A 72089-nucleotide genomic window follows, 5' to 3' on the forward strand; every position below is an offset into this window, starting at 1 on the left:
CAGGCAGCAGGGAAACCTTTCTGGACAGTAATAAAGAATCTTAGGAAGGGAGGGAAAAAGGAAATCAACAGTGTTTTGAGTAATTCAGGTGAACTCATAACAGATCCCAGGGAATTACTGGACAGGTGGAGGGAATATTTTGGAAATCTTCCCAGTGGTGCCGCGAACAACTAAGCTCAAGGGGAGGAAGAAAATTATGTTGGTGAAATTATGCTTCAGGAAGTGGAAAGGATGGTAAATAAACTCCATTGTCATAAAGCAGCAGGAATAGATTAAATTAGACCTGAAATGGTGAAGTATAGTGGGAAGGCAGGGATGAATTGGCTTCATATAGTAAAATTAGCATGGAGTGTTGGTAAGGTACTTTCAGATTGGACAAAAGCAGTAATTGCACCTGTCTATAAGTAAGGGAACAGGAAGGTTTGCAACAACTATCGAGGTATCTCATTGATTAGTACACGAGGCAAAGTATTTCACTGGCATCTCTGGAAGGGAGGGTGTGATCAGTGGTTGAGAGGAAGTTGGATGAAACCCAGTGTGGTTTCAGACCACAGAGGGGCTGTCAGGATCAGATTTTCAGTATGCGCCAGGTAATTGAAAAATGTTACAAGAGGAATAGACAGCTGTGTTTATGTTTCGTAGATCTAGTGAAGGCATATGATAGGATACCGAGGAAACAGAAGTTCACCATACTGGGGGACTATGGAATTAAAGGTAGATTATTAAAATCAATCAAAGGCATTTATGTTGACAATTGGGCTGCAGTGAGCATTGATGGTAGAATGAGTTCTTGGTTCAGGGTACTTACAGGGGTTAGACAAGGCTGTAATCTTTCACCTTTGCTGTTTGTAGTTTACATGGATCATCTGCTGAAAGGTATAAAATGGCAGGGAGGGATTCAGTTAGGTGGAAATGTAGTAAGCAGTCTGGCCCATGCTGACGACTTGGTCTTAATGGCAGAGTGTGCCGAAAGCATGCAGTCTAATATCTTGGAACATGAAAATAGGTGCAATGAGTATTGTATGAAAATTAGTCTCTCGAAAACTAAATTGTCAATAGGTAAGAAATTCAGCAGAATTGAATGTCAAATTGGTGATACAAAGCTGGAACAGGTAGATAATTTTAAGTATTTAGGTTGTGTGTTCTCCTAGGATGGTAATATAGTAAGTGAGATTGAATCAAGGTGTAGTAAAGCTAATGCAGTTAGCTTGCAGTTGTGATCAACAGTGTTCTGTAAGAAGGAAGTCAGCTCCCAGACGAAACTGTCTTTACATCGGTCTGTTTTCAGACCAACTTTGCTTTACGGGAGCGAAAGCTGGGTGGACTCTGGATATCTTATTCATAAGTTAGAAGTAGCAGACTTGAAAGTAGCGAGAATGATTGCTGGTACAAACAGGTGGGAACAATGGCATGAGGGTATTTGGAATGAGCAGATAAAGGGTAAGTTGGGTATTAACTCAATGGATGAAGCTGTATGCATAAACCGGCTTCAGTGGTAGGGTCATGTGAGGTTAATGGAGGAGGATAGGTTACCTAGGAAAATAATAGACTCTGTTATGGAGGGTAAGAGGAGTAGAGTGAGACCAAGACGACGATGGTTAGACTCATTTTCTTATGATTTAAGGATAAGAGGTATAGAACAAAATGAGGCCACAACACTAGTTACAGAGGATTGTGGCGATATTTAGTAAATTCACAGAGGCTTGCAGACTGAACGCTGAAAGGCATAACAGTCTATAATGATAATGTATGTATGTAATACCTAAGAATGGTAAAAAGCAAAAACACAAGGATGAACAAGAGGAAGAAAGAGATATATCTCCATTCATGCAAGTTTCTCTACTGGGTTGTGTATGAAGTGAAATGTATCTTTGTAGCAAGTTTTTATGACTGGATATTCTTCCTGACATCAACCTCAATCATAGGAGGTAATGATTTGAAATGAATGCATGATGATAATTTTGTGTGGCTATTTCTAGTCGAGTGCAGCTCTTGTAGGGCAGACCGTCTGATGAGGGTGGGCGGCATCTGCCATGTGTAAGTAACTGCGTGTTATTGGGGTGGAGGATAATGGTGGAGAGTTGCAGGGATGTTGGGGACAGCACAAACACGCAGTCCCCGAGCCATTGGAATTAACTAATGAAGGTTAAAATCCCTGATCCGGCCGGGAATCGAATCCGGGACCCCTGAACCGAATGCCAGTACGCCGACCATTCAGCCAACAAGTCGGACAATGAATGATGATAGGAAGGGAGAGGGATGAGACCCAGTTAGCACATAGCCTAAATCCTGTTAGTAGCACCACAGAGTTTGCTCAAGGCTTAACGTCCTCATCTGACAGATGAATCGCCCTCAACCTTCGTTGGAAGGCAGTATTTCCAAATAATACTTTTAAAAAATAACGTTCTGGAGGAAGCTGTTATAGAATAGAATACTCTTATCCTGTAGTTGTGGATCACCTGAAATTGGGGAGAGAGTATTTATTTATTGCAATCCAATGTTTGTATATTCTTTTGATTTTCTTTGATACATTTTTTACTTTTTTTAAATGTTACTACATGAATTCATACTTAAACCCAATAGTGTTTATTACCTCTATTACTTTTCTTACTTCTTTTTCCCCTTTTTTTGCTATATGTTCAACAAAGTTTATTCTATAGTTCATTTCATGTTGAGGAAACAGTATTGCTCTAATGACATGGTTGTAATATCGAACGGTTCTACTCTGCAGCATCACAGAAATACGGTAGCACGAAAATTTTTGAAACTCAGTATTTTCGTTCAAGATAAGAGGGGGAAGAAAATAAGCTGCAAATTAAGCACAGTTTACTTTAGTTTTTCCCTCACCCTCATGAATAAAGTAAATAAATCACTGTATTAATGTTAGAGAAAGAAATCTCACACGTAGGCTAGTAAATCGCAGAGCACACACTCAACACAATACCAGTATGCACTAATATAAGGACTAAGAAACATAGGCGGCTTCTCTACAACAGTAACAAGCTGCCAGGAATCACAGAATAAAGGATTAGCGTTACATGTACCAAAGCGACACAGGAGGAAAATGAAGGAAGGCAACAAAGCAATGGGTTTACCCGCCATTGTGCTTCCTCCCTGTGAATGAGTTTATGAAATAGAAAAGCTACACTACTTATTTTAATAACGCAGGGCAAAAAATGTTTCATAATTTTTTGTTTCTTTCATAATACAATATAAAGTACATTATAATATTCCTTAATCACGAGAAAATGTGGGTGTCTAAGAGGGGGTGTGTTCGCTCCATGTAGTTTCACAAGAGCAGTACTTTCTTAACATGTAATGATCTATAGGACAAGCATGTATCCTACCCATTATCGATTAAATTAGTGTTAGTTTTCAGTAATTTTATTTTGCCACATATATTTTAGAATGCAGAATTTAATAATTTGAAAATTGTATGGAATACTTTCTGTCTATTTTTACTTTATATTTTTTACCCAGATATTTAACCTCTCAATCAATCTCCCTACATGCTCTCAATAGATGAGCCTCTTGCATTGGTTCCCAAGGATTTTTATCATGTTTCTCTCTTCTACTCGTATTTTTATACTGTATATAACCGTTAACCACCACACCATACCTCTTACAACTATATTCGTAAGCCTATCTTACTTTATTGACAACTTTTCTGTAATTTTACAGAATTCTAATATTCTTTTGGTGTTACAGTACATTCTGTCATGATTGTCTGCTTCTTAATATCTTTCACTTTAATAGTTACTTTCACACTCTTCATCTTATTTTCGTTCTGAATCTCTTCATCCCAACAGTCTCCCATTCCTATTCTGTCTTAGCATTTTTTTCTTTTCTTATTTTTTTTTTTTTTTTTTACTTTGAGAAGCTGGTACCAAAAATCAACTCCAGAAGGAAGATGAGCTGATGGATCCCAGAGAAAAGTTGCAAAAGAATAACTTTGCCAGTCAAATAAGGTTTTTTATTTCTTAGATTGTTGAACGCATGTGGTCGTTTAATAATAATAATAATAATAATTAGGGTTTTAGCCCCTACCCAGCTACAGCTCGATAAAGGGAAATGATGATGAATAATTAGGGTTTGGAAGTTTACGACCTAAAAAAGTACAAAATATACAAGCAAACATGCCCTAAAAACTAGCTAAATATGACCTCAAAAAAGGTAAAATATGGGTTAAGCATTTTAGGAATGAACAAATATTAAGAGTATTACTAACATTAGACATGTCAAAAAATGATGAGCAATAAAACAGCAGACACATTTAATCATACAAACTGACAGAGCTCCAGTAAGTAAATTAACCTTTATACCTTCATTCAATATCATAGCCCTCAGTTGTAGTTTGCATTCTATTTTCTTAAAAAATAACCAAAATTGAGGGTTTTTTTTTTTTTTTTTACAAGGTGCTTTACGTTGCATCAACACAGGTAAGTCTTATGGTGACAATTGGCTAGGAAAGGGCGAGGAATGAGAAGGAAGCAGCCGTGGCCTTAATTAAGGTGTAATAATGAGAAACCACACAAATACCATCTTCTGGGCTGCAGACAGTGGGGCTCGAACTCGCTATCTCCCAAATGCCAAAAATGTATCTTTCTCTGAATCATGTCTTCTAAACCTTCTACCTGTTTTGGAAAAAAAAAAAAAAAGAGAGAAATACATCATCTACAGTATTTTGAAATCCAGTGTTTGAAAATCGACGTAGATAACATGTACTGTGTTAACAACGATGCCTCAATTTAAACAAAAATTCTCAAAATATGACCAAAGCAATAAAAATGGCCAAAATATGCAACATAAAATTGCTTTAAATGGGGTCAGGGACCCATCATTCACAGTTATTTTTCAGATTTCCAGAAAAATGACCTCAGGAATGAAATGTGACTTAACATCCAAACCTCAGAATAATAATAATAATAATAATGTTACTGTTCTTTCGTCTCAGTAATTACTTGTACAGTTTCCAGAGTCGTCAAGATTGGCAGGCTGAGAAAGGGAACCTCCTCCTGCCTGGGTTCACTATACTGAGAATAGCAATAACAATTCACAAAAGAGATGAAATTTTTTTAACAATATACTAACTTAAATCATCCCCTACCCCAAGTTTGCAGGCCACTGGCATAGATGACATGTTTAATAGTAGCGAATAACATGTACCAATGTTTATTTACATTTTATATTTATCACCATCAACAGCAGTGATAAGTATCGGTAAAAAATGAAATAGGAGAAATGTCAAGATGTACATGAGTGTACAAAAGCTAGGGTAGGCCCATCTTCTGTGAAGATATTTAGTTTTTAGATCTAAAATCTACAGGAAGCCAAAGATTCACTGCTGTCTACCACCACTGTATAGCTGAAGTACTCCAACCGTATGCGAATACAATCTTACATCGGCCATCCAGCACCATTGTAGAACCGAGGTCCCTGACTGTAGCCGAATGTTGTCTTCCCTATTCCATATACAGTAGTACAGTTGAACCTGACTTATACGTATATCAAGGGGAAGAGAAAAAACTACTTGTAAGTCAGAATTACTTAGAAATCAGACTTACGCAATACATCACATATTTACTGAAAAACCAATGGAATAGACCTACATGTGTAAATCCTTGCAAATAATAAATACATTAAGACAGAAAATATTATTTTGAACTTGGCCCGGCCTAAAAGAAATCAGATAGTTTGGCTTGTTTCACTTTTCTTGCATTAAGAGTATAAACCTCCTTTAGCAAACTTGGTAATGCATTCAAAGCATTTTCACTTCAACTTTTCGCACTGATGGAACGCCTACACACTTCGATTGCACTTTAACACTTCACTCAGTTCAGGTGTCAAGATTCAAGACGTTATCTCCATCTCCAATGTCACTATCGCTTGTAGCTGGTCCATCACCGCCGCGTTGTTGGCATATATCAGCAATCATCTCTTCATCCGGCAGTTCTCCACATACAGCCAGATTGTCATCGAAATGCACAAAAGTATCGAATTCTTTTTTTTATACACCCACCGTTAGCTCATTACCAGACAAAACTTCGTCCCCATAATCACATCATAGAGGCAGCTTCTTCTCGTAAGACACCAGTTTTGCAGGAACGGTTGCTGATTGTGGAGGATGACACCTGCTTCCAGGCAGCCGAAATAAAGTTCATGGCTTGTAGCAAATTAATGGAGAGAGGTTCATTTCCTGCATCACTCAGTGTTATTAAATGTTGTAGAAAATTGCACATGACATCTGAACCCATGGTGCGAGATGAACTTGGCAGTAAAGGTTTGAATTTGTAGATATTCAGTAATGCCACTTCAAAACAGTCCATGAAGGGTCGACCCTGTTAAATCCTAACTCGTATTTGAACTACACTCGCACCAGTGACATTCAATGAATGAGTGAACGCAGACCTTTATGTGCCAAATTCATCGCGAAACTACAGTTTCGAGTGTGTTGCATGTGTTTCAGGTTTTGCATTTATCGAGTCCAAACTCACGCTTGTGCAATTCTGCCTCACCCTTCACAGCTGGTTTTGAATTGACGCTTAGTGAATAAGTGATTTCAATCTCTAACTGCCAAATTTCATCTCAACCCAAAAATATTTTTAAAATGTTATGTGCATTTTTGAGACGATTGTGTTTGTTGAAATCTAACCTATGTTTTGTACTACACTCGTGGCAGGCAACATTCAATGGAAGAGTGTCTGAAATAATTTGAATCTCCATTGCCAATTTCATCTCGAACTTCCACGTGGTTTTGTTGCGGTTTATATGTTTTTTAAGTGATTATGTTTTTGAGCCCTAACTCATGTTTATACAATTTTGACTCACCCTTCATGACCATTTTGTAAACTGACATTGTAATTCACTATTTCATGTTTCTTATTTAATCACACTGATTTAACATCTTGTATAATGTAAATGTCTGCATGCTTACGCATATGCCTATTTCCCACGTTTTGGCTGAAGATGACGCCAAACAGCGTCGAAACTAGTTCCAAGTGTAAATATATGTTGTAAATAAACTTATAACATTTATTTGTATTGAAAAGGTGGACCCTTTTTAAGTTTCCTATCTTACAGGGCAGGACTGACAGTAATAAAGGTGTTGGGTAGTTTGTAGCTCCCCGCAGTCATGGAAGTCTGACTGATCTTTCAAATAACCCCATTTGTTTGAGGTTACCCTTGGATTTACCTACTCCACTCCTCAAACGATTCAGTGCCTTCCAGGTTGTCCATTCCAAATGATGACTGGGGAGTGGAGATTTGGAAGGCACCGCCCAGTCAGAAAGATGCTTCATTTTTGCATGCCATATATCACAATGTGCTGTTCTTATTGGTTTATCCAGAGCCTTGGAGACATTGAGGAAATTTTCCTGGACTTCAGTCTTCTGGGTGGAGGTCATTTACCAAATAACGGGTAGGTATTAGTGAGATCCACCTTTGACCTCTCTTGCCTTGCAAATACTTCTTTCCGAATGTCTGGAGGAGCAATACCAGCCAATCAGTCAAGTTTGTTAGTTGGAGTAGATTTCAGACACCCAGTAACTATTCTGCATTCTCCCTTCACCAGTGGGGCTTCAGGGACTCTCCAGCGTGTGATTGTGGTGCTTTAGTCCAGACCATGCATCATATAATGGACGAATGCCCTCTGCGTGCTTATGGTGGAGACCGAAAAGACTTTGCTGATGTCTCAGTATCCCTAGTGCAGTGGATAAACAATTTAGATATTCATGTGTAATTGTTCCCTACTTACCTTGTATTCTTTGCAGGTTTTTCTTTTGTATAATATTGTATATACTTGTCCATTCTGTAAATTCCATACGCTTAATAATAATAATTAAGGGCTGTATCCACCCGCTTCGTATGGGCTGAGCTGAACCAGACAGGACATGCATACTCAGCCGCAGAGAAACTCAGAGCAAGAGCTGAGGTTCTTAACAAAGTTGGATGGGCTCCACATTTGCTTGAGCCAAGTTTCCGGAGGATCTTATTTTGGGCTGAGACTTTCTGTCCAGAGTTAACACAGTGTTTCTTGTATGTTAAGGTACGATCTCAGGTGACACCCAGGTACCTTGGTGTAAAACAATGCTCCAGTTGCTTACCCTACCACATCATGCACAGCTGCCTGGTAGCTTCTCGATTTCAAAGATGAAATGCACACACCTGGATCTTAGCCAGGTTTTGTAGTAGCCGGTTCTTCTGATAGTACACTGAAAGTTTCTCATGTGCATTTTGAGAGCTGCACTTCAGTGGTTTGAAAGTCATTGCACTGGACCACTAACGCCAGGTCATCGGCATAAATGAAGCTTCTAATATAGGAAGGCCTTGGCTGGTCATTCGTGGACATGTTTATGTTTGCAGACTGGGGATTCGGCAAGCTGAACATGGATTACACTAGCGATTGCACAGAACAGACACTACATATTGTCACTCAGCTGTACTCGGTGACAATCTTAACAGTAAGTGATGGAGGATGGTATTTTGGGCTGAGACTTTCTGTCCAGAGTTAACACAGTGTAAAAATAAGCATTTTCCTCTGATACAGTTATTTATATATATTTTAATACATAACTAGTATCAAAACCAGAGTATTTAAGAAAATACTCATTTTGGTTTAATGTAAACCGGGTGAGTTGGCCGTGTGGTTAGGGGCATGCAGCTGTGAGCTTGCATACGGGAGATAGTGGGTTAGAACCCCACTGTCGACAGCCCTGAATGTGGTTTTCCGTGGTTTCCCAGCCAAATGCTGGGGCTGTACCTAAATTAAGGCCACAGCTGCTTCCTTCCCACTCCTAGCTCTTTCCTATCCGATTGTCGCCGTAAGACCTACTGTATCTGTGTCGGTGCGATGTAAAGCACAATTGTAAAGAAAAAATTAATGCGAGTTACATTGAACTGTAGGCTTATTGTTGGTAATGTACCTATAACCGTTGTCGCAGAGATATAAACACAAAGTAATAAATATTTTTATGACAGTGAATACATTCCTCATTCAAAGAGAGAATAATGACGATGCTCAGGTTACCAAGGAGACTGATAAAGACACAGTTCACACAACAGTTCTGTATAATAAGTCTGGGGTAATAAACTATCCCGTCATCAGTAAAATCATTGTTTATTATCTTTGTACAACATTTTATTGTGAACTAGTATTTAAACCACAGAACGTGTATGGTAAAGAATCTTCATTTTAGTTCAATATTAAAATTACAGTACAATGAATTGTAAACTTATTGCAGTTTAATGGTTGTAATGAAGATATAACAACAGTAATTATTTATTTTTAATTTTTTAGCCATCATAGGACTACTTAGTCAGGTTTATGGAGGTTTTTCTTCTTTTTGTCAGCCCAATAGTGTTTCATCCTTTCTGGACGTAATTTTCTTTCTGCTTCTGGAATCACTCTTCCTATTCTCTGCTTGTTGATTTTTGGCTGTAGTCTAGTGTGTTTATCTTTCAATATGTTGAGTGTATTTGTTTTGTATTTTAAATCTTCTATTGAATATGTGAATCTCTCATGTCTTCTTTAAATTATGTGATCCATCTAATATTCTTCATACTCTTCCATAATTTTTCCATTATTTTTCTAATCGCTGCTACTGGCCACTGCTCAACCTAATTAGTGGCACCAAATCAACTTCATTAGACATACACCACCTAGCACAGCACTAATACAAAAACTACATATGTTTATTTGCCAACTACTCCCTTGGTTAAGCTGGAGCCTCGGTTAAACGCGAGCCTACTGTAGGTAGGTACCGGTACTTTCAAATTCACTATGTTTTTGCATTAAATTTCAAAATAAATGAACCCTGTATTTTAAAATACATTGCAGTTAGTTTCAGTAATTATGACAAATGGTGGTCTCATATCACCAATGTTAGGCCATTCAATTTTTTAAAAAAAGAACCTGACATTTCGTAATGTATACTGAGTCTGAATACTTGAAGCGTTGCGCAGCCGCTGGCCTCCAACACATGCTCGAGTGAAGAGTGGAGTCGGCTGTGACATCACACGCGGTGCTAGGCATACCCATTCTCTTTGGGTACGGCCATAGTGCACCACTTTCTGCTTTATGGCGGCGGGCGAACGGGAAAGAAAAGTTAGTGAAAACGGATTGGGGCGGCCATAGTGCACCCGCCTACTTGCGTTAACCAGCTCAAACCGCTTCTACCCGCTTTAAGAGGAAATAATTATTATTTCTTTTCCCTGCTTGAACTGCTTACCGCCCAACACGCCCGCTCAGTCTGCTGTTTATCTTCCGACTGTGCACGTTGTTCTCACTCTTGCTTTTATAAAATGGAAGCGGATAAAGACATTTTAATCTCCAAAGTATTTCTGAAAAACGTAATTTGGGACAAAAGGTTGCAAGCCCATGCCAATGTTGTTGACAACGCATGGAAGGAAATAGCTGCTGAAATTGGCGTTGAAGACGGTAAGTGAGAAATAGACAGTTCTTTTATTATTATTATTATTATTATTATTATTATTATTATTATTATAATTAACAACACAAATTAAGTCACCATTATTATATCAAACTACATTAGTAGTTACTAAACATTACTGCATTTCACAACAACGTATGTTCAGATTTTTCCTAATTGTTGAATAGTTTTGAACGAGACTTCAGATGATCAGCGAATTATTAACAGTATAAAACTAAGTAAATAACCAATCGATAAACTAATAATTTTGTTTGTTTTCTCGGATGGGGTTCTGCGGAAAAATTGGAAGTATCTGAGAGACCAATTCGCCATAGAAAAGGGAAAGTTCCCTCCCTGTCGTTCAGATGATGTTGGCAGTCATCCAGAATCCAAGTGGGCATATTCTGAATCACTGATGATTTTAGTGGGCATCGTCAACTCAAGAACTACATCGAGTAACTTGAAAAACAGTAAAACTCCAGCTCATCAGGAAAATGAGCATTCTGAAATGGTTGCTCACACTGCTGCTGTGTGTGGAATTGGACTTACGGAAGGTGTTCAGGAAGTGGAAACACAATACACAGCAGGTTGAAACCATAGGCTTGCCAAGAAGAAGGAAGCGAGACGAACTAAGTTCAAAGTATAACCAGAAAATGTTACTGATTGAGGAAAAAAAAGCTTCTTTGTTGGAAAGCATCATACAAGAACACAGATGTGACGACAATGATGATGCATTGTTCTTTCGAAGCCTGTTGCCTTATGTAAGCAAAATACCGCAACATTACAAACTGCGATTCAGAAGTAGGGTTCAGCAATTAGTTCATGAGTTCGTTTACCCGAGTACCCAGGATATTCCACACATTCCCAGCCCTAATTCCAGTCATGGTGGTACTTCATACTCAAATGAACAGACCGTTCAGACTGCACTTCATGGTGATACATTTGAGACATTGTGCACTGCGTCAAACGAAACTGTTTGGTGAATTTATGTTACATTAAAAAATGTAATGCTAAACATTTTCATTAACATTTACTTCGTATTCTTTCTCTAATAAAATTAGTTTTGAAAAAATGTACTTTTAATGCTTCCACTATCAAATTATCATTGAAATTAAATGTTTTTTATTTTGTAAGTAGATTTACGTTGCATCGACGCAGATAGGTCTTATGGCAACGATGGGACAGGAAAGGTCTAAGAGTGGAAAGGAAGCGGCCGTGGCATTAAGGTACAGCCCCAGCATTTGCCTGGTGTGAAAATGGGAAAACACAGAAAACCATGTTCAGGGCTGCTGACAGTGGGGTTCGAACCCACTAATCTCCCGAATACTGGATACTGGCCGCACTTAAGCGACTGTAGCTATCGAGTTCGGTAATTAAATGTTTATAACTATTGTTATAAAATCATGTTAAAAATTACCACACCATCTCATTTTCTCTTTTGTATAAATAAAACAATCAAAACTACTTTCCTCAAAGTTACCAAATGTATCACCAGAATTTTCTGTTGATGAAAGTTACACCATCCTTTTATTATCCGGTATTCGATTTTGTTTAACATGTAGCCTGTTTATCCATTCGGAAATATTCGTAAATTTTCTTGGGGTAAGCTTTCAGTATGGTATTCCCCTACTTTAAAGCGAGTTCTGTTCATTTCGTACCGGGCGAGTTGGCCGTGCGGGAAGCGTTGATCTATGGACGTACCCTTTGGCGCTAGGTGGTGATGAATCCTGCTCCCCCCAACGACTTTTTGTGCTCTACAAAATCTACAGAGATCAAAGAGGATATGTGCTCAACGGATTATGAATATGTACCTAGGTACACTCAACTGCAAAAGAAGTGACTATCGCAGAAGACGAATTTCTTTCAAAATTCCCTGTTTGAAATAGGATGAACATATTGTCCACATTATCATCTCTTCGGCCTCCGGCTAAACACAGTTTACGATTATCTTAGCGTTTAGAGAATATATACAATGAAATATTTCTTTGCTGGCCAATTTTATGTTGTTGCGCGTATAGTACATGCCAATGCCTGCATGAATCGCGCCACTTCACGTATCATCTGATGAGCTGGAGACCAGCTGTTTTGTACTCGCCGTACATGTGGTGCGTGGCAGCGATTGTTGCCATTCTTCGGATAGTTGCGTTGAATTCATTTGCTATCCGGGATACCGGTATTGTATTTTGTACAATGCGTTTAAACCATTGCTGGAGCTGGGTTATGGAGTTGTTAAGTTTTCCATTTTGTTGGGAGGATCTTCTTTTCGTGTGGTTAACGCTAATTCAGATGTGGTATGCTTTCTGGCCTACGGCATTTAGGTACATATACAAGTCTGATGAACCTGTATACCTATCTGACATACTGTTTGCTTCTTATAAATCAGATTCGTGATTTATTTATTATTAGAAGGTCCGTTCATTTTTCAAGAATACGGTACCTCAAAGAACTGAAACTGGACGTTGTAACAGTGTTTTTCTTCTAGTCATCTTAAGGGCAGGAAGTTTGGAAGACGAATATTAGAAACAAGCAGCAACCTACAAGAAATGCGCAAGAACATATGCGGAGCTCTGTTAGTGAGTTCGTGAAAGGGTGTTTCATGTAATATGGTAAATATCGAACTGTTTAGGTTATGTCATTGAAACATAAAAAGGAATTGATTATTTCTGGAAATATATAGTTTCAATCCAAGAGAACATCCCTAAATCCACGATGCTTTGTTCTCTAGTCATAATTGATAAGGGACAATCTTTGAAGTGGCTGTGCTGAGTGTGTCAAGATGATTTTGGTAACACAACAGATCATAAGGAGCTTAATGTCATAACCCTAACCCCTAATCTGTAAACTAGTTCTTTTGAAAAATGTAACTGTATCTTTTTAATTAAATCCAGTTAAAATTAGTTTGCAGCTGTCTGATAATGGTGAATGAATTAAGTTACGTTGTTGGAGTTCTTTCAGGCGACTTAATGCACTACTGGCCTTAGTTAAGTTGGCTTAATTCTGTAAATTACTTAGCATCACAACAATATATTATTATTATTATTATTATTATTATTATTAAATCTTGCCAAATTTGCATATGAAAGCAAATCATTGATCATAATAATCTCCTTCTTTCCTATTCCAGAAGGTGAGAGGAAGTGATGAACCAACTTCAAAAGTAAAAGTTTCTTGAACAATGACAATATAAGTAATTATTTACCACAATTCTGAGCAGAAATATAGAAGGTTTGAAAAGGAGCAGGCACCATGTACATATAGGCCTTAAAATGAGAAATTATTTACAATATTTACATGGATTACTTAACTAATACTGTGCATTATATAATTTTTCACAGCTCGTTCGTTCTATTTTCAGCTAATCGTTCACTCCTTCCTGTGCTCACGTACTTCCTTTCACTCTCCCAGCCTGCCTTTCACTCATCCCCACCACACACATACAGACACATGCAGTAGTTCCATTAAATTACATTTTTCTGAAATTTTGAAAGAGGCAAGTTCTTGACATCCCCCCGACAGCCAGTTCGCTTTTGCAGAGTGCCAATAAAAGGACTTCTGAAATGCAGGAAAAGAAGGGTAACTCCTTCGCCTCTATGAGCGGAGCGGTGAATGCGTGACAGATGCTGGAAAGGATCAATGCCTACAGAGGCCAATGGAGTACACAGAATTTTTTGGGGTAGGGTGGGTCATTATTAAGATTGTTCACAGTTGACATTATATGTATTTTAAATTTTGTGTATCATTATTTATTATACTAATGTTCAAATAGAACATATTCATAAATACCATAATAAAAAAATCTTCCAAACATATATATATATATTTTTCATGGCCTTAAGCAGGGAGAACACCGCATCCGTCCTGCTCGGTTCAGTTCAGTTTGGTTTCCCTCGTATCCGTTCGCATCAGTTCGTCTGCCGCACGTATCTTCCATCACTTTCGGAAGCTGTCGGTCAACCCTACTTGGAACAGCACATGTAAATTTTTATAGCAATATCAAGCTGTTTGTCCGAAGGCAGAGAAATCAAAGCCTGTGAAGAAGAAGAGAAAATAAAGAAGATTTTGGCTACATGAAATAAATTTAAAAAGGAAACGGTGTGGTGAATATTACCTTCACTTTCCAGACTTGCTACATGATGAGGACAAATTCTTTAAATATTTCAGAATGCCAAGCTCCAAGTTTTTGAGGTGCTAAGTAGTCTACCTCTCCAAAAAAATGAATCAAATTTCAGAAAACCATGATTACTTGGTGAGAAACTAGCAGTAACAATAAAGTAACTAATGATTTCCTTTCATATAACAAGATTACATGATGACAGTATGTAGAATGGCATAATGCTATAAATCAGTGTACCGTCTGTGAGATGAGTAAAAATTTGCAGTTCATATACCATCGCTAGAGCATTAATTTCAGATTTAAATTTGCAACAGAGGATTAGAAGATCTAACAGTTTCTTCCACAGCTTCAAAAAACTTATTTTAGGGAATCCATGGACTTTCTATCCACTTTTGCAAGTTTGGAATTTAAGAAATTGTCCAGCACATCGGCCACAGAGGTTTTTTTCCACCTCTTTCTTTGCATAGAAGCAGTGGACGGAGTTGCTACCTCACTATCACTTCTTGTCGATTCACCTGATCTTGTCCTTACCATATCACGATATCAGAATGTCTGTTTATGATTTCAGTCAGCAGTTCTTCATTGATCGCACTCGTTGAACTCAACTAAAACAATTCGACAGAGGCTCGCAAGGTGGTCTACTTTCCGTCTTCTGTCAACTTTGCTTGTGAGAGCAAGCTCTCATGAACGGATGGTGGGGGAGAAATGCTGAAAAGTGCGAAACTGAAACAGTGGTTGCCTGGACATTTGGCTACACGTTGACATAATATCCAATGTCAGTGGAATGGAAGCAGTGTGCTCCCTGCTTTAGGCTACAAGTTTGAAACATCTGTTTCATTTTGTATGATAAAAATATTTTACCAGTGTCACATGCCATTAGGCTCACAATAATCATATATTTATTCAATGTTTATTTGTTTATACAATAGGTAAGACAATTTTCATAGCAGTCGCTTAATTGCAGCCAGTATTCGGGAGATAGTGGATTCGAACCCCACTGTTGGCAGCCCTGAACATGGTTTTCCGTGGTTTCCCATTTTTACACCAGGCAAATACTGGGGCTGTACCTAATTAAGGCCACGGCCGCTTCCTTCCCACTCCTAGCTCCTTCCTGTCCCATCGTCGCCATAAGACCTGTCTGCGTCGGTGCGACGTAAAGCAACTTGTACAATTTTCATAACAGAAAAATCCATGGAACCAAGCAAATATATTAAAATAAATTTAACTGAACAAATTAAACCTGAATAAATGATAGTGAAAGGTTAATGAACTAAACGGAGGGAGAGTGCTAATTAAGTAACATTTATTCAGTTTAACTTCATGGGCACCGTGTTGAATTGCGAATTTTACTTCTCTACCAGCTGTAACCTAAGACATATTGAAACATATTTTCATGTGCCATCCTTGACTCAACCATATGACAGCTTCCAATAGAGGAACCTCTCAGCACTTTCAAGGCAATTACCGAGTAAAGTTTTAACGGGTAGCATTAATGAAATGTGATTTTAACACGACGTAATGCATCCAAGGATTTTAGGTATCACTGAAGAGCTCTATTTTAATTCCGTTTTATATTTACGTGGTATGCACATTGTTCATTTCAGGATCTCTGGATGCATTTAATACCTTTTAATGTCATTTGTGTAAGTTTGTACATTTATTTTAGTTATTGGTTGTACAGATTTGTATTATGGCTGATGATGGTCAGCCAAGGCCAAAACTAGTTCCTCCACTAATAAATGTAATGTAAACATTCGGTAATATAGTATTGAAAAGGTGGACCATTGCTGACATAATTTTTGTTATTATTGAGATGACCTATATCGTGACATAAAATTAGCTTGTCAAGTACATAATGTTGTTGAAGAGTTCACAGGATTCCTGATGTTCTGCATGCTGTTCTAATTCAAAACAGTTGTTCCATGTGTGCATGAAATGAAACGAAATGACATGTCGTATGGCTTTTCGTGCCGGGATATCCCAGGACGGGTTCGGCTGGCCAGGTGCAGGTCTTTCTATTTGACACCCTTAGGCAACCTGCACGTTGTGATGAGGATGAAATGATGATGAAGACAACACATACACCCAGCCCCCGTGCCGTAGGAATTAACCAATTAAGGTTAAAATCCCCAACCCGGCCGGGAATCGAACCCGGGACGCTCTGAACCGAAGGCCAGTATGCTGACTGTTCAGCCAGCAAGTTGGACCATGTGTGCATTATTGCCTCTTAGATGAAGTCTTGATTTCTTTGTTCAGTACCTTCAGCCTATCCTCACTGTCTTCATCACACTCCCATTTCTCCTGCCCTCAACCAAAGCTAGTGTACTTCTGTCACCTTGTGCTTCTACTTTGCAACTGATGTTGGAGTGCATTTCTCTGCAGCTTTCCCAATCCACCTGTTGTCTTTTAGCACCCTTACACATGAGCGCTTTTTCTGTTGTTTTCGACCACGTAAAGTGGTTCAAGTATGGTCATTTGTCGCCGCGTTTGCTGTAACCATATAATGCAGTAGGAAGATTGCTTCCCCTTTACAGACAAACGTTTTCTCGACCATACATAAACCACTGTCCCCAGTTGTAGCCGACCACAGCCCAACTGCAGCGTTTTCCTTTTCACCGGGCGACATTTTGGCCACATCGTGACGATGGCGACAAGTTCCGGCTGGCATTTATCATGATGAAGCATTTTGACACGGGTACGTTTATTGCCAAGATTAAAGATCAACCCGCCGTATGGAACTACAGTAGTGACGTGTATAGCAACAGAATTGAGAAGGTCAGAGCATGGGAGAAGATTTGTGAAGTTTTTCACAGTAACTTCCAGGAGTTAAGCACAAAGGAGAAAAATGCAGTAGGTAAGATTTAGGCCTCCACATTATTTACTTTAAAAATGTTTAAGTATTCTCACATATTCTAGTAGGTTTAAAGCTAGTAGCAGTAATTGCTAACTTCAAACATACTTGACATATAAACTCACTGTCAACAAAATTTCAGTCCTTCCTGACAAGTGCATTTTGTTCAAATGCTTCTCCATTGCCAGACAACTTCCCGCTTGGCAGACTCAAAGTAATTAGCAAATTCCTCATGCGTAGTGTTTACAGCTTTTCTGTTTATAGTGGGCAGTCTCTCGAGTGCAGGAATCTTTCACAAATTATGCAATTATGCAATACATAACATGCCTTAACTATATCATCAGCAAAACCAGTTGACACATTTAGTGGCGTATGAAACACTCTCCACTTCTTTGCTAGAATCCCAAAAGTGCTTTTTAATGTTCTCCTAGCACTAGATAAACTATAGTTGAAGACCTTTTTCTTTGTAGATTAATTTTTCCTTGCATATAGACGTAAAAAATTTCTCGAAAGAGCAAATCCCTCACCCCTGATTATAACAAATGGTAAAGCTATTCCATTCTCTTTAAGTGGTTTGGAGTTCGGAGGATCAAGTTCATTATTTTGCATTTTATGAAAAATTGAACTGTTAGAACAAACTGATGAGTCTGAGGACCTCCCAAAGGATCTTATGTCAACATAAACAAAGTTATAGTTTGAATCGGCAAAGGCTAAAATATTTAAAGAAAGGAAATGTGTGTGATTAAAAAAGAATGACCCACTCTCTGTTGGGTTTAATACATCTATAGCTCCAAGACAGTCAGGAAAATGGGCTTGTTTTTCAAAATCTGATGCAATTTTCAGCTAGTATCTTTGTTGGGAGCTGGAATTTGTACTGTGAATGACCAAAGTTCCACTTGCCGAAGTAAATTACTCAACACGCGATGAAGCTGGCTGGACCACATTTGACATAGGCTTTAGCCACAAAATGTGGTCATACTACAGAAGTGGTCGGGCCGGCGACAAAGAAGCGTATTTTTGTGGTCGACAACGGCGACAGAAAAACGCTTGTGTGTAAGGGTCCTTAGCCAAGTCTCATTGATATCATGGGTGGTCTGTATTCAGCCTGTAGAATGTATTGTTACTCTTAACAGAACTTGTTAAACATATCTTTGGTCTCTGTTCTCTCATTTTGGTTGAATGGTGTTTGAGTGCACATGTGGCTTTGAGTAATTTGTGGTCTAAACAACAATCGGCTCCTGGCTTCTCTTTTAAAATGCTCACAGATGTTTGCTACCTCCTTCTCACCAGTACAAAATCAATCTGGTTTTTGTATTATTTGTTGGGAATTGTCCGTGTGGATAATCGACGCAAGTGATTTTGGAACAGTGTCCATAATCACCAGACTGTAATCAGTCACAAACTATAATGCCTAGTTTACACAATGCTAGTTGGTGAGACAATTGTTGGCGACAGTTGTCCTCTAATGATTGCAAAACAGTCGCTGGCCAGTCCAGTTGAACGAGAACCCGTGCACACGAGAAAGTTATTGCCATGCCAGTAGATGACGAGAAATGGCTGTGCGTGCAGCGTCTGTAGTATTCCATGAGGAATTAAATTTATTTTGTAATTATACATGCCAGAAATTCATTGCTGAGACACGCATTGTTTTGACCTCAATCACATCGAATCCTTGAATGTTAATTTTATCGGTAATCTCAGAAAGTGCCCCTTGACGAGTATTTTTTGTCTTTGTACAGGTCTTCGTGCTGGTCCCACAAATATCGTTCCCTACAGCTCAACAAATTTTACGTTAGTATCGCCATCCCACTTTTGAGCCATAATTACGCAAACAGCTTACAAATAATTTAAAACTTTAAGTATTTAAATCGTCAAGACCATGCAGGCAGCTGCACCTGTCGGTTGAGACAAGCGAACTGGCACATAATATACGGCTACTGGCCTGTCACGCTCACATTGCACCAACTATCCTGACAATACTGAGCTCCGGGTGGTGGGGGTTGCAGCTGGGCCCAGTTGGTTCTCCGCAGTCTATTCTTGGATACAGTCGATTGCCTGGGCAATTGCCTAGACAACTGGACTGGAGTGTTCACATGATGCCAATAACTGTAAGCCAGTTAACTGTCTTCTGACAATTGTCTCATCAACTGGCATCATGTAAACTAGGCATAAGAAACAATCTCCCCTATTGTTCCTCTTCCCTTACGCAAATTGCCCAATAATTCCTTCTGGGATTCTGTCAAGTTCCTCACCTATCTTATTGTAGGTCTCTTCTACATCTTCATCTATCAGGCGAGTTGGCCATGCAGTTAGGAGCTGTGAGCTCGCATCTCGGAAATAGTGGGTTCGAACCCCACTGTCGGCAGCCCTGATGATGGTTTTCCAGGTTTCCGATTTTCAACCAGGCAAATGCTGTACCTTAATTAAGGCCATGGCTGCTTCCTTCCCATTCCTAGGCCTTACCTATCCCATCATCACCATAAGACCTATCTGTGTCGGTGCGATGTAAAAAAACAAACCATCTTCATCTGACATGTCTGAGGTGCATGAGTAAACTATTATTGTACGGAAGTTCTCTGATTTAGCCTATATGGACATCTTTATTAGACTGTCATTACAGGATGTGTTCATTGTATCTTCATAACGAGGATCGCCCCTCCATTCTTCTTTGTATCCTGACCTCCTAATATATAAAACCCCGTAATGTTCTGTAGTGAAGTGTCCTTGGTCCTGCCAGTGTGTCTTGGCTGTGCCACAGATGTTGATTTTCTCCCTTAAGAACTGTCATTCCAGGATGTGAAGATTACTAGTCAGTAGGAGGCTTCTAACATTCCTTCAGGCTTGCAGCTTCTCTCTCCGGTATTCGGGAGATAGTGGGTTCGAACCCAACTGTCGGCAGCCGTGAAGATGGTTTTCCGTGGTTTCCCATTTTCACACCAGGCAAATGCTGGGGCTGTACCTTAATTATGGCCACAGCCGCTTCCTTCCCATTCCTAGACATTTCCTGTCCCATCGTCGCCATAAGACCTATCTGTGTCAGTGTGACGTAAAGCAACTTGCAAAAAAGAAAAAGAAAAGCTTCTCTCTCCTTCCAGTAGCAGATTTTGCATGTAGTGCCTGATCACTCACACTGCCCAACCTGGACTTGGTACAGCACCAGTTGCTAGGTGGAGTGCATGGCAACATCAAGTCTTTTTGACGTATGCATATGAGTTAATAGACTTTTTAATAATAATGTTATTGGTTTTATGTCACATTAACTACTTTTATGGTTTTCAGAAATGCTGAGGTGCCAGAAATGTTTATCCCACAGGGGTTCTGTTACACACCAGTAAATCTGCCAACACGAGGCTGATGTATTGGAGCACCTTCAATTGCCATTGGACTGAGCCGGGATCGAACCTGCCAACTTGAGCTCTGAAGGCTAGTGTTGTACCGTCTGAGCTATTCAGCCCGGCACTCAGTTTGTTTCCCCTTGCCTACTTGATCCTATGCCACTGACTAGAGTAGTCCAGTTCATCTGCCTCTAACGAGGGAACATCGACAATGGTTAAGTTGACATAGATGTTGATTCCCATAGGGACCAACTACATTGGTAATGGTTAAGTCTCCAATCGTGATGAAACTTGGAAAACACATTAAGGTACATGGGAAAAAGATGTCAGCATCAATTTTGGGTAATGTCATTGAGCATGTCAAAAATTATTTTTCATCTTCACGCAAATCACGGAAGTCACGGTGAAGAAGGTCCGCTGAACTTTCGGGAGCTGCAGCTATTTGACGCAATTGAGGGTGAGTGTTAAGCAGTCAACCGTTTTCAGATAGGTTTTGATGCTCACGAGATGTCACACTGCGTGACATAGGCCGCAGCAATGTAGATTGAAGCGTGGTCTTTTGCTCTGCATGTGGAATTTTAGGTTTTAATTTTCAGCACTGGATACTTTTTGACATGCTCAATGACATTACGCTTAAAGAATCATCGCAGACATTTTCATAAACATTTCCCAAAAGTAAACTGATAAATACAATGTGGCAATTACAAAGGAGAGCTGTGAGGAAGGCTGATAGAGTACGCAAAGTGTAGCACCGGTCCCGTTCAGCAGCTAAGCAGACGGGCAGGCGCAGGGAGAAGGGAAACGTGCAGTGGGGAACCAGAAGGATGGGGGAAGGGAGGAGGTGTAGAGGTGTGGCACGAGACAGGCTTAGTTTTGGCCAGCAGATATTCACATCTGTTTGCACGGAACTTGAAATGTCGCTACTTTTAGGCCCTTTAATTAACGCTCCAATGAATATCAGCCCCCAAAATTGATGCTGACATCTTTTTTACTTGTACCTAAATGCATTTTCCAAGTTTCATCGCAATCGGAGACTTAACGATTACCAATATAGTTGATCCGTTATTAGGCCCGTATTCACCAACGTCGGTAACTTTGGCTGTTATCTTAGATTTCCAAAACTCGGATAATGTTATTATCTCGGATAACGGTTGCTTCCGTATTCACCACAGCATTTATTATCTCGGTTTACGAAACCCAAGATTTCCTTGCAATGTGAATTTGAACGTAGAATTTTTCATACTGCCGCACGGGAAACAAATGACTACGCACTGCCGCCATTAGCGAAAATATACAAGTTGTTGAGTGTTTTGGAAGTGTTTGAGATATTATTGCTGTTTTTCGTAATTTTCTCGTCAATCATGTCCGCTTGTGAGCTGCAGAAACGAAGGAAGAAGCCAAATATGACGTTCCACGAGAAGGAAATGTTAATCAATTTGGTGGCTGAGAACATTCATGTAATTGAAAATAAGAAAACAGATGGTGTAACGACGCAGGTGAAGAATGATAGGTGGAGAAAAATTGCCATTTCGTTTAATTCCCAAGGAAATGAGTCTGTTCGGGACGCTGCAAATTTGAAGACAGTTTGGGAGAACATGAAGAAAGCTGCCAGGAAAGCATCAGCGGACAGAAAAATGGAAGTGTTGAAAACAGGTGGGGGCACTAATACGTTTATTAAAAGTGACCCTATTCTGGAAAGAGTAATCGAGCTGATTCGCCCTTCAGTAGAGGGAATGAAGAACCCGTACGATGGCGATAGTGAACCATTAGAGGTGACAACTGTGAGTGATAGGGAACCATTAGAATTAACTATGGACATTGGTACCAGTAATGTAGTTGTTTTGGAAGAGGGGTGTGGGGAATCTAATATGGAGGCTGAAGCAGTGCAGTTGGATTGGAGCGACTATACTTCAAATATGCTAAAGTCTTCAATACATCCAGCTCTGAAACCGACTACAAGCTGTAATGGAAGTGACTCCCATAAAGTGAGCAGTGTAGACTTCAACATTTCCCCAGCCCCTCCAGTGTCAATTTCTCCAAGGTGGGCTAAGCGTAGAAGGCCAACGCTTAGCAGATCAGAAGAACCCTTGGCAAAAGTCCACAAATTAAAAGCTGAGGCGATAACAAAGTGCACGGAGGAAGCAACGCAGGAACACTTGTGGAAACAGGAGCTTCACTCTCTTCGTTTAGAGCAAGAGAGAGTAAAGCTGAAAATTGAACAAGTCAGACTTGAGAGGGAGTATGAACTTCTGAAGCAAGAGAAAATCAAAACAGAATTGTTGGTGAAAAAACAGTAAAATGAGTTCAGCTGTGTTATGTGTTTTTAGTTATTTTGTGTGTTGCTTCTTATTTAATTCTTGGTGTGTTTTAGTTATTTACTTTGTGTGTTTCTTATTTAATTGTGTTTTTTCTTATTTAATTCTGGGTGTGTTTCTTGTTATTTGTTTCCTTAATTGTACAGAGAAACAGAAAATACATAAATATTATAGGCTATTCTAAAAAAAAAAAAAATCTGAAAAATTAATCTTCCCAGTTTCGCTATATAATACTGTCATATGTAAGAACAAACTAAACTAACATCATTATGTAACATTTGTTCTTGTACAATACCACAGCATTCTATAAAGTACCAGGTTGGACTACACATTGATGCAACCTCTCACTGATAACTTGTTGGCCAGCTGGCACTTGCATTCTGCTGCTGTTGCTGCTCGTAAATAATTCTCTGCTATCATGATTAGAGAAATAACTCACTAATGTCATAAGCAACAAATTGAATGCTGTTTAACATAGCACTGAAGGCACACATTATTAATTTATTTGAATAGCCTGATGAAATATTTTTTCAGGCAATTGCATTCTATCCTACTTGGTCGAAATATAGGTCATGCCGAGACACATACTGTTTCACTGTTCTCCATTTAGGCCTAACTAATTTAAGAAATGGAACAAACTGAATTTGTACAAGAAGTAGCTAAATCCAAACACCATAGGCATTAAGATAAATTCTTACCTTAAACTTACCTGATGTTGGTTATTTTTTCATGATAATTCTAATCTCAGTGCTACTGTAGAAATTTCTTTAATATAGCCTACAAGTGTTGGACACGCTGAGAAAATGGAACAGTTTAAGCCTCACAAATTATTTGTTCATCATTTCTTGACCTTATAGTAATTTACCATAATAAGGTAGTGAAGGCATTAGTGATGAGGGGCAGCTGGAATACTAGTTAAGAATGTGGAAAATGTAATTAGCTGTTCTAACATACTTTATTTACATATTAATCAACTTCAGAATGACACAACAACAACAACAACATAGTAACCAAATATTAATAGACACTTTTAAGCCTCAAAAATCATTTCAGCAAAACTTAAGTAGGAAAAGTGACTTTTATTTTAGAGCTAAGGGTTCATTATCCAACCTCACAAAATACACTATATTTGCTTTTGTAACCTAACATAGTGTGTCATTTTCAGTATTGCTGACATCATTAGCCATTGCTTTTCTTGCTTGTTTTTGTTTTCACTGAAATTTATGCAATTCCTAGAATTTGACATAGATGTCATTACCAACTAATGGCTCAATAAAACCTCCTAAATCAACAAATTAATGCACTCACACACACACACACACACACACACACACACACACACACATACCGAAAGAAAGTATGCTTATGCTGAAAATAATTTAGATAACCTTTCTAACCCCTAACAACTTGATTCATGCTGTACAGAAACCAACGGTAAAAAGTTATATTCATCTCACACCTGTGCACACATTTCCTCAGTTGCTAGCAGTTCTTATGAACAACGTACATCCCTAACAAGAAATGAACACCCAACAGTATGTGCAAGTTGTGCAGGCTGGGATGCACTGTGTTATTTTTTAGCATCATTTCTTGATAAGATTATAATAAGTTATACAAAGTACTGCAAAAAAAGTGGGAAATATTTTCTTTTATTGAAGTGACAGTTATCATTTCTCAACCTTGTTTAATGTGTGACAATATTTATAAAATGGAGTTATCAGCATGTTTTGAATCATAATACAATATATTTTCGACCACATGTACATATAGTGACATCAGATAGTTGCTTCGTTTTAATAAGTTCAGTAGTACAGCAAGGAGGAACTGATGTAGTTTACGCTTTGTAAAAATATACTTTGTGCAAGCACCATCCTAACTGCAGAGTCATTTCTGGGAATACTTGGACACCTCTATTTAACACACAGGCTACGTGCATACATCTTCAATATAGACTGTTATGCCTTTCAGCAGTCAGTCTGCAAGCCTCCATAATCCTCTTATTCTTAACTAACTGTGGACTCATTCAGTTCCATTCCACTTGTACTTAAATCATTAGAAACTTAATCGAACCATCGTCGCCTTATTTACCTTCTACAACTTTTCTTCTTCTTCTTTTTTTTTTTTTGCTTTACGTTGCACCAACACAGATAGGCCTTAGGGTGACGATGGGACAGGAAAGACCTAGGAATGGGAAGGAAGCGGCCGTGGCCTTACGGTACAGCCCCAGCATTTGCCTGGTGTGAAAATGGGAAACCACGGAAAACCATCTTCAGAACTGCCGACACTATATCCTGGATGTAAGCTCACAGCTGCGCTGCCCTAACCACACAGCCAACTCACCCAGTTTCTACAACTCTTACCCTCCAGGACCGAGTTAGAGATCTAACATGGTGTGCCTTGGATGATGTCACAATTCAGTAAACAGTGCAGGCAATGTTGGTGCATTAATGTACACAGTACAAACATTGTATTTTATGTTTGAGACTGGCCAAAAGTTGAATTTGATTTGCACAACAAGGAAAGGAAGTCTGGAGCATAAGCCCCCAGGTTAGCTGCCGTGAAGCAGCCTCCAGCCCTCTATTATACCCTGTACAAAACCACTGGTCTGCTCTGGATAGGCCAATGGTCTGGTTACATACCAGTTTCAAAGCCTAGCTTCCAAAAATATACTCTTGCTGGTCAATTGCTTGAAGTTGCAGGTACATTTCTTCTGGCACAAGAAAATTAATTTTGTTCCTGACACTTCCAGACATCTGGCACACGTTGCACAACAAATGAACAGGCCTAAGTTTATTAACCTATGACTTATTAAAAAGTCTATGAATTTCACTTATCACTAGTTATTGTAAATATGTCAGAGATTCAGTACAAGCCACGACAATTTTAAACTGGGCGCTTCACTTATTTTGACCCAATGTGGCCAGACATGATGCGAGCTCTATCAGAGACAACAGCAAACTTGTCTTCATTACAGCCAGGCAATATCAACAAAGAAAATGGTCGCATTCCCTACATTTACACAGTCTTGGATTTACTTATTCTGTGTAAGAAAGAATACTTCTAGGTGGGGGTTTGTGCATCCTGACTAGCATAAAGGAAGGATCTCTCCTCGCTGCTACTTCTGGTACCACTTCGCATAATTTTTACATGATTTTCCTGTATCCTAAATAAGCGGTACCTGCCATTTCATGAAATAAGTTATCTACCAAACTGACCATTTGTCTTTCCAAACTGTTAGACAGCCTTATGGTTCAAGTTCAGTATTCAATAACATGTATGTCCAACCCTTGTCCTGTTCCTCTATGGAGTCTGGTATGATGCGAGATGAATCTTCGTAGCAAGGTTTTCATGGCCGGATGCCCTTCCTCCCATCAGAGGAGTTAATGAGATATGATGAAGTGTATGGCGTTTAATATGATAGTAGGAAGGGAAAGGGTGAAACCTGGTGCTGGTACATACTCTACTACTCCTGTCGACTAGCACCACAGGGTCTCCTCAAGGCTTTACATCCGCATCCAATACACAAATCGCCATCAACAGCGTCATATGCCCTCACTCCATGTGAGCACTGCAAAGAGGTTTGGAATTTAATCCATGATTTTGGCATGCAATGTAGCGATTAGAAATTGTATACCAGCACCTACCCTGCTGGCCAACATTCTGATGGTGATACTTTTTTTCAACCAATGGGTCTCAAACTGGCCAACCACAGTGTCAGATTGTATAGACTTCAATGCCTTCACGATCATGGCCACCGGACAGGTATCAGTATTCAATAACATATTTCTTTAGATTTTTATAAATATCCCTAACTTCTGAGAATTTTGCATACAAATACAAATATACTGTCATCAAAATTATCAAACTAAGGCATAAGTCTTGCTGGCATTTTTCAGATTAAACCACTTACTATGAATGCTCTTGAAGATGTGCACAAAATCAAAGGTGGATTTCCTGTATAGAGTATTGAAATGAACATATTTTACATTCTGCAATTCAGAAAACATTTCTATTTATGTTGTTAAAATCAAGACTTGAAAAACTTTTATTGTTATGGGTTTTTACGTCCCACTAAACTTTTACAGCTCTCGGGAGATGCCGAGGAGATGGAATTTGGTCCCGCAGGACTTCTCTTATATGGTAGTAACATAAATCTACTGACACAAGGTGACATATTTGAGCACCTTCAAATATCAGCGGACCACCAAGTTGGACTCAGAAGGCCGCGCTCTACCATCTCAGCTACTCAACCCAGCCCTTTACTTTTAATGAACGCCAGTACTTCCCATGGAAGCATTAACAATTCTGCAACAGTAAGGTTTTTCACTGGAAATAACCCAACAATTTCCTTCATATGACCATCATATAGGCTTTGATTTTCTGTAGCCATTACGTTATGATAGTTTTTCTTGAAAATGTTTCCCTATCGGATCAGTTACTACTGTACAGAACTGAGAAGAGAGGATCCCTGAAAGAGCAGTTGCATGTGGGGGGTTAGGGCGAACTGAAGGTGAAGAGGAATGGCAGGCAGGCAGATGACCTATTATTGGCTTGCGGCGAGCAATATCTGATACCACTCTCGATGAAAACATTGAGAGGTTTGAGAGCACTGGCTACGACGACAAGGGGTACCATGTTGTGTTAAAATGCGCAGAGCGCAGGTATAAGACTTGGACTGAGGTGATAAAACCAATAGCTATTTAAAATTCATCAACTTTCTAGCTGCTCATAGCCATATCGTACCTAGGCTACCCCACTTCAACTGCGAACTCAGTCCAATAGTTGCATGGGCTAAAGTAAAACAGTATGTTTAGTGATGCTAGTGACCTTGGTGTGAATATCATTTTGAGAGCTAAGCAAAGAAGTTATCAAGATACCAGCAGTAACAAAAGATGTCTGCGTGGGGTATAGCTGTCATGAGTAGTACTGACAGAGACAGGATTATTGAAGTCATGGCAAACTAGTTAACAGGAGTGAAGAAGATTCTAATAAATTATCCTCCTCCAACAAAACTTATTCAGACTTGGCTTCACCCTTGTAAAGCAATTTTTCATCTTAAGATGTAGCCTATAATTTTTTCCAAATCATTTTCATATTTTTATTCTGCTGTGATATGATTAATATTATCATTATTACTATGACTGCAATATTATTCACTCATACAGCAATCGAGAGACCTGGTACTTTGAAACGGGCAGAAAGGTCTAATATAATAGCCTATAACGGAGAGAATTGTGTAAAACGTACCAATAAAATTTTAGGCCTTTCTTTTGCATCAAGAGGGATTTTCAGAAGATTAATATAAATTTATGTAAGTACAATCTGGTCAGCCTGCGTCAATCATTGTTGTACTTTAAAGTCTTGGATTCCATTCGTAGATATTTACAGAACCAATGTTTCTGGGCCAAGCAGTAGCAATACCTCCCTCGCCTCTGCTTCCCCATCAAGAATCTGATCATCTCGTCAGCTCCATACAATAAGTACTCCTAAAAAATAATTCCTATTTTCACTTTCGAAAGAAGGAGAGAGATGGGGCTTTCTTGAAAAACTCTGGAGATACTTTGGATGTGGTAGCTCAAACCAAACTTATATGAAATAAATTTCATGGTTAAAAGCTTGTATGTAAGAGAAATTCCACATTTTCAATAATTCAGAATATGTATTTTTCTATTGAAATACATTTGGATTACAGTGGAATATGTTTCGTCCCTTTTTTGGGACATTTTCAGCCACGAAACGTGTTTCACCATAGTCCAATTGTATATTAATAGATAATACATATTTTGAAGTATTGAAAATGTGGAATTCTCTCAAATATATTTGAAATAAGGTTATTCATCATAACAAGAAAACTGTTCATACAACACAAAAGCAATAAGGATCGTACCAAAATTGTAAGATTTTTACATACCAAGAAAAATTTGTTCTAATAAAAATGTTAGCTGTTTCTGTACATTTTCACACAAATAAATATTAATTACAAGTGACCCGGTCATCTTTTCTAATGCAAATAATCATCATTATTATTATTATTATTATTATTAATTATAGATTGCCTAAGAGTCATCTGTTCTAAAATTCAGTATTATTCTCAGCAGAATCATTGCTCCTGTCAACATACCTTGTTAACAAACTTTGTAGCTGAAACCACCTCTGCTGCTTCCCTTGTGACATTATCCAAGACAAGTGAAAAGAAGTCATTATATGACCATTCACACACACTTGGATTCCCACATTAGTATCTATTTTCACACACTATGGGCACATTTATAAATTTTTATAACACAAAAACTCTTGCAATCATTCTTTATAAACAACTCCCACTCGTCCCAAATATCTTTCTTTAATCCTTCCAGCTTGGTTTGTAGTTCAAATATTCTGGTAGACCTGGGAATAGTCTTGTAATCACTTCTGGTTTGACAAGACATCTATTTCTTCAAAATTACTGTAATTACTGTAGCATTCCAGAATACAGCACTTTGGTGCCATCTGAAAATCAAGAGAATACTATAAAACATCAACATAGGCTAGATAATAAAATCTAATTACAATAATACAACATGTACTTCATGTTGTATGCTGTATGTAAGCAAGAAACAAAAACAGTGTTTCTTTCCTACTTACCTCTTTATCTTTGTGAAGTTACAACAGTACAGAGGATTATCACTGTGACAGTACTGTGTTGTTATTGCCGTAAAAGACTTCTAAAGTACGAATCAATTATTGTTCGTCTAACAAGACTGTCACGGCGAGGTATGCCCTGTTGATCCATTCGTCTATCAATCTGCCCTTCTCCTAATAGTTCATCCCACGGTGTAGGTAGCTGTAGATGTGGATCATCTGGAGGCAGCTCTTCTCCAGCTTGACGCAAGATATTATGAAGAACAGCTGTTGCAATTATCACAGGAAATACACAATCTAATGTGACATTCATTCCCAAAGCAAGAACTGGGAATCGTCGCTTCCATATACCAAATGTTCTTTCTATCACATTTCTTGTTCTTATTTGTGATTCATTATAAAGATTCTCTTCTGGTGTTTGAACTGCATCCAGTGGAGGCATTAAATATGGTCTACAGGGGTAACCTGCATCTACCAGCAATACTGAATCTCTGTAGATACCTTGCTCAAATCTGGCTCGTTCTACACAATTATTGAAAATAGTGCTGTCATGACTACTGCCTGGCCATCTAGCTACAATGTTGGAAAATTCCATGTTAGAATTACACATTCCTTGGACATTTAAAGAAAAGTACATCTTTCTGTTTCGAAAGAGCTCTGCTTCATTACCACCAGGGGATCGTATCCGAATGTGGGTACAGTCCATTGCCCCTATCACCTTTGGAAACCTGGCGATATTATAAAAGTTAATCTGTGTTCGATGTATAGACTGAGGTGTTTGAGGAAGATTAATATAGCGGGGTCGTAAAGCTGCTATGGCTGCGCTGACTCGATGTACAATTCTAGATGCCGTAGACTGGCTCACCCCAGCATAATCTGCCACACTAAGCTGACCACTTCCAGTAGCGTAATATCTTAAAGTAAGCAGAAGCTGATTTATGGGTGAAACAGCTTGATTCCTGAAAGGATAGAAAGACAATCCATACAGTTTTCATATGATAAAAAATGGGATGTACTGATAAGCACTGTGGTTACCTAAATATGCATGTTTGTACAGTACTAACTTAAGACAAGGGTGTAACTTTTTAGTGAAGAATTAAAGAAATTGCCTTATTTATCGAGTGAAGTATACCATGCGTAGGCTATAATGCCTGAAGACCTAACAGTCCTAGAGCAGGTAAAAACAAGTTTCCCAAAGAGAGAAATATGTGTAGCGAAGTCTACATCAACAAGGCTAATTTATGAACTGGCAAAATAACTTTTCTTCACAGTGGATCTCAAAGCGAGACTGCAGCTCCCGTCTACTACGGTTTCAGAGAAATATGTAACTGACAGATGAAAAAGTCTGGTATCTGGGAAGAATTATATTTCACAGAGGCAATGTTAAAGAGAGAAGGGGCAAAGGCACACTATGACCAGGCATACAGTACTGTAACACAGATTATTTGTGCAACTAATTCATACCATTCACTGAATGGCAAGTGTATTTGTGAACTCTGACCAAAAGTACAACAAATACCATTCACTTCACTGGCTGAGAAGAACCATGTTACTTATTGACTACAGCAATTATTAAAATTAGTACTGTCATGTCTAGGCCTACTGTAATGCCCGGTCATCTAGTCACAATGTTGGAAAATGATTAGGCCTACTTGTAGGCCTAATTGTAATACAGCAAAGATACCGTACTGAACTTGACTTGCAAAAATTCCTTTTGCATTATTTTGTTAGTATGTTGATACTAGTACGAGGTCAGTTCGCGGTTAACGTGTAAAAGTACGTGAAAATTGAATGGATGAATGCAATTAAGCAAAATAACAGAATTTGCAATAAGAAATACGTAATTTAATTAAAACACGTATAAATCACCGGTATTCATATCGGTAATATTTACATTTCGGACAGTGTTTATAAGATAAACCATGAACTGAGTTGTAAAGGCCTATACTAAAATACGACAACAAGGCCTAACCTATTTATACCTTTTCTTTTTTGGTTACCGGTATGCCTGTCACTTGTTCAATAACCACGAAAGAAATTGTGCAACGTACTTCACTCAAAAAATATACAACATTCCTTAGTTCTTCAATCGTGTACCGTACAAGATATAAGCTATAATCGAGAATTCGCCTTACCTATTTGTTAGAAATTCCAGGTTATGTTCAATCTTGGATAAGACTGACAGTGTCGAAGCTTTAGATAACCTAAAATGAGTCTGAAAATCAATGTCGTCGTAGTCCTCGAAGTATGTCGCTCGTTCTTTTATCCACCTAGGGCGTTTATTAACTGCATAATCTTGATCATATTCCTCGTCGCTGTCAAAGAGAATGAGTAAGAGATGACTCTCAACGTTATTTTTCACTTCTGTACGCAACGGCTGCGCAAAGATCGCCAGGAATCGCACGCTAGCGCCCCTGGCGAGAGCAGGGCTGAACTAAAATTACCGGGCGGGCGATTTAAACCGTTTAGCGCGCGGAGGGTACCCAGGTTCTCGCCCCCCTCCCCTCCTCTTAAATATTATATTAAATCTATGTTTTCGTTTTTTATTTCTTTTATGTTTTTCTTTCATTTCCTTTTCTTTCTTTCCTTCGTTCTGTTACCTTTTTCTGAAATTCTGCATTCTGAACAGTGATACACCTGGAGGTTGGCCTGTGCTTTATTGTTATTAATAATAATTTTTTTGCTGGAGAAAAGAAGCTTACCAGATTGTGCTGCTTATTATAATTATTTGATTTATGGAGCTATATTTTATTTTTACTAATTCACAAAGCCACGAAGGATGGGAGTGACTGGCCTTGCCTATGCTGCTTTTTTTTTTGTTTCTGCTGAGGGAAAAGGAAGCTAACTCACAAAGGGAGGAAGGAAGTGTCCAGAAGGTGAGTGGGATTGGCAATCCTTATCTCAGATTAAGACCTACAACAGAAATAGACACTAACATCCCCTCGTACATCAGTCCTCTTTAACACTACTTAAGCCAACCGTAACAATCAATAGTATCAAGATATGCTACTTATGCAGAAAATAAAATATAAATACAATGTAAGAAAGAAAACCATACACAGGAACCAAAATGATTAAAGCAAACTCATATGATAAGGAGGGAGTTTGTAGGATTCAAAGGTAAATTGAAATGAAACATGATCTTTTGATTTATGGAGCTATATTCTACCTACTATCCACAGTGTTACAGGTATAAAATGGTGTAGAAATTTGCACAAAAGTTTTAGTGATCATAGTATATCATAATCTCTTGACATTACATGCAGCAGTGTTAATCATCAATTAATATTCATCAGCCAGAAAACTATTCAATACAACACAAATACAAAATCATTCATTTATGAAAGAACGACTGGAACTGACAAGTTACAACATAATACTTTTCTCTCTTATTGCAGTCTAACGTTGCATTGACATGTCAAAAGTTTTCAGCAACACCATTTGTAGCCTATTTTCCCAAGGAACTTACTATATGATACATCTTTCAGTCTGTCAAATGAGGCACCTAGGGCCACACACTGAGAAATATTGAGATTTTTACTTCTTTTGCATCTACTAGAGGATGGCAAATCTCTGGCAGAGTAGTGTTTGAAGAAACCAAGACATGATAGCACATACCCTGTTCCTACATATTGCATCAAAACACAACATATCATTCAATCAGTCATCTGCATTTAGATGACAACCAATGTCAAGCTACAAAATTGTGTGCATCCCTTGTATTCATTGATCTGCACTATTTACAATAGTTAGAAATGTTCTATTTTGTGTGACAGTAGGATATATCTAAATTTTTCTGGTACATGGAAAAGGATGGAATCATGAATACATTTGTGAGTTTAAAAGACAAGAGAGCGCTTACAGATTCTGTGATTGTTCCCTCATACAACATGCAGGAGGTACAAATAATGCTTCCTTTCAGTCCATCCACAGGAGAGGAGTTCCAATAAATTGACAGAAATATGTAGCATCAGGATCTACGTACAATAATATGGCAGCTGATCCAGCACAAAACATACCCATGCCAAGTCACAACATAGCTCCACCTATTAAGAGCTACATCCAAGAAATTGTTTGATAATTTAGTACAGTATTATGAACAATATGCTGCTACCTTCCACAACATTACGGTGTGCAAGGGACTGTGCTGTGACCTACACAAAATGCCAGTTGAAGACAGTGGAAACTCACTTCAGACAGTGCCATTTGTATCTACTGTACAATGAAGGCAGAAATCTATGTCGGTGGTTGCAGATAGGCTGATCTGTGGTATGATAACATGCACTCCAACCAGCCAACCAAGCAGAGGAGGGGTGGCCACGGTTCCACCGTGTTTCTACACCTCTGCATTTGGGACACAGAAACGGGCTGTTCCCCTACCACTGGCTGTCCTGAGAATGGTTTTCCTTTCACCTGCAGTAAGGCGAATGATGGGACAGTTCCTAGTATATGCCATGGCCACCAAACATCTTGCCCTCACCACAAATCTCCTTGCTTAAGATGATGATGCTTGTTGATTAAAAGGGCCTAACATCTAGGCCATTGTTTTAAGAGAAAGTACAACTAGGCAACCACCCCCAATATATATTAGTAATCGGAGAGAAGAAATAGAAGGGGGCCGACACTAGGAATAATGATGGTATCGGCTAAGGAAGACCAGGGCCATGGAGGGTTTGAAAATAAATCTCCCTAAGCCTCCATACATAATACAATCGGGAGCAGAAAAGAACAGGTGGTGATCAAGGTAGATCAGATAGGATAGATGAAAGTGCGGTGCCTGGCACAAGTAAGCGGAAGCAATGTCAAAATTCAATTAAGGGCTCCGTGGTCGCCTGCCCCAGATCCCAAGTGCAGAGCGCACATGGGATCCCTTTTAGTCATCTCTTACAGCAGGCAGAGGATGTCGTGGCTGTTAGTCTACTGCCCCTACCCACAGGGGGACAACTATTATAAGGCTAGTTGCTTTAGGTTGCACCAACTCAGATAGGTCTTATGGTGACAATGGGACAGGAAAGGCCTAGGAACGGGAAGGAAGCAGCCATGGCCTTAATTAAGGTACAGCCCCAGCATTTGCCTGGTGTGAAAATGGGAAACCACAGAAAACTATTTTCAGGGCTGCCGACAGTGGGGTTCGAACCCACCACTGCACAAGCGCAATTTTATAGATGCATGACCCCACTGCACAGCCTCCTTGCTGGGTGTTTTGTAAAACAAAATTAAATATATTGATAAACAATCATTAGCATTCACAAATTGAAATTGTTTAATCTGAATATAAAATGAACATTAATAACATTAGCACCAGTGTTCTCCCCAGTAATGTTTGTCAGCTGGGTGGCAAGAATGAGTAGGCAGGTGGGGAATACTATGTAAAACTTCAATATGAAAATAAATTTCAATTCGTTCCCCTCAGGGTGTTAACAAAAATATCAGACAGGTAAACATTAACTGCACAATTGAACTATTTGAATGTTATCATCACAAACAAGATATAACAGAGTAGGCCTACTTTGATCTTCTAGTGTTCTATAGCTCCTTCCAAATCATGTAACAGTGGAGTTAGGCCTCCCACTCAGTTGCTGTGGGCACGTGGACTGCCATACAGGTTTGTGATGTTATGCGGAACAGAGGGCTCGCATGTGATTCCACGCTAATCCAGACCCCAGCTCGTGACTACGTAGTGGTCAAGCTAAACATTTGATCTCCGATGTAATTGATGAAATTTTGCTAATGATTTATCATTTAAATTCACAGTTTTATAGTATTTATATGTGAAAGCAGGAGCAGCAGGAGTGGAGGTCATGGTAGTAATAGCAGCAGCACCATTACCCATAGCAGTAGCAGTAGTAGCAGCGGCAGGCATGGAGATGGTGGTGGCAGCAACAGCACCGGTGGTAGTAGGTAGTAGTAGCAGAAGCAGTAGGAGTGCCGGTGGTGCAGGTGGTGTGAGCAGCAGCAGTCATAGCAGCGGAAGGACTTGGCCGTGGACCAGCCTTGTGTCGAGGCACACCTATATGAAAAAAAAACACACACACACTAAGAACGGTATAACGGTATATGCTGATGACCTACATAAAGGTTCTCAGAACAAAGATGATCTTTAAGCAACTGTGGTCAGGCTTGAAAAATATTCTGAAGACAACAAAGTTAGCGGAACCTGGGACACATTTTTTTAAATGGATGAAATTGTTGAAATTTGAATTCTGGCATAAATAAATTATATTAACCATCCTCTAAATAACAAATGTGGTTTTGTGCCGCTGTGACTGTTTTTGACGTAGTTACGGTCGTTTTTAAATGGTTCTGCACGGTCATTTAATTATCAACCACGCCTCCTCTCCTCTGTATGCTCGGCTATCCGTGTTCCTTCTGTTACCATTAATTCCCTCTTTACAGTAGCATTGAGATTATACTATTTTTTAATATTGCAATATATACTGCCAACTGTTAGCTATGTTATGAACTACTTCATCCTACAATTTAGTCAACCATGAAGGAACTACACTTGGGGGAAGGGGACCTGGAAGTTTGAAGGAAGCAACTACTGCAAAGCTCACAAATGATTATAGGCAGGCAATATGTGCAAATATTCCCTCTGTAGATAATATGAAATCTGCAATATGTGCCACACTATACTATTACTCCTCCACAGAAGAAGATCCTAAGCATAAGAAATGCCCCCAAAGACTTGAATCATGGTGCTTCTACAATAAGAGTATCGCAACTGGACAAACCCCTCAAAGTCACAAAAATTGTCAGTTCAGTTCACAATTGCAATGCTGCTGAAAAGTTTGTCTGTATACCAAAGGCTGGCATCAACTGAACTTCTGTCTAGATGTTGTAAAGGGGATACTCAAATTGCCAATGAAAGTCTTCATGCATGTATGTGGAAAAAGTGCCCATTGGCGCCCGCAAGGGAGGGGGGGGGGGGCAAGGGGGGGTATTTGCCTCCCCTGGAATTCTAAAAATGTTGATGTTCAATTGTTTAATATCATACCAGATTATTTCATAAACTGAAATTACTGACAGTCATCTAGCATCTGTTATAACCGGAAATTTCTGTAAACAATTTAATGTTGCTGACGTTATATTGGTTTTTATATTCAAGAAAATTGTTGATGTGCCCCCCCTTGGAAAAGATCCTCCGGGCGCCCATGAGAAGAGACCTTTGTGTCCTCAAAACGACTTGGAATAGCTGTTTCTAATGCAGTTGCAGAATACAACATGAGATGTAGTGCAACACAAGAAATGAAAATGGCTGTAAGGAATTATAAACTTTCACCAGCATCCACCAAACTTGCCACACAAAGAGATGAAAGAAGAAAATTTCACAGTCAGCAGTCAGTCACCCAACAAAAGAAAACAGCCAGGAAAAACTGAAACTCCTAAAGGTACACAGGGATGAAGCCAAGAAGAAGCAGGAGGGTAGGAGTTATAGTGCTGGTGAATTTTAAGAGATTTGGAAAGGCCATTATAAAAACTTTTAATGGTTTTAGAACTAAAATTCATTTAACTCAAAATACCATTTTTTGTAACCTGCACTGTTCCATGCAGATCAAATCTAAACCTATATTTGCCAAAGTTGGTATGTAGCTTCTATGTGACCTACCAAGAAAATTGTAGGATAGATTTTTCATTCTTCTACAATATACTCATTTTATGAGGCAAAATAAACAGAAAATTAGTGGAAAATTACATATAAAATACAATTACAAACTTGAAACAGGAGTTAATTAAGCGACATAGGGTGAATTGAAAATTCCATCCTTGAGTTTTTTTATGTTATAAGGAAGAAGTTTTCAAACTCTCAGGTAAAAATCCATCCCACAGGGAACTTTTTGAAAGTTGCCTGTTTTGCGAGCATCATAAACACAACGTACATCATATCTCATAAACTAATAAGGATATTTAGCTGAAAATAAGATATGTTATTTCTATAATAGTCCTACATATTCCACAACAGTTTCATTGTGATTGCTCAAAAATTGTGGAAAATAAAAAAATGTGTACCAGGTTCCCTTAAAATGAACCTGGACAAAACGGTGCAAATGGTTTTCAGATAAAGAGGGAGTTAATATAGCGAGCTCAATTAAATACCTCACCATCACAATTCAACTAACGTAAAGCCACTGATGGATTATAAAAATTATAAAATTTGCACATTTCTGCACTATTCTGTTAATAATAAATGTTAGGCCTGTAAGAGATGTACCAATTTCAACTTACAGGTACGGCAAGACCAGGTGTGACAGGCATTATAGTAAATTTCATTATGAGAAGCGAGGTTCCCCCTCATCTGGCACTGATGAATTTATCATCATTACCTCTGGAGAGCAATTTGAAATGAAACCCAGGAAAATTTGATAGGTCACAGTACTGTGAAATTAATAACAACGACTACTACTACTACTTACCTCTTTCCGGGACAGTATCTTTATACAGCAACCTTGATAGCGGTCCTGGATAGCTCGAGTGGCGAAAGTGCCTAGAACACACAGTGCGGTTCTTCAGCTGCTTCGGAGGAAGCTGCCGCAAGCATTCGACCCCCCACAACGTCCAACCACTCTCTGCAAATATCCGGTCTACCAACAGGGAAATGATGAAATAAGATTCCCTGTTGCTGGCCTTCTTTGCTATCTGTGTAAATGCCACAGATCTGACACGTTTCGTGCATGGTCTGAGACATGAAAGGAAATAGAAGAAAGTAATAAAGGACACTGTATCAGTTTATATTTTTACTGCTAATTTCAATACCCTCAAAATGATAGTGGATTATCATAAATAATATAACATTACATCAACAGAATTTTAAGGTGTCTGTTTCAAGTAGACTTGAACCACCATGCAAAAAGGTAATAAAACAGCGACAGCCAAAAAGAAATTTTTGGGAACATGAGCAGCTATCAATCATCAACTTAATAACTACTTAACCTCCTGCGGCCTACTATCCTTTTAATAGGATTTTGTTTTAAAAATAGAATGGAATATCCCGCAAACAATATTCAAACGTTAAATAAAATAAATAGCAAATTTAGGACTAGGCGAATATGATTCAATTTATCCGAAAGTCATTTGCCTTGGTGTGGTATATTTTCATGTTCTGGCCTCAGGAGATTAGTAAAACAAGAACCATAAGGATGCTTACCTCAAATATCTTGTACTTTTTCTTCAAACACGAAAACGAAGATAACAGATAAATGCATACAAATCAAAGTGAAGCAAAGTGTCACAAACGTGGTCGTCCCACGTGGTCCAAGTTGTCAAACTCAAATTGACCAATAGCAATCGGGAGATATTTCTACCAATAGGAGCTGCCGTATTCGTCACGTGGGCTTACGGTGAGTGACGTGAAGTACAACAGCGCGCCCCCGCGAGTGCAGGGCTAAAGTATTCAGTCTGAGCTGGGCCCTCGGAAGGGTAGGACCTATGCGGGTGACATACCCATGGTCGCTGTCATTTTCCCTTTCAATCAGATGTTCCAGCCGTCTACGAGCTGCCATTTTGGAATGCTATTATCTTAGATTTCCCATTTTACCCGGCAACCAATCTCCGGTAAAATTTTAAACCGAGATAATACCCGTTATCCGAGATAATGTTGTTGGTGAATACAAAGTTAACTGTTATCTCGGTTTACGTAGCTTTTAACCAAGATAAAAGCTTTTACTCGTGTTGGTGAATACGGGCCTTAGACATTATAAATTTTCCAGCTAACTCATTCCTGGTTGCCAGCATTTTGCCCCAATGTGCTAAGTTGGGCTTATCGCTTGGTAAATAGCCTTCATGGTTTATTTATTTATGTAGCGTATGGCCAATACAATCAAGTTGATTTCAGAAATAAATTATATACATATTTACATAACAAGAAAACAATGAACAAGAAAAGGCTCCTTACAACTGAATGTCAAGACCTGAGCAGCAGTCGATTGCTAGACCAAGGCCTGTCAGGGCTGTAGTGCCATGGTGTTTTTGTTTAATGAACAGTGTTAACGACGGTATCGTGTATCCAAACTGTCCATTTATGAGTGACGAAGCATGGTTTCGAGTGGAAATATCAATTCACAGAAAAATAGTCTCTGGGATAGAGAGAATCTGCCTATTTAACAGCCAAGACCTCTGCACAATGTGAAGGTGGGTGTATGGTGTGCTATTAGTGCCTGACAAATTATCGGTCAAATATATATTTTTTTTTTTAGGACATGATTACTACCGACCGTTATATTCTCAAACCATTTTTTAACTGACTGAGGAAGAAAAATGGTATGGCTATTTCCAGTCGGATGGTGCAACAGCCCATATGGCGCATAGCTCTGTACAATGGTTGGAGGAAGTGTTTGATGATGATAAGATCATCAATAAAGACTATGGTCCCCTCGTTTGCCTGATGTAAGCACATGCAAATTTTATCTATGGGGAAATTTCAAAGGGAAAGTTTACAGGAATATTTCTGAAACTGCAGAAGAAGTAAAAATCAAAATTAGGAACACTGCGCATTCCATGAGTGTTCAGGAAATGCAAGTGGGTTTTGAAATCTCATAAGATGTTAAGCTTGCATCGCACTTGTGAATGAGTTGTTGCAGGTGACTTTTCTATGGCACTGTAGAACCAAGAAAATGTGTACGGAATTTTCAAAGACATCTATTAGCTGGTTTCTTCTTCTTGGGCAAATAACACTCGGCCAAAAATATCATCTGTGCTGTAGTGTCCTTAACCATCATGATAATAACCTCACAATAGGCCTTAAAACTCCAATAGTTACTAGCGAAATGCTACGTCAGCTGTTGAGACTTCTTACACCCCATGTCATGTCAAGTATGTGTGGCCAGTTGTACCTGACGTCTTGGTGACCAGCGTCGTCTGTTGGTCATTTTGTGTACTTTATTTTAATGTCAATAAAACCCCACATCATGCCAATCGTGTGAGTCAACTATTACCTCTCTACCTTCAGTATTCCGTGAAGTATTGCCTCATCAAATGTTAACGGCCGTTTGGGTCACCTGTATATTATAACCACTGTACCTCATTTCCCATCATACCCAATATGCCTCCGGCATATGGCACTGCCATCGGTTTGTATAGTTTCCCAATAACTGCATAACCTCAAGAACCTGCTAGCCTCTGGGATGATGAACTGTCAGATAAACCGTAATAATGAAGTCTTGTGAACAAAATGGCACTTGAGCTTTGTCATTTGTAGGATCTAACACGAGAGTCTGCTTTTCTATGCAACCAACTTGCTGATGATGGCCTAAGTAATGTCAGTTTAATTCCATAAAATGATACCGTAACTACAATATGGACATCAATGCATTTGCAGATGATGTAGTAATTTGGGGAAATACAGAGAAGGAAGTCCAAGAGAAGCTGAACACCTGGAATGAACATTTGAAAGCACACGGATTAACAATAAATAAATCAAAAACTGTTACTATGTCTGTTAACAGGCAGAAGAAGAAAGGAAAAATAACGCTGGAAGGTACACAGCTGGAAGCAGTAGACCAATATAAATATCTTGGGTGCATCATTTCAAGTGATAACAGAATACAGCATAAGATTAACAACCGCATTAAAAAGTCAGCTCAGTTTTACCATCAAGTTCGGAACCTCCTCTGGAACGAACAAGTTCCCTTAAGATCAAAGCAGATTCTATTCCAATCATACTTCACCCCCATAATAACATATGGCCTAGAAACCTGCACAACAACCCAACAAGTGGATAGCAAACTACAAGCCGCAGGAATGAAGTTCCTACGAATCAATCAATCACTACTAATCTGAATTTAGGGCAATTGCCCAGGTGGCAGATTCCCTATCTGTTGTTTTCCTAGACTTTTCTTAAATGATTGCAAAGAAATTGGAAATTTATTGAACGTCTCCCTTGGTAAGTTATTCCAATCCCTAACTCCCCTTCCTATAAACGAATATTTGCCCCAATTTGTCCTTTTGAATTCCAACTTTATCTTCATATTGTGATCTTTCCTACTTTTAAAGACACCATCCAAACTTATTCGTCTACTGATGTCCTCCCACCTCATCTCTCCACTGACAGCTCGGAACATACCACTTATTGCAAGTAATCAGCTTCATTTTCCATATCAAATGTACGTAATGTTACGTAATGTAACATATTACCTCATTTTTGTTCAAAAAGGTGGAAGAATTTCAATTATTGTAAGTCTCTTTGACATACCACTTAGTCGAGCAGCTCGTCTCCTTTCTCCCAAGTCTTCCCAGCCCAAATTTTGCAACATTTTTGTAACGCTACTCTTTTGTCGGAAATCACCCAGAACAAATCGAGCTGCTTTTCTTTGGATTTTTTCCAGTTCCTGAATCAAGTAATCCTGGTAAGGGTCCCATACACTGGAACCATACTCTAGTTGGGGTCTCACCAGAGACAAATATGCTCTCTCCCTTACATCCTTACTACAACGCCTAAATACTCTCATAACCATGTGCAGAGACCTGTACCCTTTATTTACAATCATATTTATGTGCTTACCCCAATGAAGATCTTTCCTTATATTAATACCTAGGTATTTACAATGATCCCCAAAGGGTACTTTCACCCCATCAATGCAGTAATTAAAACTGAGAGGACTTTTCCTATTTGTGAAACTTACAACCTGACTTTTATCCCCGTTTATCATCATACCATTACCTACTGTCCATCTCACAACATTATCGAGGTCATTTTGCAGTTGCTGACAATCTTGTAACTTATTTATTACTCTGTACAGAATAACATCATCTGCGAAAAGCCTTATCTCTGATTCCACTTCTTTATACATATCATTGATATATAAAAGAAAACATAAAGTTCCAATAATACAGCCTTGAGGAATTCCCCTCTTAATTTTTACAGGGACAGATAAAGCTTCACCTACTCTAATTCTCTGAGTTCTATTTTCTAGAAACAGAGCCACCCATTCAGTCACTCTTTTGTCAAGTCCAATTGCACTCATTTTTGCCAGTAGTCTCCCATGATCTACCCTATCAAATGCCTTAGATAAGTCAATTGCAATACAGTCCAATTGACCTCCTGAATCCAGGATATCTGCTATATATTGCTGGAATCCTACAAGTTGGGCTTCAGTGGAATAACCTTTCCTAAACCCAACGGCCTTCTATCAAACTAGTTATTAATTTTGCAAACATGTCTAATATGTCTAATATAATCAGAAAGAATGCTTTCCCAAAGCTTACACACAATGCATGTCAAACTGACTGGCCTGTAATTTTCAGCTTTATGTCTATCACCCTTTCCTTTATATACAGGAGTTACTATAGCAACTCTCCATTAATTTGCTAAGTTCCTTCATGCAAACAATAATCAAACAAGTACTTCAGATATGGTACTATATCCCAACCCACTGTCTTTAGTATATCTCCCGAAACCTTATCAATTCCAGCTGCTTTTCTAGTTTTCAACTTTTGTATCTTACTGTAAATGTCATTGCTGGCATAGGTTTACTCTAGGTCCGCTAGATGGCAGACAGAGTAAGCCGGAACATCGAAATTGACGAGCAGACAGCCAGATGGCGTCAAATCGAAATGTCTGCAAACGGTAGCTGAGGCCATACGATTATTATTATTATTATTATTATTATTATTATTATTAGTATTAGTCACCTCCTCTATCTGGACATTATCCTTGTAACCAACAATCTTTACATACTGCTGACTGAATACTTCTGCCTTTTGAAGATCCTCGCATACACACTCCCCATGTTCATTAATGATTCCTGGAATGTCCTTCTTGGAACCTGTTTCTGCCTTAAAGTACCTATACATACTCTTCCATTTTTCATTAAAATTAGTGTGGCCACCAATTATGCTTGCCATCATCTTATCCTTAGCTGACTTCTTTGCTTGATTCAATTTCCTAGTCAGTTCCTTCAATTTCTCCTTACTTCCACAGTCATTTCTAACTCTATTTCTTTCCAACCTGCACCTCCTTAGACTCTTTACTTCCTTGTTATAATATAGTGGATCTTTACCATTCCTTACCATTCCTTACCACCTTTAAAGGTACAAACCTATTTTCACATTCATCAACAATTGCTTTAAACCCATCCCAGAGTCTGTTTACATTTTTGTTTACCGTTTTCCATCGATCATAGTTACTTATTAAAAACTCCCTCATGCCTGTTTTATCAGCCATATGGTACTGCCTAACAGTCCTAATTTTAATCTCTTCCTTTCTTTCACATTTATTTTTAATTACCACATAAACAGCTTCATGATCAATAATACCATCTATTACTTTGGTTTCTCTGTAGAGCTCATCTGGTTTTACCAGCACCACATCCAGAATATTCTTCCCTCTAGTTGGTTCCATCACTTTCTGAATCAAGTGCCCTTCCCATATTAACTTATTTGCCATTTGTTGGTCATGCTTCCTGTCGTTCGCATTCCCTTCCCAATTGACATTTGGTAAATTGAGATCACCCGCTACGATCACGTTCCTTTCCTTATCGTTTCCCACATAGCTGATTATATCTTATCAAATAATTATGAATCAGCATCTGCGCTACCCTTTCCTGATCTGTACACTCCAAAGACATCAAGTTGCCTATTACCTTTAGAAAATTCTTCTTTCACAAGAATGAATACCCCCCATCCTACCATTCCTATCCTATCTTTATGATACACCCTCCAGTTCCATGAGAAAATTTCTGCATCCATTATATCATTTTTCAACCATGATTCAACTCATATTACAATATCTGGTAAGTATATATCTATTAAATTACTTAATTCTATTCCAAACCTTACAATACTTCTACAGTTGAGCACTAACAGTTTCATGTCATCCCTACTTGATTTCCAGTTCCCTGTTCCCTTAACACCGCTCCCTAGCGCACCTTGTTTCCCTGAATGTACCTCCCTATAACCCTTCTAAACAAATTTCCTAACTTATATGTACCACTGCAGTTTAAGTGAAGGCCATCTGAGTGCAGATCCGTATCTCCTACCCCCCAGTAGGATCTCGAAATTTCACTCCCAGTTTCCCACATACCCACTCCATAGTCTCATTTAAATCCCCAATCACCTTCCAGTCAGTATCCCTCGTACACAGTATTCCACTGATAACAATCTCCACTTCCTTAAACTTCATCCATGCTGCATTTACCAGATCCCACACATCCCCAACTATGTTGGTACTTATACCTGCTTGTCTTACGTTGTTAGTACCAACGTGAAACACTACCACCTTCTCCTTTCCCTCCTCCTTCTCTTCTACTTTCCACATCATCTGCCTTAACCTAACTCCTGGATAACACTCTACCCTGGTACCCTTTCCTTCACACACTTTCCCGACATGTCTAACAATAGAATACCCCATGACCAGAGCCTCAACCCTACCCACCTCATTTGATCCCCTCCCCTCCTGGTCAGTCCTATCTTTCCTGACAGCTGCAGAAGCTACTTCTTTCTCCCTACGGTACAGAAGACAAAAAGGGACAGGGTAAGGAATGAAAGAATAAGGGAGGAAGCTGGTGTGTACCCATCCCTGAATGAAAAAGTGACAAGGGCCCGTTTGAAATGGTTTGGCCATGTCAAACGAATGGACGATGGAAGGACAGCAAAACAATGGCTACACACAGTCGTGGTAGGAAAATGTCCGGTAGGAAGACCTAGGAAGAGATGGCTGGACCAAGTGAAAGAGGACATAGGAACAAGAGGAGTCAGTTGGGATGTCGTCTTGAGAGAAGAGTGGTACATGGACAGACAAAGGTGGAGAGAGCTTGTAAACCACACCCGGGTAAATGGAGTGGAAAACTGATGATGATGATGATGATGATGATGATACCATAACTACAGATTGGATGTCAACATTGAGGGATTTGTTTCGTGGTCTGGTGGTGGTGGTTTTGAGAGGAAGTACAGTTAGGCAACTGTCCTATATTAACATTAATCAGAGGGAAAAACATGGAAAGACTTTGACACTTCACTAAATGAAGGTATCAGCCAAAGGAGTACAAGAGCCACGAAGGGCATGAAAATGAAAGACTCCCTAGAATCGGAAATCTAATACCGTTGGGAGTCGGAAAAGGAGGAGGAGAGTTCAGATAGGATAGCTGAAAGTAAGGAGACTGGCACAAGTAAGTGGAAGCAATGCCAGGACTCAGTTGAGGGCTCCATGCTCACAAACACACACGCCCAAGTTAAGATCCTGTGGGACCCCTTTTAGTCGCTTCTTATGTAAGGCAGGGGATACCGTGGATGTATCCTTTGATCCCAACTGACAGCGGGTAAGGGCTGTAAAACTGGTAACATTGTTATTATAATACTTGGTCCAGACAAAAGGTAATAAACAATGTTAACAAAATAAAGTTAATAAACAATGTTAATGAAAACATATTAATAAACTTTTCTTAACAAACTTCTTTAACATTGTGTCCACACCCAAAATAGCTGTTTGTGAGGTTACAATGGATAGGGTCAGGAAGAAGAAAATACTTACACCTGCAGCTACCATTATTTTAGTGAGTACAATTACAGAAAGAGCGGATGCGAAGTGTGGCTAAGAAAAATATTGGAAAGGCTTATGTCAGAACTTTTAATTCATGATGCAGCAGGCTTTCAAAATTTTCTTGAGAGTGCCTCTACATGATTTTCAGTTCTTGTTGACAGTAATTGGGCCTGAAATTGCAAGAAATGGCACAGATTATGGGAAAGCCGGCTCCACTAATGACAGGCTAACTTTTTTTAATAGGTAAAATTTTAAGATTCCTAGAAACTGGTGACTCGGACATTTCAGAGTATCGAAACAAGCAATTTCAGTTATGGTGCCTGAGGTGTTTGAAGCTTTATACAACAATCTCAAAGATTTGGTAAAGGTACTACCGGTACATAAAGAAAATCTTCATTTACCCTAGTTAGCATAACATTGTTTTGATAACACACAAGTAATTACAGAAAGTTAGTTTATTCAGCGAGGAGCAAAGCTGGAAATGAAGGTACATTAGAACACAGCTAAAAGAATATCATACATAATTAAAAAATACTGTTTATTAGACACTTCACTTGCGCTCTGATTGTCAATTTTTAGAAAAAAATAAGAAAGCGTCGTATTCCGTGCTACGAATTTGCGTGCCCTAATTGCGTTCTTGCGCATGTGCGAACCGAAATGTTCATGAAAACACGAAAGCTTATAAAAAGTTTAATTCACAAAAGTTAGATAACTATTTTGTTATCAGCATGCACGAAAAGTCAATGAACACGCAATTTTCTTTATTAACATCCAAAAATGTTCATAACATTATTTATTAACAAAGTTAAAGAAAACATCTTGGTGTGGACGCACCTTATATTCTGTGGAGGTTTGGCATCATTTTTCCATTTCATGAGATGCTGGTTTCTTCCCATAGACAGTCAGAAGGTATACAATGTGGATACAAGCCCCCATGTTGCAACGGCAGCAATATCCCAGATTTTGAAAGACTGTTCTCATAATTGTGTCGAACCTGTGTTATATTCGTCAAATCTGCAAACATAATAAGCACAATTTATCATGTCAGATGATATAAAATGACATGGTTAATTCTGATCATGGAGTGGTGAAGACTGTAGAATAGAATACACCCACCCGTCCTCTAGCAATGGATCAGCTGAAACTGAGGAGACCGAGCGAGTTGCCATGTATCGGTAGCTCTCGGTTTGCATTCGAATCCCACTGTCAGTAGCCTTGAATATGGTTTTCCTTTTCTATTAAAAAAAGGCAAATACTCTGGGGGGGGGGGGCGTACCTTAAACAAGACCTGCAAATTTCAGTGGATTACTGTTATACCGTACACACACATAAAGAGTTTGTAGGAAAACAATTCAAAACTAAAGTCTAAATAAAAATGTCATAATTATCACAAACCACTTAGCACTTAGCACTGTCCTAATTGGCTGGTTTACACGTGGACAGTGTTTAGTACAGTAGTAAGTGGTAAGTTACTACTTAACTCACGTAGGCTTGTTTAAACGTAAGACAGCGTTTAGTACAGTAGTACATGGCAGTTTGTTACTCAAGCCACGTGATTCAGTCGTTCCTGTGTCGTCAACTACAGCAGAGATAAGATGGACGGCCATCAACAACGTGTTAGATAACATTTTAGAGGAAGTTGAGGATGAGGTGACCAAAGTTAGGAGAAAAAGAGAATGGGAGCGAAAATAGATTACCAGAAGGAATAATCTCGGGGCAAGTACAATTCTCTTTAAAGAATTAGCCGAGGAGGATCGACAGGAATATTTATGTTATCCTTGCGAATGTCACAAGCAACATTTAATGAGTTACTGCATAAAGTTGAACCGATGATACAAAAGACAGATACCATCATGCGTAGAGCATTATCAGCAAAGCTGAAACTGCATATCGTGCTGTACATGCTCGCGACGGGAAATAATGTCCGAAGCCTTCATCATTTCTTCAGAGTTTCCAAAGCCAGTATATCTAGTGTTTCCGGAAGTATATGAAGCTATATATATATATACTGCTCTGAAAGATTTCATACAGGTAAGGAAAAATACAAACACATATTGGTTACAATATTATATATAAGCAATTGTTTAGCAAAACGACTATTATCAAAGGTTTATTGCTTTTAAATTTCAGTGAATACACATCAAAAACCTATCACAATAATTAGTATTGTTTCCATTCTGCAGTGACTTAAAAGCTTCTATCCATCTAGCCATTGTTGTCGGCAATTAGAATGAACGATCAAAAGAAAACAGGAACTCACAACGATGATCAGCCCCGTAGCTTTACCCACAACTTATGAACTTGACTAAATTGCGCCCGTTCGCACGTGGTAAGTTGCAAGTACAGTGCTCCCCCACTACTCCGATGGGTGCGCACGCAGCTGGTGAGAAGTCTACTTGAAAGGAAAAATAGACTGGATTCTATTCCACTTGACTAAATTGTCACTTAATCGTTTACTTACCACTTACCACTAAAGTCACAGTTCACACGCTGCAAGTCACTTAAAATTAAGTTAAAAATTTAGTTACCACTAAATTACTGTCCGCGTGTAAACAGGCCATCTGGGAGTGGAGCGAGTAATACCGATTAGTAATCCGGTTGTAGCGGTAGAGCGCACCACCGATCCCTTACTACTACAAATACTCGCGGAGGACCAGAGCACAATGTAGCGCACGAAACGGGCGCCCATACCCGCGGGCAAGGTGGGACCCCCCCCCCCTAGCTCTCGGGGAAAGGAAAAAATCTAATATAGTCAGCTGTTTTTCTATCAAGAAAATGGTTTAAAAATTGGTATTACGTAGAAGTGGTAGGGGATACCGTGTGTGGTATTCTACCATGGAATACAAGTCTACATTCATCTTCCAAAATATTAAAAATTCTACAAACTATCCTATGGATGCCCATGGCGCACGACACATGTTTAACAAGGGGAGACTACGACGTTCGGATCACAGGTTAACTTCAAACTTTGTACCCTTTAAGTAGTGAATTAAGACAGGATAATGTTCAAGTAGCAAGGCATACTACTTACGCGTTTTCGAGAAAATCGCAAGATATTTTTCGTGTCGAATATGTACCTGTGCGTTGCGTCCACGAGCACGAGATGGCGACGGTGGAGTAATTAGCGCTCAAGCTCCATAATCGCTAGGTCACTGGATCGAGTCCACTAATCGCTTTCTTGTTTGTCAACACTGGCCATGATCGCCTTTGTGGTGTAGTGGTTAGTGTGATTAGCTGCGACCCCCAGAGGCCCGGGTTCGATTCCTGGCTCTGCCACGAAATTCGAAAACTGGTACGAGGGCTGGAACGGGGTCCACTCTGCCTTGGGAAGTCAACTGAGTAGAAGTGGGTTCAATTCCCACCTCAGCCATCCTGGAAGTGGTTTTCCATGGTATCCCACTTCTCTTCCAGGCAAACGCCATGATGGACCTAACTTAAGGCCACGGCCGCTTCCTTCCCTCTTCCTTGCCTATCTCTCTCAATCTTACCATCCCTCCACAGGGCCCCTGTTCAGCATAGCAGGTGAGGCCGCCTGGGCGAGGTACTGGTCATCCTTTCCAGGTGTATCCCCAACCCAAAGTCTCGCGCTCCAGGACACTGCCCTTGAGGTGATAGAGGTGGGATCCCTCGCTGAGTCTGAGGGAAAAACCAACCCTGGAGGGTAAACTGATTAAGAAAGAAGAAAGAAAGATATTCTTTGTAATGTTAAATCCAATAAAAGTTCATGCAAATACACCTTTTTCTTATTATATTACCTTTGAATTGTAATATATATAAAAGAATATGACCAGTGTTGAAAACCAAAACGAAAAGCAGGACTTGATCCAACGAACCAGCGATTACAGAGCTCGAACGCTAACCACTCCACCATCGCCGTTTCGTGCTTACAGTTGCAACGCACCGGTACATATTCGACGCGAAAACTTTTGCCATTTTCTCGAGAACGCCTTAGTAGTACACATTACTACTTGCACATTATCTTGTCGTAATGGACTACTGGTACTAAATGTGTAAAAGGTTTGAAGATACTCCATGATCCGAACGTCGTGGCCTTCCCTTGTAAGAATATTGTACCTGCATTCAGTCTGTGCTTCTTAATTTGGGTCTGTATTTCCTCCGCTTGTTGTGTTTTGTAGATAATGCAAAGTACATTAGATAATAATTGTGGTATTAGTTTGATATTTAATCCCATTTTTACATGGTATTCATGTTTTAGAATATTTAAGGAATTGAATCGATTTTTACATAACTTTGTACCACAAATGTCAGGAAAACCGTCTTATGCATGGCAGTTCTTTGAAATTACTGATGATAAAAAACAGCAAAATGCAAATTTTGCGGCCGCATTCACGTGACGGGTGGTGGCATATCAAATTTGTGGGATCATATCATGAGGCATCACAAGGATGAAATGAGCAGGTCGGCTTCTCCAGCAGAAAACAACATTGCTGTATTCAGCAAACAGTTGTGTTGTGAGAAAAGGGCTTTGAATTTACGTTGTCATGCCAATAATGTATTTAAACGTGCCGCCACATTACATTCACTCGGTACTACCGGGTGATGACGTCACAACAACTGCTCCGCTCCGTCCCAACCACTACTGTCCTAACCATCAACCGATGAAAATTAGTGGTATCTAGTACCTGCGAACCATGTGACCTCGCCCTGTGGGAAGGCTTTTGTGTCCCAGTGAAGCAGATAACCGAGCCGCAGGTGCAACCATATCGGATGGGTATCTGTTGAGAGACCAGACTACGGAATGGTTTATCGAAAGGGGGGTATCAGCCTTTCAGAAGTTGCAAGGGCGGCAGTCTAGATGATTGACTGATATGGCCTTGTAATAATACTCAACATGGCTTAGCTGTGTTGATACTGCTACACGGCTGAAAGCAACGGGAAACTACAGCCGTAACTAACTCCCGAGGACATGCAGCTCTCTCTGTATGAATGATGTACGAATGATGGCTTCCTCCCGGGTATAATATTCCGGAGGTAAACTAGTCCCCCGTTCGGATCTCCGGGTGGGGACTACATGAGAGGGGCGATCATCAGAAATATGGATACTGACGTTCTGTGAGTCGGAGCGTGGAATGTTAGAAGTTTGAATCGTGGTAGATTAAAGAATCTGAAAAGGGAGATGGATAGACTAAAGTTAGATGTAGTTGGTATAAGTGAAGTACGTTGGCAGGAAGAACAGGATTTTTGGTCAGGCGACTACCGAATTATCAACACAAAATCAAACAGAGGAAATGCAGGAGTTGGTTTAGTAATGAATAAGAAAATAGGACAGCGGGTATGCTACTACGACCAGCATAGTGAAAGAATTATTGTCGTTAAGATAGACACCAAACCAATGCCCACCACAATACTGCAATATGCCTACTAGCTCAGCGGATGATGAGGAAATCAAAAGAACATATGAAGAGATAGAAGACTTAATACAATATGTAAAAGGTGACGAGAATCTAATTGTGATGGTAGACTGGAATGCAGTGGTAGGCCAAGGAAGAGAAGGCAACCACCAACGAAACCATTAATATAATCAAAATAAATTTATTCAATCATAGTAAATTAAGTAAGTGTGAAATAGAAGAATTCATAAATGTATTAATATTTACTTTAAATAACAATTACTTCACATTTAATCAAAAGATATATCAGCAAATGTGCTTAGGAATGTGTGACCCTGCATCAGGTATACTAGCTAACATTTATATGGATCATTTAGAACACGTTAAAATTTTAAATAACATAGATGGACTAAACCTTTGGCTGAGATACGTGGATGACACATTTGTTATAATATACAGTAAACTGAACAATAGTGATAATATTTTAGATTTCTTAAATAAATTAGACAGTAATATAAAATTCACTAAGGAAGATGAAAGGAACAATTCATTAAGTTTCCTAGATATAAATGTAAAGAGAGCAGGAAAAAAATTTGACTTCCAGATTTATAGAAAACCGACGTTTACTCCAGTAACGATCAAAAACGAGTCACTCCATCCCAACTCTCACAAACAGGCAGCATTTTAGAGTTTGGTTTACAGAGCCCTAAAAATTCCAATAACAAACAAGAATTTAAAGAAAGAACTTGATTTTATAAAAGATCTAGCACTCAATAACGGTTACAAAAAAGAAATGATTAACAAAGTCATTAATAAAGTGAAAATAAAATTGTCCACTGATCTTGTACCAGATAAAAATAAAAATTCCAAATTTGCAACTTTCACATTTACTAACCCAGCTATACACCAAATCACTAATACCTTCAAAAAACAAAATATTAACATTGCCTTCAAGACCCAAAACACGAACAGAAACGTTTTCTTCAACCACAATAAAGTTAATACAAATAGTAATCAATATCAAGGATCTGGAATGTATAGGCTCACTTGTGCAGAGTTCAATTTTTCATACGTTGGCCAGACTGACCGAAGCTTTATAATGAGATATCTTGAACATGTAAATGCAGCCAAACACAGGAAACATTCTGCAATGAGTACACACATGCAAGAAAGTGGACACAGTTTTACAACTATTGAAAGGGATTTAAAAATCTTAAGAAGAGTAGAAAAAGGAAAAGAAATGACAGAATTGGAAAACATATACATTCATTTAGATCAACAATACAATAAAAATAAAAACCTAAATGACGAAATAGAAATAAAGAATCCATCTTATTACAATTACCGGAACTAATACAAATACTCAAATCAGATATAAATAAATTCTATAAATATTTTAATCCGATATAAGTTAATGGCTTATTGTTACAAACTCAACTCCTCCCCTCACTTCCCCTAGACTATACTATACCCTCCACAGTCTACTGCAGCTACCAATGAGCCGCCTACCTTAACTTCCCCTTCCCCCTCCCCGCCAAAACGTAAAGTCTTCCACACTCACTCATACAACACAAGAAATGCAAACAGGATAACAAGTAGTTCTCAAGAGGCCAGGAGTAACACCAAACAATTACACAGCAGAAAGGAAAGTAAGTGACAATTCTTCCAATAAGATGTTATGCAGAAATACAATCAAAAACCATAAACATATAATTTTTATCTTTCATTACAGATACACCAACGAGCCATTATGGAACGTTCGAGAACATTTTAAATCCAATACCACATCAAAAAGTGTTTCATCAACGAGTTTATTCACGAACAATTTTTCCCCATTGATAATATAAATTAATACCAATACATTTTATAAATGTTACTCCAGCAACGAGAACAAGTCTATCGACCATAATGACAATTATCAACTGCAGAAAATATTCAATACTGTCATGAAGTTTTAATGACAATTATACAAATTAAGCAACGGGGATTAACACAAATAGCCAGATTTCAAAACTTTTTATTTTATTCCTATTTTTAAACATTTTTAAAAGATATTCACCGGATGAGTTTCGGCGATAAAATGTTTGGATTGTAGAAGATTTTAGACAAAAAAGTGTTAACTTAGGATATAATTTTATTGTTGTGTGACTTTTAAAATGTTATGAGATTGTCAATTAGTTTTATAGGAGTAATCTTGAACCAAAAGAATTGTTTTATAATCTTACACAATCTTAGATTAATGATAGTTTGGCTGATGATGCTCACGAAAAGGAGCGAAACATGTACCATGTAAACATCATAATAAATATGTAAGTTTGTAATATATTTTTATTGTATTGAAAAGGTGGCAATTGGCAAAACTAAAGGAATTGTATCACAAGACTAGGCTACGTAGTACTACTAAAATGTTCTCATTCCTCACCTGAAGGAGGAGGCGGGCCTCTTAGATGGTGACGTCTCTCAGGCCGTGAGATTTGTCACGTTGAAGGAGATGCTCGGAGAGGTGAGGCGGTCGGTGGCCGTGGCCTATACTAGGAACTGTTCCGGCATTCGGCTTAGTGCAGGAGAATGGAAAACCATTCTCAGGACAGTCGACAGTGGGGACCAGTCTTGAGGTTCAGCCCTGTCCCGTCTTCCGAATGCATAGGTGAAGAGCCACGGTAGAGCCGTGGCCACCCCTCCTCTGTTCGATTGGCCGGTCGGAGTGCAGAGCTGTGTGACCACGGACCAGCCGTGGCCACTTGTGGATCGAGATCCACTCTGTATTCATCGACGTAGGTTATGTGAATACTGCAGTGTTTTAAAATATACTATGGAGTATTTTAATTTTTATTAGGACGTGAACTTTCCGGTTGCAATGATACTACCTGATTCGTATGAACTAATCTCGAATTATTTTCTTTAAACGTCATAGAAATATCACTTTCCTACTTAAAACGCAATGTTTTATATTTGTAATTGAACCGAACTTACTCTTCACTGTGGTGTCAGTCTCTCTTCCAACCAACTACACGCCGGCGTTCAAGAAAATCTCCAGCTAGCTATGCCATACAACTCAGGGATTATCCTCTTTCAAACTAAAATGTTGTATTTTCTTTTTTAACGTGAATCCGACTGAGATACGCACCTCTAATATTTCCATCATGTTTGCCTGACTAACAGGTCAATAATTCAAAATACGATCAATCTTAAATTCCATTATTTCCATATGAAATTAACTTAAATTATTCTTATAACCTATAAATAATATTAATAAGTTAAATTCTTAAATACTAATTTTATTCAAAAATTATTTTTGTATTAATAAGCTGTTATTTAAATGATTCTTATGTACATGTAGTTATCTCATCAAAAAATAAAAAAAAATATTGACTTGAAGATATCACTCTAATTATTGGTTTATATTTCACATAATTAGTATTTTTAACATCCACGGTCTCGTCTATTCTGATAATCAATTGTGAAGTGGAATCGGGAAACGGTACAAGTGCCATAAAATGAAAAATGCGTTTTTTCACTAAAATTGATCTATGTGCCGTCGCCAATAATATGGAAAAGGATGTAAGTTGAACCAACCTCCCTTTTGTAGTTCAAACTCTTTCCGAAGGATAGAGCCTGATACAAGTCCAACGGCATTTTTGTAGGGAGTGATACAAGTGCCAGCCAGAAATTGTCACGAAAGCCACGGCAGCTGGGTTGTAACCAATCTTCTTAAAATAGTTGCTTACTTCCTTCTTGATTTCCTCAAAACGAGCCTCACTGTAAGGGGGCTTAGTAGAGACCATTTTTGTTAACATCTACAACCAGCTGCTTGACACCCAGGGTGAAAGCAAACAGAGCATGTTCACGGGTTTGACCGTTCTTCGAGATACAAGTTTCGAATTCACCCATACCAGCTGCTACAATCAGTGCAGCACCGTCAGCCTACGAAGTATCCGTAATCACGTTCTTGATGAAATCTCTGTGTCCGGGAGCGTCAATAATTGTAACATAATATTTACTAGTTTCAAACTTCCACAGAGCAATATCGATTGTAATACCACGTTCACGCTCAGCCTACAGCTTGTCCAACACCCAGGCATATTTGAAGGAACCTTTGTGTAAGAAATGTTATGAATGAACGATATTAGACCTACTTTGCTGTCTCATATATTTGTCATCAGTTGCATAATATAGTACGTTCTTTAATAAATGCCGTTCAATGTAATAATATTCATTGTCGATATCGTGCTCCGTGCTCCTCACACTTGTATCACTTTCTAAAGACATTTCGCATGGCACCTATATCCTTCCCGAAAACTGTACATTTGTTGCACTTCTGTGTCTCAATGAGCAGGACTGTACTACACTGTTCTATATCATTATCTTTCTTTTAACCTAAATGATACCTGAAAATTGTCAAAATGTAGTAAAACATATCAGTTTCAACGTAATATAGTTTTCTTTAATTTCCCACGATTTTTTTTAATTTTTTCATTTTGGCACATATATCGCCCCCCAGCTCCACTCCAGAATTATCTTCCTCAATTTCTCTGGGGAATTATATTATTTCAGGAAGCTCTCCTGACCTGACATGGATTACCTCCTATATCTCCTCAGTCTCATATATAAAAGAATTAAAATGAACAGTCCACTAAACTACCATAAAAATAATTCTATGATTCCTTTGGCTACTTCAAAATTAATGAACTGTTATATTAAGAATGAACTAACATGAAATTATCTGAGAATAGAACTCTCAAATTCTCCTTAAATATCAAATTCTAACTTGTTATTAACTTTTATCAAGATCTTGAATAATTACATAATATTATGTCCTACATATGTACGTAATTATTAAAAGGTTTGTTCGGCCTTGTATTTAAAGAATGCTTCTTTTTGGTGTCTCATCCTAACATTATTTCATTTTTGTAACTGTATCATTAATAACGTATATGGAGTAAGCAATGTTTCACATGTGTAGCTTTCAGTTGCTACCTAGGCTGATATACCAATGAACATAAAAAAATATATATACCTATATATGTTTGATCATACTTGGACATATACAAAATATTCCCTAAGAAATATGTAATAATTGTTCAATAAAATCTCAACAAGTTTATGTCTAGGTCAAATAAAGGTCGAAATGCTTTATAAATCCAATCATTGAGTGCTAATGGTCAAGGGCTACCGTTGATGAAACTTTCACACTCGCAAATAGCAATAACATAACAGTATGGAGACACTACTGTCAATGATTTACTGTTCCCACTTAAGTCATTTTAAATATTGAGTAACATGTAAAATTTTCTTAGAAAATGCCGTCATTATACTCTACTATAGGTTATCTAGGGTTATTTTTGAGGATCATACGTTATTACCAATCTGCAAGTTCACTAACCAAATGTCAATAACTCAAATAATAAGACAAGCCATGTTACATATCCCTATATGCGTCAAATATATCCTGATCCATAGCTGCTTGAAATAAACGGACATCAATTCCTTATTCGTCGTCGTATTAATCATAATTCCACGCCTAATATCTCAATGCATATATTATTTATAACATTGACAAGTCTTACCTCAATATTCCCGACGTATATGAGCTCACCGTAAATATAAACATCATTAATTCTTTCCAAAGTACCGCTCAATTCACTATATTCAATATCTCATCAGAATTCATATTATATGGATCAACAACTATAATTTATATCGACGCATACTTCTCTCATTAAAGTATGAAGATATCAGGCCTGTATCAATTTACATTAGGTAAAAGTTGACGTCGTATTCGTACGTTAACCTATAATTCGATATACTATATATTCTCGTTTGAAATATCTCATTTCACATTATGTACGGCAATATTCTTTGAAAGAAAACTAAACATTGCAAGCAAAGCACATCATTTGCGAGTGTTATCTTTCCTACACATGGGAGTGTTTATTAGTTTTGGAAGATTACCTAAATCCATCAGTTAAACATCAACATTGGTACATTCGCGCTGCAACTCGATATTGAGGTCACCTCTCGAAGATATATATCGACCTAGCTCTCGTACAATCACCATCGACAACTTGATATCACCATATAACTACAATTTAAGAAAAGAAATTTGTGAAACTTAACTTAATCCATCTGCGTTTCTGGACTGGGATGGCTGCTTCCTGGTTCTCCTAGGACGTTCATCTCCGGGTTATCGCTGCATCATGACCGGGCTGCGGCCACGATCCTCGGGTCCGTAGGAATGGTTGGCGGGTTACCGTCAGACTCTCGTCCCATCTTCAGTTTAGCCGGTCATCACGTAGCTCTCGAAGACATGCATAGAACACACATTTGAAGACATCATTAGCTTCCTTAAACTATACTTAAGTTGAGCAGAGTAGGTTATGTGACAAACGTCAATATTATAATTTGAATGATCTTAAGAGGTATCTTAAGTGTTGCTGTGTCTTCACTAGACACATTAATTGATCGATTTTCGCTAGTTTATTCGGAACCTGCGCTCCACTATTTACTTTGTTTATTCCTTTTTTTGATACTCTGCTTGGGATTTCCGTTACGACTACGAAAAATATATTCTTCTGTTCTAGTTGCCTATCAATTCCTACGTAAATCCCTTCCTGGCGACTTCATGCGATGTTCACCCGTTCTTATTGTTGTTTCTTCCAATTAAAAGTCACTGCATTCATTTAAATCACGGCCATTTGGATTCCACATGCCTGCACTTTCTTCTAAGATATTCATGGCCTATTTAATTCTGCACGCCTGTATATTACAAGTCGTATTTTCTGCCGCATGATTTCCGACACTTTATCGCTATTCACGGCAAAACGGCGATTTTAATATCGCGATTCTAAATGACCAGGGCAATGAAATGGTACATTTTTCTTCCCTGCTACAGACAAATAAATGTACTGCTCGCAGTATATTTATTTCCATTCCATTTCTTTATATAAATGGAGCTTTCATTGACCTGTTTGAATAATTCTGTCATTTATGATTTTAACATTCTTTAAGCCTTATCCATGATCTTGTTTAAAGTACAACTTCATGTTGGCGGCATTGTGTGTGTTTTTATATGTACCTGTCAAGTTTTCTATAATGTAGGCGTTGTTACCTAATACTTTCTTTATGATGTATGGGCCGTCGAATAAATGGACAAATTTGGAAAATATGCGTTCTGATGCATTTGAGCCAGGTGATTTTCTTATCAGCACCATATCATTAATCTTGAAAGGTGGATGAAATCTTTTATTTTGGACTCTTTTCTGTCGCCTATCAGCCTGTCTCCTCAGTCTTTCGTTTACCATCTGGTTGATTTCTCCGCTACCAGGTCTTTGTTCGTCATTCTCTCCAAATATTGTATCCCATGGCCTCTTCGGATATTGATTTAAATGCACAACACTAGGTATCTGGTCGGTCGATTCATGGACAGTATTGTTAACACTTTCTTCAATTATGTTTAAAACGTCAATCCACTTCCAATGACTCTCAGAACAATATATCCTGCAATATTTTGATATTTCCCGCATACAGCGTTCTACAGGATTGGCTGAAGGATGCCTAACGGAGCATAATATATGTTTAATTTGCATTTCATGCATTGCTTCTTGAAATTCAGCCGATGTAAATTGGGTGCCTCTATCTGTTAGCATTTTCTTCGGCTTTCCCATTTTAGGTATTACGCCTTTATTTATTGCTCTGAGTACCTGCTTGGTTGTGGCTCTTTGAATTGGCTGCAATGTTACAAATTTTGAAAATATGTCCATGGTGACAACTATATATTTACGTCCTTTAGTGGCTGATGGTAGTTTACCAAAAATGTCTATTGCAAAAATTTCTCTTGGTGCTGTCGGTAATATGGCAATTGGTTCGTGCTTAGTTAAAAATGAATTGTGCTTCGTTCTCTGACAAGTATCGCAAGTCTTAATGACATTCCTGATTGTTTTTCTAATTCCCTTCCATGTAAATCTTTCTAATATTGTTCTTGCTACTTTCTCTATTCCTCCGTGTCCTATAATCCTATGAGTATGCCAAATCATTTCTTTCTGCAATGCCTGCGGTACCGTTATCCTTAATTTATTCGTATCCTTGTTAATATAGCTCATTAGCATTCCGTCCTTCAGTACATACTGATTGTTCTCATTTGCTCGCCTGTTATTTTCTGGATCATCACGCTCTATTCTTATAATTTCTTGCGCTAGTTTCTCATCTGATCTTTGCAAGTAAACAATATTCCTTAGTTTTTCTAGGAATTCTTCGTCTTGTTGTATTAACTCAATATGCTGTATTACTTCTTCTTTTTCTACAGGGTTTCTACTCAGTGCATCTGCAAGGATGTTACTTTTCCCACTACAATGTTCTACTTTGATTTGAAATTGCTGAGTAAATAAGATCCATCGTGTGATCCTCTCACTTGCCATTGCCGCTTTGAGTCCAAATTCCAAGGCTTTATGATCCGTTCGAATTGTTATCGGGTATCCGTATATAATTTTCTTCCACTGTTGTAGCGCGTACACAATGGCTAATAGTTCTTGCTCAGTGGTAGTATAACTTTGCTCATGTTTTCGCAGTTTACGACTGGCAAATGCTAAGTAAGTTCGTTTCCTACTTTCGTCCGTTACCTCTTGATATAAACAGGCACCTATTCCAACATTGGAAGCGTCAGTTTGAATCACGAATTCCCTGGTATAATCTGGATATCCCAGCTTTACACTATTGGTTAATAATCTCTTCATTGCAAGAAATGCTTGCTCTGTCTTGTCATTCCATTTCCACTTGTTGTTCGATTTTAACAGCTCTTGTAACGGTGCTGCTGTATCTGTGTAGCCCGTGCAGTGATTCGCGAAAAACTGGGTCATTCCTAAAAATTGCCTGACTTGCTTAATTCTTGTCGGACGAGGAAATTCACATATCGCTTGGATCTTTACTGGATTTGGCTTTATTCCTTCACCATCGATAACGTGTCCTACAAACAGTGTTTGCTCTTGGCAAAATCTTGATTTGGCTAAATTAATTTTAAAACCAGTATTTTCTAGATTTTCTAACAGCTTGTTGAGTTTGATACAGTGGTCATCAAAAGTTTCGCTTGCAAAAATCAAATCATCCACGTAGCATGTTACGTAATCTTTGATCTCAGGTAATAAATTCCTGTCCAGAGCTCTTATTAATACAGCGCAACTATTTTTTAACCCAAATGGCAATCTGCAGTATGCGTATGTTTGATTATCAAACATAAATCCAGTTAAGAGTCTTGATTTTTCTTCTAACATTATATGGTGGAATGACGATGTGAAATCTAAGTTTGTAAAATATTTCATGTTCTTGAATCTCTTCACTATTTCTTTGATTTTCGGGACTTGATTATATTCCGGTATTAGCTTTTCATTCAGTTTTCTAGCATCGAGACATATTCTCAGACTCCCGTTACTTTTCTTCACAATTACAATTGGATTTAAATATGGTGTTGTCTTAATGATTATTCCATCATCTACCATTTCTTGGATAAGTTTCTTTACATCTTGAAAATACTTTTCAGGGACGTCGTACAATTTTCCCTTATATGGTGACCAATCATTCACTACAAGTTTGTATTTAAAATTTGGTATCTGGCCAGGTTTGTCCTTAAAGATCTCAGAATATCTTTCTAAAATTGCATTCAACTTCTGTTTTTCCTCAGCATTCAGCTTGGTTTCAGCAATCTTTTTCCATATACTTGGTTCTTCCCTTTCATCTTCAACACTCAAAATCTTTTCTAAACTTTGTATTATCTCCTCTTCTTCTTCTTCTTCAGATTCACTCAGCCTCCTTTGTGCCGTATATTCTTCCGCCTGTCTTTGTATTTCTAATCCCTCCATTTTCATATGTTCTGAATCCTGTGTTTCTTCATTCAGTTTGATTCTTTCTTTTGTTCTCTCACCATCAACCTCGATAACGGGTAATCTTATTTCCTGTTTTCTCAAATCAATGGTCATTCCTGTGGCTACCATAAAATCAATCCCAAGAATGATGTTATATTTTATTCTATTCATTATTATGAACGGATGTTCGAATATCATTCTGCCAAGTTTTATCTTCAAGTATGTTTGTAATTTGCACTCAACTGTTTTATCCGGTATTATTCCTCGTATTTTAGTTTGCGCAACTGGTATTACAGGTAATTTATCCTTTCGATTGATTTCGTCAAACAGTATTTTCGACATGACGCTTATGCTCGCTCCAGAGTCAACTAAGCAGTGCGTCTTCAGCCCGTTTACCCGCACAATAATAATGGGTAAGCGTGCTCTGATACCAATATTATCTTTTTGCATATCTTCCAATAATTCATCTGGATCTACATCCCAAGATTCAATTTGTAAAATACACCAGTTTTCAATTTGGTAATTCAACTTATCCCTTGTACTATTTACTTCTTTCCCTAATCTAAAATTGGCGTTTTTTTGTTCCGGGTATCCAACTCATATGCCTGGGCTTCCGGGTTTAGCTTTTGCTCATCTCTTTTTTTTCTTTTATACTCTTGTAATTCCAAGCTCTCGGCTCCTTCTAAGTCTCCGTTTATGTTCCGATCCTTGATTGTGTCTTCCCATTTCTTCTTCTCTTGGGTCTCTCTCCTCAGATCCTGAATATATTGCCTATTTCTGTTTTCTCTTCCGTCATAATTGTTAATCTGTCTTCCACGATACATAGGTCTCCTTCTATAATTGCCTCTATCTCCACTATTCCTGTATTGGTTATATGGTCGATGATATGGCACAAATCTTCCGTTTCCACCTTGCCTTCCGACCTCGTGACACTCTTGCCTGCACCTGCATCGGCTCTCTTCCCTCATCCTTTCCTCATCATCTTTCCGTTCTCTTCTTCTGTGATCCCTATCATTTTCTCTCCTTTCGGTAAACGATTTCCTCTTGTCGTTTTCCCGAGTCAGTATATTTATTACTTCTTCATTGTTCGGGCTTCTATTTATTCTATTCGATGTATGACTAGATGTCATATCGAGTTGTCTGAGTATACTCTCCATTTCTATTGCCGACTCTACATTTGCAGCCGCAAGTAGCCTTTGGATCTCTGGAGGGAATTGCTTTTGTATAGTTTTTATCGCCTCCAGTTCACTAGGCGCTGAGTCCAGATCTTGAAATCTATGGAATTGGTATGAAAAATACTCGCTGTATCGAGTTTGTGCTGTTGATGAGTATCTCTTTGAATACAACTCTAATCTGAGATTCTGTTGAATCTCAGGATTCCAAAATCGTTTTAGAAAGGCTAATTTGAACTCTTCATAATCGTGAAAAGTATATTTGAAAGCCTGATACCAGAGGTTTGGGTTGGCGTCTAGGTGTTTCTCGACTACCCTGAGCTTTTTCTCATCTGGTATCCTGTTTTCTCGGAAATACTCCTCAATTTCACGCAGAAATCTCTTTGGTGACATGGCTGCGGTATTGTTGAAATGTCTAGGTCGGTCATCGTAAGTTTTAATAATATTTATGATAGCTGGATGTCCATTGCCGTTAGTTCCTATTATAATGTCTTTATTGCTCTGGTCTGTTTCTCCAGATACAGTCGGTGTTCCCTCTCTCTCATTAATCTGCACTTCCACCATCCTCTGTTCATTCGGTTGCTTGGATATTACCGATTTTGTTATCTGGATTTCATTTTTAATATTTTGGATCTCCTTCCTCATCTGATCCAATCCTTGCTCTGTCCTAATCATTCTTTCTTCGGTTTCATTCTTATTCTTTTCTATTTCTTCTTTTATGATACCTATTTTGTCTCCAATCTGGTCACGCGCTGTTATGAAGTTCACTTCCATTGTTTTGTTCGTCGTTTGTACAATTTCGTTTATTGTTTCTATCTTTCCTTCGTACTGATTCCATTTTTCTTGTGACTCTATTTTTATTGACTCCATATTGTCAGTTAGTCTCTTGATCTCATCCTCTTTCAAGCTTTGAATATACTTCTTACTTTCTGTTAATTCGCCTCTGATTCTATTTACTTCTTCATAGATCTCCTTATTCTTATTTTCCATTGTTTCAATCATTTCGGTTCGAAGATTCGTTAATCCATTTTTTATTTCGAAAACTTCTCTTCCGATTTTACCAATTTCTGTTTTCATCATCTCCTTCTGCCTCTCTTCCATTTTTCTTATCTCTTCCATCTGGTTTCGCTGCAGCTCTTCCTGTTTCTGTTGGTACTCTTCTTGAAATTTTCCAAATAATTCTTCCAACTGCTTCTTCTGCATCTCCTCTTGCTTCTTAATCATTTCCTGCTGTCTCTCTTCTTGTTTTCTGCTCATCTCTTTCAATATTTCTATTATTCCTTTCTGCCCTTCTTTTGCCTTTTCTAACTCCTCGGTTATCTTCTCTATCTCCTCATCCTTTTCCTTTTGGTATTCCTCAACTTGTGACCTCAATTGACTAATAGTCGCCATTTTATGTCTATTATTGCTTAGCTTCGCTAAAGATTCTATTTTGCTAATTGTTTATAGTTTGCAACCAATAAAATATATCAGTATTTCAATTCAGTATGGGACTGACAGTCTGACTTCCCCCAATAAACCAACCATCCTACTATCCCAGTCACTCATGACATTCAAAAAGAAGCATTCTTGGTATTTCTTAAATTATTATCCTATTAACCATCTCTATCTTACTATAAAATCCTATCATAATCTGAATTAATATTATCAATCAACTTAACCTATCAATTATTCAAATTATTATTGTAACTTATCATTATTATCTATCTCTTCTTCCGCTCCCATATGCATCTGCATATCTTCTCGCTTGATTCTTGATTTGCCCTTCTTTCCTCTCTTTCTTCTATGTAGTAACGTGAAATAATTTCTGTTCTACTGTGCTTCTCTTCCCTTGATCTCAATCATAAATGTCCAATTCTAATCATTTTCTTCTTCCTCTCAGCCTTACTTCACGATTGTACATCAAGTTCTCTTAATTATTCTTTCTCTTGGTCATGTTACGCCTCTTTCTCAGTCTTGCCTCATTGGTGGGCATTGATTTTTCTTGATGCGCACTACATTCATTTTGTAACTGTGCTGGGCGTTCTCAGTCTTGCTCCACTGTTGGGTGTTCGGTTCAACTTACTCTTCACTGTGGTGTCAGTCTCTCTTCCAACCAACTACACGCCGGCGTTCAAGAAAATCTCCAGCTAGCTATGCCATACAACTCAGGGATTATCCTCTTTCAAACTAAAATGTTGTATTTTCTTTTTTAACGTGAATCCGACTGAGATACGCACCTCTAATATTTCCATCATGTTTGCCTGACTAACAGGTCAATAATTCAAAATACGATCAATCTTAAATTCCATTATTTCCATATGAAATTAACTTAAATTATTCTTATAACCTATAAATAATATTAATAAGTTAAATTCTTAAATACTAATTTTATTCAAAAATTATTTTTGTATTAATAAGCTGTTATTTAAATGATTCTTATGTACATGTAGGTATCTCATCAAAAAAAAAATATTGACTTGAAGATATCACTCTAATTATTGGTTTACATTTCACATAATTAGTATTTTTTTTAACATCCACGGTCTCGTCTATTCTGATAATCAATTGTGAAGTGGAATCGGGAAACGGTACAAGTGCCATAAAATGAAAAAAGCGTTTTTTTCACTAAAATTGATCTATGTGCCGTCGCCAATAATATGGAAAAGGATGTAAGTTGAACCAACCTCCCTTTTGTAGTTCAAACTCTTTCCGAAGGATAGAGCCTGATACAAGTCCAACGGCATTTTTGTAGGGAGTGATACAAGTGCCAGCCAGAAATTGTCACGAAAGCCACGGCAGCTGGGTTGTAACCAATCTTCTTAAAATAGTTGCTTACTTCCTTCTTGATTTCCTCAAAACGAGCCTCACTGTAAGGGGGCTTAGTAGAGACCATTTTTGTTAACATCTACAACCAGCTGCTTGACACCCAGGGTGAAAGCAAACAGAGCATGTTCACGGGTTTGACCGTTCTTCGAGATACAAGTTTCGAATTCACCCATACCAGCTGCTACAATCAGTGCAGCACCGTCAGCCTACGAAGTATCCGTAATCATGTTCTTGATGAAATCTCTGTGTCCGGGAGCGTCAATAATTGTAACATAATATTTACTAGTTTCAAACTTCCACAGAGCAATATCGATTGTAATACCACGTTCACGCTCAGCCTACAGCTTGTCCAACACCCAGGCATATTTGAAGGAACCTTTGTGTAAGAAATGTTATGAATGAACGATATTAGACCTACTTTGCTGTCTCATATATTTGTCATCAGTTGCATAATATAGTACGTTCTTTAATAAATGCCGTTCAATGTAATAATATTCATTGTCGATATCGTGCTCCGTGCTCCTCACACTTGTATCACTTTCTAAAGACATTTCGCATGGCACCTATATCCTTCCCGAAAACTGTACATTTGTTGCACTTCTGTGTCTCAATGAGCAGGACTGTACTACACTGTTCTATATCATTATCTTTCTTTTAACCTAAATGATACCTGAAAATTGTCAAAATGTAGTAAAACATATCAGTTTCAACGTAATATAGTTTTCTTTAATTTCCCACGATTTTTTTTAATTTTTTCATTTTGGCACATATATCGCCCCCCAGCTCCACTCCAGAATTATCTTCCTCAATTTCTCTGGGGAATTATATTATTTCAGGAAGCTCTCCTGACCTGACATGGATTACCTCCTATATCTCCTCAGTCTCATATATAAAAGAATTAAAATGAACAGTCCACTAAACTACCATAAAAATAATTCTATGATTCCTTTGGCTACTTCAAAATTAATGAACTGTTATATTAAGAATGAACTAACATGAAATTATCTGAGAATAGAACTCTCAAATTCTCCTTAAATATCAAATTCTAACTTGTTATTAACTTTTATCAAGATCTTGAATAATTACATAATATTATGTCCTACATATGTACGTAATTATTAAAAGGTTTGTTCGGCCTTGTATTTAAAGAATGCTTCTTTTTGGTGTCTCATCCTAACATTATTTCATTTTTGTAACTGTATCATTAATAACGTATATGGAGTAAGCAATGTTTCACATGTGTAGCTTTCAATTGCTACCTAGGCTGATATACCAATGAACATAAAAAAAAATATATATATACCTATATATGTTTGATCATACTTGGACATATACAAAATATTCCCTAAGAAATATGTAATAATTGTTCAATAAAATCTCAACAAGTTTATGTCTAGGTCAAATAAAGGTCGAAATGCTTTATAAATCCAATCATTGAGTGCTAATGGTCAAGGGCTACCGTTGATGAAACTTTCACACTCGCAAATAGCAATAACATAACAGTATGGAGACACTACTGTCAATGATTTACTGTTCCCACTTAAGTCATTTTAAATATTGAGTAACATGTAAAATTTTCTTAGAAAATGCCGTCATTATACTCTACTATAGGTTATCTAGGGTTATTTTTGAGGATCATACGTTATTACCAATCTGCAAGTTCACTAACCAAATGTCAATAACTCAAATAATAAGACAAGCCATGTTACATATCCCTATATGCGTCAAATATATCCTGATCCATAGCTGCTTGAAATAAACGGACATCAATTCCTTATTCGTCGTCGTATTAATCATAATTCCACGCCTAATATCTCAATGCATATATTATTTATAACATTGACAAGTCTTACCTCAATATTCCCGACGTATATGAGCTCACCGTAAATATAAACATCATTAATTCTTTCCAAAGTACCGCTCAATTCACTATATTCAATATCTCATCAGAATTCATATTATATGGATCAACAACTATAATTTATATCGACGCATACTTCTCTCATTAAAGTATGAAGATATCAGGCCTGTATCAATTTACATTAGGTAAAAGTTGACGTCGTATTCGTACGTTAACCTATAATTCGATATACTATATATTCTCGTTTGAAATATCTCATTTCACATTATGTACGGCAATATTCTTTGAAAGAAAACTAAACATTGCAAGCAAAGCACATCATTTGCGAGTGTTATCTTTCCTACACATGGGAGTGTTTATTAGTTTTGGAAGATTACCTAAATCCATCAGTTAAACATCAACATTGGTACATTCGCGCTGCAACTCGATATTGAGGTCACCTCTCGAAGATATATATCGACCTAGCTCTCGTACAATCACCATCGACAACTTGATATCACCATATAACTACAATTTAAGAAAAGAAATTTGTGAAACTTAACTTAATCCATCTGCGTTTCTGGACTGGGATGGCTGCTTCCTGGTTCTCCTAGGACGTTCATCTCCGGGTTATCGCTGCATCATGACCGGGCTGCGGCCACGATCCTCGGGTCCGTAGGAATGGTTGGCGGGTTACCGTCAGACTCTCGTCCCATCTTCAGTTTAGCCGGTCATCACGTAGCTCTCGAAGACATGCATAGAACACACATTTGAAGACATCATTAGCTTCCTTAAACTATACTTAAGTTGAGCAGAGTAGGTTATGTGACAAACGTCAATATTATAATTTGAATGATCTTAAGAGGTATCTTAAGTGTTGCTGTGTCTTCACTAGACACATTAATTGATCGATTTTCGCTAGTTTATTCGGAACCTGCGCTCCACTATTTACTTTGTTTATTCCTTTTTTTGATACTCTGCTTGGGATTTCCGTTACGACTACGAAAAATATATTCTTCTGTTCTAGTTGCCTATCAATTCCTACGTAAATCCCTTCCTGGCGACTTCATGCGATGTTCACCCGTTCTTATTGTTGTTTCTTCCAATTAAAAGTCACTGCATTCATTTAAATCACGGCCATTTGGATTCCACATGCCTGCACTTTCTTCTAAGATATTCATGGCCTATTTAATTCTGCACGCCTGTATATTACAAGTCGTATTTTCTGCCGCATGATTTCCGACACTTTATCGCTATTCACGGCAAAACGGCGATTTTAATATCGCGATTCTAAATGACCAGGGCAATGAAATGGTACATTTTTCTTCCCTGCTACAGACAAATAAATGTACTGCTCGCAGTATATTTATTTCCATTCCATTTCTTTATATAAATGGAGCTTTCATTGACCTGTTTGAATAATTCTGTCATTTATGATTTTAACATTCTTTAAGCCTTATCCATGATCTTGTTTAAAGTACAACTTCATGTTGGCGGCATTGTGTGTGTTTTTATATGTACCTGTCAAGTTTTCTATAATGTAGGCGTTGTTACCTAATACTTTCTTTATGATGTATGGGCCGTCGAATAAATGGACAAATTTGGAAAATATGCGTTCTGATGCATTTGAGCCAGGTGATTTTCTTATCAGCACCATATCATTAATCTTGAAAGGTGGATGAAATCTTTTATTTTGGACTCTTTTCTGTCGCCTATCAGCCTGTCTCCTCAGTCTTTCGTTTACCATCTGGTTGATTTCTCCGCTACCAGGTCTTTGTTCGTCATTCTCTCCAAATATTGTATCCCATGGCCTCTTCGGATATTGATTTAAATGCACAACACTAGGTATCTGGTCGGTCGATTCATGGACAGTATTGTTAACACTTTCTTCAATTATGTTTAAAACGTCAATCCACTTCCAATGACTCTCAGAACAATATATCCTGCAATATTTTGATATTTCCCGCATACAGCGTTCTACAGGATTGGCTGAAGGATGCCTAACGGAGCATAATATATGTTTAATTTGCATTTCATGCATTGCTTCTTGAAATTCAGCCGATGTAAATTGGGTGCCTCTATCTGTTAGCATTTTCTTCGGCTTTCCCATTTTAGGTATTACGCCTTTATTTATTGCTCTGAGTACCTGCTTGGTTGTGGCTCTTTGAATTGGCTGCAATGTTACAAATTTTGAAAATATGTCCATGGTGACAACTATATATTTACGTCCTTTAGTGGCTGATGGTAGTTTACCAAAAATGTCTATTGCAAAAATTTCTCTTGGTGCTGTCGGTAATATGGCAATTGGTTCGTGCTTAGTTAAAAATGAATTGTGCTTCGTTCTCTGACAAGTATCGCAAGTCTTAATGACATTCCTGATTGTTTTTCTAATTCCCTTCCATGTAAATCTTTCTAATATTGTTCTTGCTACTTTCTCCATTCCTCCGTGTCCTATAATCCTATGAGTATGCCAAATCATTTCTTTCTGCAATGCCTGCGGTACCGTTATCCTTAATTTATTCGTATCCTTGTTAATATAGCTCATTAGCATTCCGTCCTTCAGTACATACTGATTGTTCTCATTTGCTCGCCTGTTATTTTCTGGATCATCACGCTCTATTCTTATAATTTCTTGCGCTAGTTTCTCATCTGATCTTTGCAAGTAAACAATATTCCTTAGTTTTTCTAGGAATTCTTCGTCTTGTTGTATTAACTCAATATGCTGTATTACTTCTTCTTTTTCTACAGGGTTTCTACTCAGTGCATCTGCAAGGATGTTACTTTTCCCACTACAATGTTCTACTTTGATTTGAAATTGCTGAGTAAATAAGATCCATCGTGTGATCCTCTCACTTGCCATTGCCGCTTTGAGTCCAAATTCCAAGGCTTTATGATCCGTTCGAATTGTTATCGGGTATCCGTATATAATTTTCTTCCACTGTTGTAGCGCGTACACAATGGCTAATAGTTCTTGCTCAGTGGTAGTATAACTTTGCTCATGTTTTCGCAGTTTACGACTGGCAAATGCTAAGTAAGTTCGTTTCCTACTTTCGTCCGTTACCTCTTGATATAAACAGGCACCTATTCCAACATTGGAAGCGTCAGTTTGAATCACGAATTCCCTGGTATAATCTGGATATCCCAGCTTTACACTATTGGTTAATAATCTCTTCATTGCAAGAAATGCTTGCTCTGTCTTGTCATTCCATTTCCACTTGTTGTTCGATTTTAACAGCTCTTGTAACGGTGCTGCTGTATCTGTGTAGCCCGTGCAGTGATTCGCGAAAAACTGGGTCATTCCTAAAAATTGCCTGACTTGCTTAATTCTTGTCGGACGAGGAAATTCACATATCGCTTGGATCTTTACTGGATTTGGCTTTATTCCTTCACCATCGATAACGTGTCCTACAAACAGTGTTTGCTCTTGGCAAAATCTTGATTTGGCTAAATTAATTTTAAAACCAGTATTTTCTAGATTTTCTAACAGCTTGTTGAGTTTGATACAGTGGTCATCAAAAGTTTCGCTTGCAAAAATCAAATCATCCACGTAGCATGTTACGTAATCTTTGATCTCAGGTAATAAATTCCTGTCCAGAGCACTTATTAATACAGCGCAACTATTTTTTAACCCAAATGGCAATCTGCAGTATGCGTATGTTTGATTATCAAACATAAATCCAGTTAAGAGTCTTGATTTTTCTTCTAACATTATATGGTGGAATGACGATGTGAAATCTAAGTTTGTAAAATATTTCATGTTCTTGAATCTCTTCACTATTTCTTTGATTTTCGGGACTTGATTATATTCCGGTATTAGCTTTTCATTCAATTTTCTAGCATCGAGACATATTCTCAGACTCCCGTTACTTTTCTTCACAATTACAATTGGATTTAAATATGGTGTTGTTGTCTTAATGATTATTCCATCATCTACCATTTCTTGGATAAGTTTCTTTACATCTTGAAAATACTTTTCAGGGACGTCGTACAATTTTCCCTTATATGGTGACCAATCATTCACTACAAGTTTGTATTTAAAATTTGGTATCTGGCCAGGTTTGTCCTTAAAGATCTCAGAATATCTTTCTAAAATTGCATTCAACTTCTGTTTTTCCTCAGCATTCAGCTTGGTTTCAGCAATCTTTTTCCATATACTTGGTTCTTCCCTTTCATCTTCAACACTCAAAATCTTTTCTAAACTTTGTATTATCTCCTCTTCTTCTTCTTCTTCAGATTCACTCAGCCTCCTTTGTGCCGTATATTCTTCCGCCTGTCTTTGTATTTCTAATCCCTCCATTTTCATATGTTCTGAATCCTGTGTTTCTTCATTCAGTTTGATTCTTTCTTTTGTTCTCTCACCATCAACCTCGATAACGGGTAATCTTATTTCCTGTTTTCTCAAATCAATGGTCATTCCTGTGGCTACCATAAAATCAATCCCAAGAATGATGTTATATTTTATTCTATTCATTATTATGAACGGATGTTCGAATATCATTCTGCCAAGTTTTATCTTCAAGTATGTTTGTAATTTGCACTCAACTGTTTTATCCGGTATTATTCCTCGTATTTTAGTTTGCGCAACTGGTATTACAGGTAATTTATCCTTTCGATTGATTTCGTCAAACAGTATTTTCGACATGACGCTTATGCTCGCTCCAGAGTCAACTAAGCAGTGCGTCTTCAGCCCGTTTACCCGCACAATAATAATGGGTAAGCGTGCTCTGATACCAATATTATCTTTTTGCATATCTTCCAATAATTCATCTGGATCTACATCCCAAGATTCAATTTGTAAAATACACCAGTTTTCAATTTGGTAATTCAACTTATCCCTTGTACTATTTACTTCTTTCCCTAATCTAAAATTGGCGTTTTTTTTGTTCCGGGTATCCAACTCATATGCCTGGGCTTCCGGGTTTAGCTTTTG

At 38.2% G+C, this 72089-nt stretch overlaps 2 long non-coding RNA genes across 2 annotated transcripts; both read right to left on the bottom strand.

Moving 5' to 3' along the window:
* Positions 1-14246: 14246 nt before the first annotated feature.
* On the bottom strand, positions 14247-47145 carry LOC137503218 (uncharacterized). The gene is made up of 2 exons (XR_011019106.1): positions 46972-47145; positions 14247-14383 (listed from the first exon to the last, which is right to left on the bottom strand). It is a non-coding gene; the product is annotated as an uncharacterized lncRNA (long non-coding RNA).
* LOC137503054 (uncharacterized) lies at positions 35005-39098 on the bottom strand. Its single transcript, XR_011019027.1, has 3 exons — positions 38809-39098; positions 38078-38340; positions 35005-35673 (listed from the first exon to the last, which is right to left on the bottom strand). It is a non-coding gene; the product is annotated as an uncharacterized lncRNA (long non-coding RNA).
* Positions 47146-72089: the final 24944 nt, after the last annotated feature.

The sequence above is a fragment of the Anabrus simplex genome, chromosome X (genome assembly GCF_040414725.1).
Source record: "Anabrus simplex isolate iqAnaSimp1 chromosome X, ASM4041472v1, whole genome shotgun sequence".
Classification (NCBI taxonomy): Eukaryota; Metazoa; Arthropoda; class Insecta; order Orthoptera; family Tettigoniidae; genus Anabrus; species Anabrus simplex.